The sequence below is a fragment of the Oreochromis niloticus genome, linkage group LG3, assembly GCF_001858045.2.
Source record: "Oreochromis niloticus isolate F11D_XX linkage group LG3, O_niloticus_UMD_NMBU, whole genome shotgun sequence".
In the NCBI taxonomy this organism is placed as follows: domain Eukaryota; kingdom Metazoa; phylum Chordata; class Actinopteri; order Cichliformes; family Cichlidae; genus Oreochromis; species Oreochromis niloticus.
This window is the reverse complement of record NC_031967.2, coordinates 87118383-87190102: the sequence shown is the minus strand read 5'-3', so window position 1 is coordinate 87190102 and position 71720 is coordinate 87118383. Positions and strand designations below refer to the sequence as shown.

The 71720-nt window shown below is 41.9% G+C and overlaps 3 protein-coding genes, 3 long non-coding RNA genes, 1 other non-coding gene and 1 pseudogene across 9 annotated transcripts in view; 5 read left to right on the top strand and 3 right to left on the bottom strand.

Moving 5' to 3' along the window:
- LOC109201642 (uncharacterized) overlaps positions 1–6856 on the top strand; it is an 8864-nt gene extending 2008 nt beyond the window's left edge. The window contains exons 4-10 of the long non-coding RNA XR_003219074.1: positions 751–901; positions 1555–1680; positions 1860–2057; positions 2794–3132; positions 3357–3426; positions 5390–5573; positions 5654–6856. This is a non-coding gene — a long non-coding RNA (uncharacterized LOC109201642). The remainder of the gene's footprint in view (positions 1–750; positions 902–1554; positions 1681–1859; positions 2058–2793; positions 3133–3356; positions 3427–5389; positions 5574–5653) is intronic.
- Positions 6857–16384: 9528 nt separating this feature from the next.
- LOC100693045 (E3 ubiquitin-protein ligase TRIM21-like) lies at positions 16385–34488 on the bottom strand. Of its 3 annotated transcripts, XM_025905870.1 has the most exons (3): positions 34485–34488; positions 30658–30660; positions 16385–19194 (listed from the first exon to the last, which is right to left on the bottom strand). In XM_025905870.1, coding segments are annotated over exons 2-3 (1539 nt in total). In that variant the 5' UTR covers position 30660; positions 34485–34488; the 3' UTR covers positions 16385–17657. The 3 variants fall into 3 exon arrangements, with proteins under 3 accessions (XP_025761655.1, XP_003459640.1, XP_025761654.1); XM_003459592.5 differs by lacking the exons at positions 30658–30660; positions 34485–34488 and adding an exon at positions 21857–22008 and having other exon boundaries at positions 16385–19346; XM_025905869.1 differs by lacking the exons at positions 30658–30660; positions 34485–34488 and adding an exon at positions 21623–21738 and having other exon boundaries at positions 16385–19346.
- On the top strand, positions 26099–26200 carry LOC112846596 (small nucleolar RNA SNORD89). The gene has a single exon (XR_003219605.1). It is a non-coding gene; the product is annotated as a small nucleolar RNA SNORD89 (small nucleolar RNA).
- On the bottom strand, positions 27496–28996 carry LOC109201608 (uncharacterized). Its single transcript, XM_019357377.2, has 2 exons — positions 28944–28996; positions 27496–28600 (listed from the first exon to the last, which is right to left on the bottom strand). The coding sequence occupies exon 2, from the start codon at positions 28589–28591 to the stop codon at positions 27713–27715; it is 879 nt and encodes a 292-aa protein (XP_019212922.2). The 5' UTR covers positions 28592–28600; positions 28944–28996; the 3' UTR covers positions 27496–27712.
- LOC112846409 (uncharacterized) lies at positions 30684–37726 on the top strand. Its single transcript, XR_003219341.1, has 3 exons — positions 30684–30949; positions 36010–36275; positions 37592–37726. It is a non-coding gene; the product is annotated as an uncharacterized LOC112846409 (long non-coding RNA).
- LOC109201656 (uncharacterized) lies at positions 36221–37638 on the bottom strand. The gene is made up of 2 exons (XR_002061722.1): positions 37567–37638; positions 36221–37062 (listed from the first exon to the last, which is right to left on the bottom strand). It is a non-coding gene; the product is annotated as an uncharacterized LOC109201656 (long non-coding RNA).
- A 3109-nt stretch (positions 37727–40835) lies between the features above and the next one.
- Positions 40836–42460, top strand: LOC109201619 (alpha-2-macroglobulin-like protein 1; annotated as a pseudogene).
- Positions 42461–46054: 3594 nt separating this feature from the next.
- On the top strand, positions 46055–58612 carry LOC102078820 (NLR family CARD domain-containing protein 3-like). The gene is made up of 11 exons (XM_025905285.1): positions 46055–46061; positions 46559–46610; positions 46695–46796; positions 49432–49533; positions 50519–50597; positions 50754–50940; positions 51083–52877; positions 53814–53987; positions 54230–54403; positions 57870–57916; positions 58065–58612. The coding sequence occupies exons 1-11, from the start codon at positions 46055–46057 to the stop codon at positions 58610–58612; spliced, it is 3267 nt and encodes a 1088-aa protein (XP_025761070.1).
- The last annotated feature ends 13108 nt before the right edge of the window (positions 58613–71720 follow it).

Sequence of the window (71720 nt, the reverse complement as noted above, 5' to 3'; positions counted from 1 at the left end):
CCCGCGGGCTCCTTCTCTCCAACCTCCTGCTCCGTGTTTCCTCCTCCTGAAAACGAGCGACACAACACCGGTGAGAAGGCTAGCCGGCTAAAGCTAAGTTGAAGTTTACAACACTTTTAACTACCGAGCTTCAAGTACAATCCAGCGTCAACTGCCGTCTGGACACACAGTTAAATACCCCAGCTCATGACGAAGGATGATCAGTGACAGCTGGGTGGTTGATTAGGTGCAGGTGTGTCAGCCGCTGGGTGGAGACAGCAAGGGTAGGGAGGAGGAGAGAGAGACACACACGCACACACACACAGGCAGGTCGCCCCAGGAAGGACCGTCTGGTCATGACACTGATATCATTTTAAAATGATATCATAGTAATGTAATGACTGCATTAACCTCATAGATCTGAGGTCAAGTTTAGGATATAATGTTCATTCTCCAAGATATTTCAGATTAGTCGGACCTGATAAGTAGAAAAGAAGAATTATCTTTAAATGGTGTTTTTGGTATTTATTTATTTCTAAATGCTTGGACTGGCCAAAATGGAAAATGAGTACATGGCAGGCACAGCTCAGGTTTGAAGGTTTGAGAGGCTGAGACAGTTTGTACATGTGCACAGAGGGTTAGTGGATATATTAGAAAGAGGAGGATGAAGATGGAGCTACCATCACCACCATGTCTCCATATGCAGTGGGTCTCAGGAGGTTCATAAAAACAAATGTTGAAGGACTTCTTATCTTTGCCTCTTGTTGGTAGGTCAGCTCTGCAACTGCAGAGTTACTGTTTGTGTCTGTGAACCCTCTTAAAATCTGGGGTTTGGCTACAGCGGACGAGCCTCAGACGGCCTTTCAGCAGCTCTCCTTGAGCTGTTTCACCATCTCTCCTTAGAGTGCAGGTCTCTGCTGAGGTAATTTTGCAACACTTTACGGTGGAAACACTGTGACTGGGACTTTTCTGGACTTTTCTGGAGGTCATTTAATACTTTAAGTTCAACATTTTCCAGCCTGATGTCTTAATATATCAGAAATGAGTCATTCTGTTATGCTGCTGTATCAGGGATTGATATAAACTCATGTTTCTGTTAGCTAATCCAAAAACAAAAAAAATTGTTGTCTTCATTCATATACAATAATGTTTTAGTCTTAAAGCTTCAAAACAGCAGGTTCATATCTCAGTATTTCATCAACAACTGAGGACACTAGAGTGTCATTCCTCAGTGTAACACAATGCAGATCATACAGCTTAACGGCATTTGACACATTTCTGTCTATAAAAATGTTTCAGGCGGAACAGTCCTTACATGTTGACACTAGATCATATTTTCTCCTCTTATGTCCACTGGAGTGGGTTGGTAATCAGTCTGTGAGGTGTTATCTAATGACTTCCATCATTAATACACATTAAACGCAAGTATCTATTAAGCTGATAAGATGGTTCAAGATGCTGAGCTTTAGAAAATGATCTTAAACAGTCTCCTGCTGAGTTTCTTGAATTTCACTTGTAAATGAACCTCAGTGTTTGATAAATCAAACCCTTTTACTTCTACTGTTTCTACCACAGGTTAACAGGCTCTACAGAGCTCTGGGAGGAGAATCAGTTTCCCAGTTTCACCAGTTGAGACGCAGAACCTCAGCTGGTCTTTGTAATCTATTTGATGATGTGACAGCAGGCCCAGCATGTCCAAAGGTTACAACTGTTTATAGAAGTTCATATAATCATTTCAAAAGCATTATTGTTAAAGCGTCATGAAGTAAATGTTGATGTTGAGTCGTCTCACTGACACCAACCAAGTTAACAATCCTGTCATAAGATTTGGTTCCATCAATGACAGAAATGGATGAAGCAGTGTTGATGTTTGATTTCAGACTGATGGCACAACGATTGTGAGCATGGACGCCGACTTTGGCCTTGGAAGAAAAAGTATTACTGAGCGCTTGGATGGAAACATCATGTTTGTAAGAGACAAAGATGTAGAAGAATATCTGCTGTCACATCCTGATAGCTGGAAACCAGCTGAGCTGAGTAAATGTTGAAGGAAACTTCGTGTCACTGCTCCATCACTAGTGAGTCCTAAATAAGTCATAGTTTTAAATGGATTGGTTATATAAGAGATAGCATTTGAAGTATATTTGTGATGGAAACAGATGTTTTTGAATGTGCAGATGTTGAGTGTTGTGTTTCTATTTATAAAACACTGCTTGGTGTTTATCAGAAAAACAGAGGAGGAATACTTCGAGGTATTTCCCTGGCTGTCCATGTTTGTGGACATAAACTGCAGTGCCAGCTATGATTTATTGGTCAATGTACACAAACAGACACACATGTCATCCAAGTACATGCGCACACTATTAAGTCCATACTTTGATACTGTACAGTATACAGCAAATATGTGTTAACCACAGATCATGTAGAGCACATGAAGGCTTCCTGGGTTTGGGCTGACAGATGGAGAAGGCATGGAGAGGTTCTGGTCCTTTCTCAGAAGATCTGCATGAGTCACAAAGAAATGACTTGACTGGACCTTCTGTTTTTTTATTTCTGCCGTCCTGAAAGAGTCCCCCGGGTAACCCGACTTTAATGGAACGTCTGTTTGTAGTTGCAAGTGAATTTTGTATTTTTCTCTTCCATGTTTGTCCTAGTGACTATTTCAGAACAAGACATACAAGAGTGGATGGAAAGATAGACAGAAGCTGCCAAACATGCACTTTTGAAAACGAGACCCAAAGGCTTGTTGATTTGTCCTGATTTGATTCTTATTGAGTATTCACGAAGCTGACAGTAGCTACTTCCTGTATTTAGATTCCGTTCCCAGATGGAAGAGGAATTATGTCATGAAACTGGTTAAATTCAACCAGCTCAGGTAGGACACATTTCTATTTAAGGCCCTGCAACAGCCTCATGCATTAAACTATATTTAGTGTTTTGTTGATAGAATTTCCAATGGTACGATTTCAAATGTTAGCAAACAGAGAGTGCTCTTCAAACAGCTGACAGACACGACCACATTACAAGAAGATGGTGTCAGTCCAATTTGATTTTCCAGTTAACGCTGAGAGACCTTGATCAGGAAGTCAGAGGTCAACTGATGCTACGAGCAGGAAAGGATCGCTCTACTCAATGTCAAAAGAAAACATCCTGGTACTTGTTTTGTTTACTGTTATTTATATTCATTATGTCCAATATAATGATGAGCCTTTGATATTAACAAGCACATTTTCATTGACACAGAGAGGGAAACGTTGTATTTTCTGCGTCTCTTCCTCACAGTAAAGATATTTGTACCACACTCCTGCAAAGACGATTCTGTAGTTAAACTGCTGATTGTACAATAAACAAATTTCACTTTGTAAAATGTTCTGCAGGGAAGCTGTGGTTGCTTCTTAGACTATCATGACCTGGATGACTGAGAACCTACGCAGACACGTTCTGAAGGTAGGGCTCCACACTTATTGGACTGATTTAACTGAGCTTATTGTCATCGAGCAAAGTTTGGTTTAATGTGTCTCTATTGACAACACAAAGCATTTTTTTCACTGTTTATAAAATGTAGAAGTCTTAAAATATATCTGCAGTGCTTGGTGTAAATTCAGTGATTCAAGCACAGTTGGTTGTCATCTTCATTGAAAATAAATATGAACAAATGATAATAATATATAAATAAAATAAATAATAAAATACCATGTGATGTTGGCATGTGTTGTTGGTGTTTGTATTTTCAATAAATGTCTTTTTGAATTGTTACGAGTTCGAAATTGAGGATGAGAGTAAAACAATGATAGTCCAGAAGAGGTCGGTCAAACAATTGATTTTAATGCACGCAGCGTGGAGAGGTGTAAACTGCAAAACAGTTGTACATCTCTACCCAAAATACACTCTAGATTGCTTTTATAACATCAGGGTATTGTAACGCCCCTTCTTGCGTTTACAAGTGTAGCCGCTAAACTGGTGACCTAAATCTTCGCCACCACATCTATATACATACAAGCATAAGGGGAGAGAGTGAATCAGCGCTCGGAGTACGTACACTGGGCCGGCTTTAAACACACCATTTATTTTTTTAAAAAAAAGAACAGCCAGAATCACAAGTAGGAGTTAAAATCCCCACTATACAATAAAAAATAAATGTTCACAACCCGCTAAAAGTCCTGCCGGCAGAGATTAAAATACAATTAAAAAATCAAAGCTAAATGAATGTCCTTTTTATACGATAAGAACTTCCCCCCCCAGAGTCCTCTATTCCCAATGTCCAACCACACACACTCGGGCAAATGTTCCTTAGCTGAAAGAGACAGAAGGGGGCCCCTCTTCCGGGATGGGGAAATCTCGCCAGCAGAAGGCCAGGGAGGAGGCTCCCATCCCCACCTGGCAGCGCATGGCCGTGCAGTCCAGCCGCTCTCCGCGTCCGCACACGGCTTCCCTCATAGCCCGGCCCTGATACAGGCAGAGGCGTCCCCTCTGCCTTCTATGGATTTCACACATCGTCTCCCGCTGTTACTATTCTGTCCGTCGGAACTGGATCGCCGGAAGTCTCGCGACGCCTCACAGGCAGGCCAGTCCTTCTATACATGTGCTCGTCTGCACCCCACGTTCGGTTTCCTGTTCTTCGCTGTTCATGTGTCTCTCTCCCGTCTTTGCGCTCACCATCTCCCTTAAGTCCGTTTGGCGGCCAATAGGTCACCTCGGGGGCACGCCCCCACCTCACAGGTGCACGCAATTATCTGTCCAATCCACAGTGGAATAAAAAAAGAATACTATACAGCGACACAAAACACAGTATAAATATGGGGATAAAATCATGCAATAAGAACATCAATAAACAATCATGCAATAGCACTATAACAATAAAACATGCAAATAAAATCACTATGTAGCAATACACAGTCTGATTCAAAACAAAATATAAAAACACAATTTTCCACTGTGTGACACAAGCACATAATTTGCATGTACTGAACATTCATGTATTTTAAGAATTAAATGCAAACACAGAAGTTCCTCCTTGTGGCATACTCTTCCGAATATGGTGATGACCTAAGGCCTTTGAGGTCACCATGGACTGGACATCCTTCTGTCACCTGTAACTCGGCAAACTCAAATACCACAAGAAGCTGAATACATTCAGGCCTTTGCTCAGCTACTATTTTACTGTAACAATATACTCAGCATATGAGTTATGATACATATATATTTAACTCAATCATTTTAAAGTAGTTATAACTGCACCTGTAATAAACATATTAATATTTGATTATGATAACCCCTATAATATAAATTATAACATAATGCCAGCAGCTTCAATAAACACTTTGATGAAATGATAATTAATGCAATGATAAGATGATGGTTATGTAAAATAATCCCTGTAATTCCACAGAATGTAAATGCTTTGTTCCAGACAGACAGGGAGTCGCTATACGGCTGTCCAAGCAAACCCACGTCTGTAACAGAGACTGAAGAAGATTGTAACAGAGTCCAACACTCTGCAGTTGCCTCCACAGTCCACCGTTTTCACATCACAAGGACAATTTCAACATGTCTGTGAAGTCTCCTTGTCCTTGTACTCATGCCTTGATGAACAAGTAGGTAGAGTTCAAATGTGAGTTTTCAGTGAGTTCATAAGTACGATTTACTGTTACTGCTGCTGTTTTTGTTTTGTCAGGTTTGTTTCATGAAGAAGATGATATTCCAACAGAGCTGAAAAGGAGAGCCTTCGCTGGCTTACATTTGAAGAGCAGAGCAGCTGAAGAAGAGCTGTGACTCCACCGTGAGATGGACGCTGTGATTCATCACCTCCACCAGCAACACACTGACCTGCATTCATCCATAGATGACACTCAGGACTCTGGTTCCACAGCTGTTCTTGTTCACAGCAGCATCCAGTTAGAGAGGAAACTGTATAATACAATGATGATGTTCCAGCGTCATGTTGTTGCTCCTCCTCCTCATGCTCACCTGCCAGAGTTTAACTCCGCCTCTCAGACAGTCAGGTCACCTGATCTGCATGTTTTGCTGTACGATGACGTGATCTTGACGTTGACGAGGAGAAAAACTAGTTTTGTCCTGCAGATGGCGATCTTGTACCGTGTTCAGAGAGCCGACACTTTGATGATGCTGCTCTACTCAACTTATTTTAGCCTGGGTTGGACTCTATATGAGCAGCTTCCACTCTGGTTTCACTGTTAAATACACTTCTTTGATTTCACTTGTAAAAGCTGAAAAATAAATATTTTAATTACAAAATTATTTGTTGGTACATTTTTTTGAGGGTCAAATATCTTGTTTGATTTGAGGAATGAACTGTTAAGGTGGAAACAATGAACCAGGTTAAAATACTTTAAATCAGTGCAGATGTATAATGTAATTTAACATGTTGATAATGGTTGTAGTGGGCTTGTAATGTAAATGTGATTAAATGTGACATTAATGGTGACGCTGCATAAACCTGATCAAACAGTTCTATTAGTGGGTCTGTGTGATCAGCATCAGTGGGTTAAGGTGAGGCCTTGACTAGTAGAACGTCATGTTGGTGTCTGACAACACATGAGCCAACATCAGACTCCGAGCGCTACGATGCTAAAGATCAGAAGATCCAGTGTGACATCATCGTTACCTGGCAACAGCAGCCCTCATCTGACTTTATTGGAGGATATTTACACCAGCAACACTGTTTAGTTTGATATGACGGATTAACAACATGCTGTGATATCCAGTTCATCTGTAATAGATACTGGATCTAATCAGTCAGCAGATATTTGATCAGCTTATTTATAACTATACTAGAAACAAACACAACTGTGTTGGTGATTCATGCAAACTTGCATATCAGCCTTTGAAGGTTTTGTAGTATTGAGAACAAAGAGGTTGTGTTAGGGCTGAAAAGCCCGACTTGTTCTCCTCTGCAGGTCATCAAATGCACCACAGAAGTTTGTATTTGCACAGCCTGTATATGTTTGATGGCTTTATTATTCTCTGTTCAAAGACAATAAATGTGGAAAATGTCTCATGTAGTATCAGCTTCATTTAAAATGACTGCAAACATTTAGAGAACATGTGCTGCTGTTTGTCCTACATTTCAACACTGAATGAACCCTGAAAACGTGATGGCAGGTGGCAGATTGGAGTCCACATGAAATATCGGCTGTATGAAGACTGGAAAATATAGATGATACAAATATGCAGCCAAACATTTGTGGACATGGATAAACTCTCTGATCCAAAAAGCAGGAAGTGACACAGCTAGAAAATGAAAGTGTGTAACAGCTGAAGTCAAATGTAATGCAGAGTTGAATCTGCACTTGGATCCATGTGTGAAAGGTCCACATGTAGGGATCACATGAGTCCTGATGTTTGTCAGTGCAGCTTGATAACTCCATCTACTGTGGGCTACATATACTGGGCTGGTAGCTCCATAGTGTTGCAAAGAAACTATTCAATGTGCAAATTTAAACTCAGAGGCTCTTCTAACACAGGAGCCATGTTGAGTTTAGATCACAGCGACCACCGGCAGTCTGAAATGGAATGAAGCCCATTGACAGCCAGCAGGTCTAAACAGGAACGCAGCCATTTGTATGCGTGGCAATGATGTGGCTGCAGCTGACACAGGATTGGTTCAAACTAAACATCATTTCACAGAGTTCACAAATAAACTCACGTTTTTATCTTTGAAGATCATCATAAAGTAGAATTGATGGTCCAGCAGACAACAGCAGGAGGTTTGAGCCCTTCTGATGCAGCAGAAACAGGATTTGGAGGAAGATGTTAATAGATTAGAAAGAATTGTACACTGTGAATCAATGCAAGTCTTTCTAGATAGACAGATCTTTAATAATCCCTCAGGTAGGTTCCTCTGGGACAGTCACAGATAGAGACACCAATTCTGACGTCCTTTGAAAGTTTTCATCACTCGTCATGTACACAGATGTTAATTCTACATATTCCTAGTACTGAACTCTAAATCAATATGAAGAAAATGCTCCTACTAATCTGCATATATGTTGATATCAAATCCTTTTATAGCACAGTCGACTTTTCACTTGCAGAAATGGTCCTGTGTGATTTCTAGGCTGTGATATAAAAACTAGTTCCTAATGGCAGCGATTCACTCAGTAAACATGTGTTTCCTTCACCAACCTCACACACAGATCCAATAAGATCAGGAAGTGGGCAGTATAGTACAATATGTGTTATTTTGTACTGTACTGCCCAAACTAAAGATCTGCTGAAGTGTTGGAAATGATTCAGATGTTTATTTTGGACGATACAGCAGAAGATCAGACATGAAAGTGGAGATAACACAGAAGACCTGCAGCAAAGGGTCAGAGGTCAGACTGGGCCACGTGATTCAACAATGAGCCAATGATCATCAAGTAGTGACTAAAGCAGAGCCCTGACGTTCTGACATTTATCACACAGTTAGAACAAATGTCTGCTGATGACTTCATCTCATGAAATGACTGATAGATGTCAATTCATTGATCAGCTGAGCTGCTGATCTTCATCGTGCACAGAAACATTCAGCTTGTTTCAATCAGTAAATAACTCCCACTACTCTCAGTTTGAACTGTTCCCACTCAAAATGCTGTCAGAACAATGATCACTGTAGAACTTCACAAACATCACTTGTTGTTTTCCACATGTAAGATCAGCAAACATACAGAAACTTCCTGTTGCCACACACGGCCTCTAAAATCTCTTCCACGCTTTCTGTCTGAAGTCCGCTCTCTGTGTCGGATCCACAGGAAACAACAAGATCTTATTAACATGGTTTTCAATGTGTCTCCTTCCAAAAAGTCCAACCAATGAACAAATGTGTATATTTGTGGAGGCCGAACAAAAGCGTGACACATGTTTCTATAAACTGGTGTCAAACACAAATATGAAGAGTTTCATTGACAGACTCCAAAATGCCCCCGCAGTGAATCAGAGGGAAATCCTACAGTGTGCAGAGAATCTTAATGGCTCCAACATCAACACATCCACAATGTTGGATCCAGTTCTACCTCACAGAGTTACTAAGACACACCCTCTGCCAGCATTACAACAGCTCCACCTGCTTCACCTGCCTCCTCAGCCTCTGTACACCTGAAGAGAAAAGAAAGGCTCCAAAAGCTCAAATCTACAAAGGATTCATGAAGTTTCATCCAACAAGAACATGTTTGCCTTCCACAGTGTGCTGTTAGACACCACTGTACCTCTGCCATTTCAAAAAGAGCAGCTTGGGAACATTTTGGCTCCAAACACTTTGTGTTTAAGTTCCTAATCTTTGTTTTCTTTGTGAACAACATCTGGAGCTTTTTGACTCATAGAAACATCATTTTGTTCTTTAGATGACAGCAGATTGGGACTGAATAATCAATCACTATCAAACCAATAAAGATGCTGATTTTACAGGAACTTTGTTGGAGAAGCTGTAAAGACATGAAACTGGTGGAGATCCCAAACCAGTTGATAGTGCTGATTATTCCAAATAAAGCTGTTTTCCATTTGAGATGAGATGACTTTCTGTCCTGATATATAATAAAGATGTTGTTGTTTTTGAGCCCCTGTATTAAAAGTCGATCCAGTTTAAAGTCAGCTTGAGTTTGATGTCTTTATGTCAAAGCTGCTCATGATGTTGAGCTGCTGATGGAATAAAAACTGACTTAAAATAGTGCCGGAAATGAAATAAAAGACCTCCAGAGATGACGAGAACAAGAACCAGGAGAACCAGGAGAACCAGGAGAGCCAGGAGAGCCAGCAGAACGAGGAGAACAAGGATTACCAGGAGAACCAGGAGAACCAGGAGAGCCAGGAGAACCAGGAGAACCAAGAGAGCCAGGAGAACCAAGAGAACAAGGAGAACCAGGAGAACCAGGAGAGCCAGGAGAACCAAGAGAACCAAGAGAACCAGGAGAACCAGGAGAACCAGGAGAGCCAGGAGAACCAAGAGAACCAGGAGAACCAGGAGAACAAGGAGAACCAGGAGAACCAGGAGAGCCAGGAGAACCAGGAGAACCAAGAGAACCAGGAGAACCAGGAGAACCAGGAGAGCCACGAGAACCAGGAGAACCAGGAGAGCCAGAAGAACCAAGAGAACCAGGAGAACCAGGAGAACCAGGAGAACCAAGAGAACCAGGAGAACCAGGAGAACAAGGAGAACCAGGAGAACCAGGAGAGCCAGGAGAACCAGGAGAACCAAGAGAACCAGGAGAACCAGGAGAACCAGGAGAGCCACGAGAACCAGGAGAACCAGGAGAGCCAGAAGAACCAAGAGAACCAGGAGAACCAGGAGAACAAGGAGAACCAGGAGAACCAGGAGAGCCAGGAGAACCAGGAGAACCAAGAGAACCAGGAGAACCAGGAGAACCAGGAGAGCCACGAGAACCAGGAGAACCAGGAGAGCCAGAAGAACCAAGAGAACCAGGAGAACCAGGAGAACAAGGAGAACCAGGAGAAGCAGGAGAACCAGGACAGCCAGGAGAACCAGGAGCACAAGGAGAACCAAGAGAACCAGGAGAACCAGGAGAACCAGGAGAACCAAGAGAACCAGGAGAACCAGGAGAAACAGGAGAACAAGGAGAACCAGGAGAACCAGGAGAACCAGGAGAACCAAGAGAAGCAGGAGAAGCAGGAGAACCAAGAGAACCAAGAGAACCAAGAGAACCAGGAGAGCCAGGAGAATCAGGAGAGCCAGAAGAACCAAGAGAACCAGGAGAACCAGGAGAGCCAGGAGAACCAGGATAACAAGGAAACATACATGAAACTATCAAAGCTGACAATCATTCCAATAACATCTAATGGTACATATATATAGACACAGGACTACAAGGAAATGGCTCTCAGCATCTGGCTGTGGGAACAAATGAGTCCCTGTTTGTCTTCAAATTGTGTGCATGTTTTAGACGTGTGTCACATGTAGAAACACAAAAATGACACAAAGATGTGTTTGACACAACTGTGCAGCTGTAAGTTGTTTCTAATGATTCATTGAAGCTCTTCTAACATTCTGGAGACAATCAGTCCATGAATCTGTTCAACACCACAACAATTTGACTTCAATGTGAACGTTTGCCATTAAATAACCTTCTTCATCCAGCTGACAGCATCCTTCATTCTATGATATGAACAGTTCCTCCTGTTGATGACAAACCTCTGACATGATCTGCTTGAGGAGCTTTTTCATGTGAAGCTCTCTGAGCTCAGGGCTAAGTTGCTGTGTTTCATCTTTAAGAGCTGCTGCCTCCTCGCCGTTCTTCTTCTCCTAATGACACCATTTCTGCTTCAGATCTTTCACTGGGCCTAAAACAGATGAAGAGTAGATCTACTGCTGTTCACTGTTTGTGTCAATATGGAGAAATATGAAAGACAAACACAGCACATACAGAGAAATGTAGACAGAATGTGCAGCCAGTGCAGTAAATGGTCTAAATATCAGCTCTTTAGAAAATGATCCTGATCAACATGAAACTAACATCCAATGAGAAACACAGCTTCCTTGTTTCATGTCCAATAACAATAAATGAAGAGCTAATAAAGAGCTATTCTATTGTAAAATGCTGAGATGATTATTAGACACAACCCAGCGGCTCACCAAAAGCCTGCATTGAAAATCTATATGAAAGTAATCTATGCTCATATATGGCAAAATCCTTTAAGTGTCACTGTGTTTTTCATCTGTGCTCTTGTTGGTTGGACAAGTTTGTAAATGACAAAGAGCTCAGTGGACTTTGCATCCATCAAATCCTGTTAGATGTTTGTTTTTCCTTCACAGCTTTGTGATGAAGGCTAAAGAACAGAGATATGAACTATTGCCAATATGAATCCTGATGCATGACGTGGGCACAGACCCACCAAAGCAACACTCAGCTCACCTCATTCCAGGCGCTTGTCTGCTGGAGACCATGAGCCTTGTTAGTCACACATTAGCACCGTGGTAGGAAACAGCCTCCATCATTTCATTAGATCTGAATTTGGACTGTTTCCCTCTGGATGAGAACCAAGTCTGTCAAATCTATTGATCCAACACAAACTATCAAACACATTGGCTCACAGTCAGATTGGCTTTGTATGGATGGTGTAACAGGGGCTGGGAAAGGATGGTTGTTGTAATTGTTGCAGTTTCTGCTCCTCTTGGACAGACGACTCTTGAAAACACATTTTTGAATTTCAATGTGACTTTAACTGGATAAATATGGGATATATAAACGTCCCTCTGCAACAAACTGATTCCAGCTTCTACCTCATGATAGGAATGTTTTTGTGGCTCAAGATGACCTGATATCTTTCATGATGGAGACATTTGACACATGTTTCACATATTATAGACCAACAAGTTATTCATAGCAGTTTAAATATGGGGAGTCACTTTTGGGCCCAGCAGATAAAACAGAGCCAATATTTCCTTCTTTATTTAAGTGACGTGTGTCACAGATGTGACCTAGTAAAGTGTAGCTGAACATTAGTAACGTTATTAACACTCTCAGCTCGTCCTTGTTCCAGACCTGAAGATCCTCTTCTTTCATTCAGCAGCAGCTTCAGGTCTCTGATGGTCCAGGCTTGTTGTTGGGAAACAGCCCTGCTGGGATGATGGTGTCCTCACAGAAACAGTCAGTGATGCTGTTGATCTCCATGTGGATCACAGCAGAAGGGTCTGGCTGCAGTCACTGAGGAGCGCCATATTGGGACCTCCACAGTAACCGAAAGCATGTGACCCCCACAGTTGGCGGAAATATGTTCCTGCATGGATCATCGACTGTGGAAACCTTGCAAATGGATCGTATAGGTTGGCACCAATGTTCCCTCTAAGTTGCGCGCGTGCGCAATTGCGCACTGCTGGCACGGCCTTTGCACAGAAAAAATCTGCGTTGCCCATAAAAACAAAAAATAACCTGAATTGAAATTAAAGTAAATATGTTCACAATTCTGTTTTGCAGTGTTAGTCAGTAAGTCACTGGCTGCTCCTGTATGGGATTAGAACAATGCCACCTTATCCCATAGTCCAGTCAATGATGCGATTCACATTTGTATATACGCAGCTAACGTGGTTGACAGGCTATGACAGCGTCCTTATGTGCCGACACCGGTGTTTTAGCTGGCTGATGTGGAGTGAAGCCACGTTAACCATTGGAGATGTGAGCAGGACAGACGGAACAATTGACGGAAAAAGTGTGGACTTTATACCAGTGTTTAAATTGTGTTGATAGGCCACGTAAAACCAGAGTTATGATAAAAATATCTGCAATGTTTGGTTTTCTTCCTGAATACTGTCGTTGTTTATATTTACTGCGGGGAGAAACAGTAAAAACGGCGTTTTATAAGGAAAACACTCTCCGCCTGTGAGCAAAAACAAAACCAAAAAAACCCCACCCTTTCCCATTGGTCGAAAAATGTGCCATGTCGACCAATCAAAACATAGCATTTGTTGTTTAGGGAGGGGGGATGTTTTAGGAGTAACAGCGGTGCTTTGAGATGTGAGAGATTTGTGACGTTTAGCGCAAATCTTGTGTAGTTAGTGTGTAGTGTAGTCAATAGTTTTGTTGTGTGTGTGTCAGAACAGTGAGGCGACTGCTGAATGTTACAGGTGTTACAGCAGTGATACATCTCCTGCTGTCAGGCCTGCAGGTATCAGGCTGTTGTTCTCCTTTATCTCATAGTGGACAGAAATGATTTTTTGGAGTGGCACAAATAATTTGTGTGGCATCAGATTTGATGCAGAACAGCTGATTGTTCTGTAAATAGTTTGAAATGTTTATTTAAAAAACGCCTTGGCTGCATCTTTAGGTAAAAAGCTGCAAACAACTTTGTTGTTTGCAAAACTCAGTTACTTTTTTGAATAAGTAACTATATAATTCATTGCACAACATTGGTCATTATATACTGTATTCTGCATAGTTACAGGACTCTCTCCCAGACCACAGACTCATAATACTAGTCAGAGTTTTATAAAAAAAAAAAAAAAAAAAAAGTTGTCTTTTCAAAATTGGAGTTCAAGTTATTTTTGCTTCCAATAGTGTTAACATAACAACAAGATTTTTGTAATTTTCATTGTAAGTGGGCTAAGGCAGTTAATTAAATGTAGTCTAACATAAATGCTGTAATTTGATTATTTTTTATAAACCATGTAACTTGGATGCTGGCGTGACGACAGTGCACACGTCTGCTGTTGCTCACAGTGATCCAAGGGATCGCTCAGGGAGTTTGTGTGTTCGCTCAGACACATGAAAAATTAGAGGGAACATTGGTTGGCACATAGTCTTTCATGTATAAATTTGCCGTTAATAATTATATAATTCTAAAAATCATCTAGTTTGCTTACACTGATTACGTTGGCACTTTGTTAGCGTTACAACAATGGTCATACCCCATTGGTCATTAGTAAGGAATGTGTGTATTTTTGACACCTCTGGTTAGCATTTAGTGGTCAGTTTCAAACATATTTGATTTTTGCTTGTTATGAACAAATTCACTTCACTACTTTTCACTATCTGACATCAATGCACATTATTCCATTTACTGCATATTGCACTTTATTCATGTCTGTGAAGGTTCTCAGTCATCCAGGTCTTCATAGTCTAAGGAGCTTGGAAAGAAAAGCGTCTGGACTTCTTTGAGTTGCTTGAAGACGTTTCACCTCTTATCCGAGAAGCTTCCTTAGTTCTAAGGGTCAGTGGTGGAGAGTCCCAGATTTAAAACCAGTGGCTTCCTTTACATGTGTGTAAAGGACGCACTTAAAACATATGGCTATCCTAATTGGGCGTTTATAAAGTCAGCAAAGATGCACAGAAAAGAACATCAGACACCAGCGAGGGAGGATAAGAAAGACAGACGCAACAACATTGTCATCCCCTATGTAGCCGGGGTCAGAGAAACTGAGGAGAGTTTTCTCCAAGCACGACATCCCAGTGTACTTCAGACCCAGCAACAAACTCAGACAGAAACTGGTTCACCCGAAAGACAAAACTCCTAAACACAAACTTAACAATGTGGTGTATGCTGTACAGTGCAGTGAGGAATGCCCAGACCTCTACACCGGAGAGACCAAACAGCCACTTCATAAGCGCATGGCACAACATAGAAGAGCCACCTCCACGGGACAAGACTCAGCAGTTCATCTGCATCTTAAGGACAAAGGTCACTCTTTCGAAGATGCCAACGTTCACATTTTGGACAGAGAGGACAGATGGTTTGAAAGAGGAGTGAAATAAGCCATCTATGTCCACTGTGAGCAACCATCTTTGAACAGAGGCGGTGGTTTACGACACCAACTGTCTGCCATCTATAATCCAGTTTTGAGATCCTTCCCAGACACCTTAACGCCCACTCACATCCTGGGCCATCTGACCTCAGGAAATCACATGATAGGGTGGGGCCAGATTTCACAATGAGCTCGCCTGAAACCCTGGCTGATTGTGACCCACACCCGTTTTCACACCTTGGCTCATGTGATTAGGTAGATGATCATTTGGGGGTCCTTTGTCCCTCTTTGGGGGGTACTCCCACTGGGTTTAAATCTGGGACTCTCCACCATTTGACCCTTAGGACTGAAGAAGCTTCTCGGATGAGAGGTGAATGCTAATATCATTTTCCCTTCCCTTTTAACAATGTGAGCAGCTAGTGCTAAGTAGGCTGACGCTAGCAGCTAATGCTAATTTGATGTAAATTAGCTTTATATTAGTGAGGAGTTAATGCTAGGTAGACTGCCATTAGTGGCTAATGCTAATTTTAGGTGAATAGGAATTGGCAGCTGATGCTAATACAATATTTTCTTGCTTTATAACAATGTGACCAGCTAAGTAGGTTGCCGTTATTAGCTAATACTAATTTGAGGTGAATTACCATAATCCGCTTATGCTAACAATGTTTTTTTCTTACTTTTTAACAGTATGAGTAGCTAATGCTAACACTATTTTTCATTCAATTTTAACTTTTCCCCTGCAATGTGAAGCGTTAATGCTAAATAGGATGCCATTAGTGGCTAATTCTAATTTTAGGTGAATAAGCATTAGCAGCTAATGGTCATACTGTTTTTCTTTGCTTTGTAAGAATGACAGCAGCTAATGATACTAAGTTTACCATTATTAACTAATGCTAATTTGATGTGAATTAGCATTATATTAGTGAAGCGTTAATGCTAAGTAGCACTGACATTAGCAGCTAAAACTAATTTGAGGTGAATAAGCGTTAGTAGCTAATTCTAACACCCTTTTCTCTTATGTTATAATGATGTGAGACGTTAATGCTAAATAGGCTGCTATGAGTGACTCTTTTCCCTTGCGTTATAACGATATGAAGAGTTTATGATAAGTAAGCTGCCATTAGATGCTAATACTGTTTTCCCTTGCTTTCTATAACTTGAGCAGCTAATGCTGTCACGACTGGGGGCAGCAGTCGTATAAAGGTGAGAAAAGAGGATCCAGGGGCAGACAATGGCGGAGGTGCAAGTGGGATTTATTAACAGTGAACAATAACCAAGATATGGGCAGAACTAAACATAAACATAAACCTAAACTGGGAAACCTAATACAAACGGGAGGACCTAGAGCGGAGAGCAGAGAGACCCGGAGAAATACGAAATAACATAAAGTACACGGAAACTTCACAGAGAAACACAGACGACGCAACGAGGAGCACAAGCAGAGACGCAGTATAAATACACACAACAGGTAATCAGGAAATAGCAGACAGGAGGGGACACAGCTGGAACTAATGGACATAACGAGACACAAACCTACAAAGTAAAACAGGAAACACACAGACTGTTTTACACAACCAACTGGGGACACGACAGAACACAGAAGAGAGGCACAGGTAGGGATGAAAGAAACAACTCAAGCCCTAAGAACAATTACAAAACAGCAGAAACTGGAAAATAATAACAATAAACTCAAAACGCTGGGTCATAGACCCAGGATCATGACAAATGCAAAGTAGGCCACTTTGCTCTGCTAAGGATTTGTGTGACCATGATGGAAACTATGATGTTACGTGTGTGTGCGTGAGTGTGATTGTGTGTGTGCGTGCAGCTGTTGTGTTGTTGCTGAATCGTTGCCTCAGGGGTGAAAGTTGTCTGGGTGGAACATGAAGACTAACAGAGACTGTAGCTGTCAGCAGCCACACACACTTTATATTCTTCAAATCAACATCACAGTGAAACATGTTCACTGACAGCTCAGCCTTCAGCATCTTATTCATGCTATGATTGCAGCCGTTCCCCAACTCTGTGTTTATCTTTAACCCAAATCATCAGAACATGGAAATATATAATCATCACCTCAAAATGATGTGACTGAAAGGATGCAGCAGTCTGTGCTCCACCTTTCTCCACACCTCCAGGTGGAGAACATGGATATATGAATCTCTACAGAGTTCTTTGAATATTATTCGTCTTATCAGTTTTCAGTGAACAAAAATCCTCACAGAGCCAAAATAACCACTTTGTATCCAACATAACTCAGCTGGACTCTGATGCTCCGTATAACAGCCACACATTTATTCTGACATTTATTCTCTGATATTTGCTCTTCAGCTTGAGTCTCCATCAGTGGGAACATTTCCTGATTCAACTTTTCTTCTGTTCAAATCAAACTCCATGAGAATCAAAGTGTGAATCAGAGTCCTGATGATCAGATTCTATAGAAACATGGAGACTGTAGAGGATTTACACTCAGTGTGTTCATTTGTTCCCTTCAATAAAAATCAATCAGTTCATCAAATAAAATCGACTCAGTTTGATTGACAGGACAGATGATCAGAGGTGCTGAGTTTTTACCACCATCATTGTTACAGGGACAGAAGTATGGGTGGAGTTTGTGAGTGAAGGAGAAGCCAGTAAAGGAGTAGATCAGAGCTGCAGCACCTACATCATAAAAGGAGACCAGACCCTCCTCATAATCCACAAACACCCCCACCTTCTCAGGACCAGGATGAAGACAGAGGGGGACTGGATGACCAGCATTAGCTTTGTACTTATTTCCATTTCTCAGCATCACAGTCCAGAAACCATCCTGAGGACTCAGTGTGATTTTTCCCTTCCTGTTGATCGACTCTGTAGCCACTCCTAAAGTCCAGTCAGTCTTTCCTTTAACCTGAACCTCAAAGTAAAATCTGCTTGAAGAGAAACTCTGCTCTCCTAAAACACAAGCACAGTGAGAAAATCTCTCTGGGTTGTCTGGAAGATTCTTCCTCACATCACTGTCACGTACTTGTTTTCCATCATCAGTCAGGATGAGATAAGGGTGTGCTGTATCAGGATCCAGAGTCACATCCACCTCATGCTTCTGCACCCTCTTCAGCTCAGCCTCAAACAGCTTCTTCTTCATGTCTTTCCCGAGTGTCTCTTCCAGCTGAGCCACAGCTCTCACCACAGTCCCCTCATATGATGGTGGACGGACTCTGACCTCTGTCCAGTCCTTGGTGGGTGGAGCAGCTTTCAGGGAGGAGAAGCTTTGAAGGAGGTGGAGGTGGTCTTCAGAGCATGAGATTTGCTCCACCTTAGAACTTCTCTCCATCAGCTCAGAGATTTCCAGTTCCAGATCTTTGATGAGACCTTCAGCCTGTTTCTCTGTAGCTTCCTGTTTGTCTTCGATCTCCTTCATGAGCTCCTTCAGGCATCTCTCAACAGACTCCATCAGAGCAGTGAAGGCCTGAACACCTTCTGCCTTCTGTCTGTCTGCAGCATCTTTACTCATCTTCACCGACTCTGTGATCTCCTGGATCTTCAGTCGTCTCTTCTGGATCATCTGCTGAATCTCAGCCTCTGTCTTCTCCAGCTCTGCCTTCTTTCCTTCATATTCTTCTCTCAGAGGAACAAACTCGTGGTTCTTGTGGTCTAAAACAGAGCAGAGCATGCAGACACATGTCTGGTCGGTCTTACAGAACAGCTCCAGAGGTTTACCGTGCTTCGTGCATATCCTGCCTTCCAGGTTCTCCATAGCATCAATCAGCTGATGTCTTTTCAGAGCTTCCTTTGTCAAATGATGCTCCAGGTGAGTCTGACAGTAGGAGGTCTGACACACCAGGCAGGACTTCAGGGCCTTCAGTCTGGTTCCAGTGCAGACGTCACAGGGAACTTCTCCTGGTTTGGCAGCTTGTTGCTCGGAGCTGCTGCTGCTGGCTTTCTGCTGAGCTTCACGTCTGAACTGAGCAACCATCTCAGAGATGAAGGTGTTGACCCTCAGCTGAGGTCTAGTGTAGAAAGTCTCTTTACACATGGGACACTGACACCTCTGATTCATGTCCCAGTGCTGTTTGATGCAGATTTTGCAGAAGTTGTGTCCACATGGTGTAGAGACTGGATCAGTGAACACATCCATACAGATGGAGCACAGAAACTGATCTTCAGATCGCAGATTGCTGGCAGCAGACATGTCTGCACTCTGAGGGAGAAAGAAAAGAAACATTTGATTCAAAATTCACTTTAAATTTCATTTTTAAAAAGAGAGAAACAAGCGTCAGTAGTCTGAGGAGCTTGGAAAGAAAAGCGTCTGGACTTCTTTAAGTTTCTTGAAGACGTTTCATCAGAGAAGCTTCTTCAATTCTCAGAGTAACTGGTGGAGACCCAGCAACACACTCAGACACAAACTGGTTCATCCCAAAAACAAACTTAACAACGTAGTGTCTGCCGTACACTGCAGCGTCCAGATGAACAGAATCAACTTTTGGGGATGAACATAAATACAGTCGTTAAAAAGATGTGAAATTGTTTCTCTGACTGAGGAGGACAATGAATCATATACGTCAGAAATGTGTTATTAAATGTTTTATCCAGTATATTAATGGCATTTATGAGAACATCTTATTCAGTGGTGTCTGTATATTTGGTCCATTTGTGCCATCATTAAAAACTGTCCTGCATTCTCTCACAGATACTGGAACATCACAGGTCCTCACAAACTCAGGATATGGAAGAAGACGACCTTTTCCAGTCACTCGCTGGGATACATCATTCATATTATTATGGATCCTCAGAAAACTTTGATTTATTTTTGTGTTTCATGCATTTGTTTGTCCAAATCAAAGATTTATGTTTGTAGAGAAGAAGCCAACATGATAAAGTAAATGGTAAATGGCCTGTATTTATATAGCGCTTTACTAGTCCCTAAGGACCCCAAAGCGCTTTACATATCCAGTCATCCACCCATTCACACACACATTCACACACTGGTGATGGCAAGCTACGTTGTAGCCACAGCCACCCTGGGGCGCACTGACAGAGGCGAGGCTGCCGGACACTGGCGCCACCGGGCCCTCTGACCACCACCAGTAGGCAACGGGTGAAGTGTCTTGCCCAAGGACACAACGACCGAGACTGTCCAAGCCGGGGATCGAACCGGCAACCTTCTGATTACAAGGCGAACTCCCAACTCTTGAGCCACGATCGCCCCTAAAGCCTATGTGTAAAAATGAGATAAGTGAATTTTGTTAAGATCAAAATCACATTTAAGGAGGATATCCTCTATCCTCCAGTTTGCTTCAAATAAGCTTTGGGATTAAACAGCATAATCTATGTTTGTGTCAAATGACATGTTTGATCCAGTTCAGCTTGAATATCACAGCTGATGTATGGAACTCTAACATATTTAAAGCCTTGATTATCAGGATGATTTAAACACATCTGTTTATATAATGAGATTTATGTTTCCACACAAAGTTAGAACGTGAAGCATTGACGGTTTTCTGAATGATTTAGGAACATCTGTTACACTAAGGCTACGTTCACACTGCAGATCTTAATGATCAATTCCAATTTTTTGATCAAATCCGATTTTTATGTCTACATGTTCACACTACAAATAAACTGTGACAGCAAACGTGTGACTGCTCAAACCGGCCCGCATGCGCAAAAAGATGTCACACTCAACGCGCTCTGTTTAGACCCTGAGCAAAAAATATTGTTTGACTGATGGCCTTAATATAAAGACTTGTTTTGGACTTTACGTTTCCCAATTTGCTTTAAGTTATAAAGTTATGTTGTTATTTACATATGGCCTAATAATTATCCTTATTGTTGTTTTAGAGAGGAGCGGTGCTTCAAAGGATAGTTGCGGATTTCTGTCAGAATCTGCAGATTATACGTTTCAAATAAAATGTTCATGTTTCTCAAACGTTGTCTTCCCAACTGTTTCACTAACATCTATACTGGATGGACAGGAAGTGTTCACAATGTCTTCTCCGGCACTGATAATTGGCGTCTGTCTTGTGTCAGTGGCGTAAAAGACGGATTTAATGCGACATGACCATTCAAACAGCAGACGCTTTCTAAAACATCAGATGTGTATCGGATTCAGTACCACATACGAAAGTGACCCAGGTCAGATTTGAAAATATCGGATTTGTGCTGTTCACTCTGTCATACCATGACTGAATATGGGTCGCATAGGGTCAAAAAAATTGGATTTGATGCGCTTTCGCCTGCAATGTGAACTTAGCCTAAGTGAGATAATCCCTCATTGTAAAACGTTTGAATGACTTTTTTAAATACTGACCAAAATCTACTGGTTTACTGCATCAAAGGCATTATATATATATCAATGAAGTATATATAGCTGTTTTCACATCTGTAATCCTTATAATCAATCAGATCCAGAATCAATGTAAAAGGAACAGGAAGCAATGAATGAACAATCATCAGAACAGGAAGTGATGAATAAACCTTAATCAAAACAGGAAGTGTGGAGTCAGTCTGAAGTCCAGAGCATAGATTGAGTCCACAGTCCTGAGCAGAGCCACAGTGAGACTGTTTGAAACAGCAGCTCGATGTTCCTACAGTGGATCTGTGGATACATGAGCAGATTTCTATGGATCCAGTGTGACTGTGATGAGTCAGCATGAAGTGAACAGAGTGAAAATTTGTGTAGAAACAGGAAGTGTGATCAGCTGCACTCACCACTGTTGCTGAGAGAAACCTGATGGACTCTGGTGAATCTTCTTTTAGAGACAAACAGGACTCGACTGCAGCTCTGCTGCTGCTCTCTCACACTTTCACTTCTGGAAAATGACATTGAACTTCTCGTCTTTGCTCCACCTCTTCCTGCCTCTCCCTTTACAGGAAACAGGCAGTCTGTACTCAGGGGCTGTGTCCGAATTAAGAGACCACACGCTTGAAGTACGCGCACTACACGTATTACGTATGGTACATACTATGAGTCAGAGAAGTGCGGAAGTGAGAGGCTTGTGAAATTGGACGGTCTAGCCTGTTCAGGTTGCCTAGCAACCATGATACTAACCGCGAGAAATGTTACATACAGCACTGTTTGACAGAAATGAAGGAAAAAAAATGTTTTGTTGGTCAATCATTTTTGTCATGACATCACTTTGATTAGTTGAGTATCTGAGGTTGAGACCACAGGACTGTAAAACATGATAGTTGTGCTTCATTTCTGTACTGAAGTCATTTCAAGATTAGTTAGTAAATAACAATTAGCTAATGTTGTTCATGAGACTAAAGTCATCTCACTTTGGTAATGTAAATATAATATGGCCAATATTATATGTATTGTCAGATTATTATGACATATATATATATATATAGATAGATATATATAGAGAGAGAGAGCTGGAAAGGATTGCAACTGAATGGGCCATTATGGAAAAGATAGTTGCATGTGTAAGTGATAGTGCAGCCAATGTCAAGAAGGCAATGGGTGACATTCTGCACTGGAACCATCTAAATTGTTTTGCACACATTTTGAATTTAATTGTCAGAAATGGAATCCAGCAGTCTCAAATTCATGAAATTATCAGAAAGGTAAAAGCAATAATTGAATATACACGCTGCAGCACAGTGGCTTCTGCTAAACTGAGAGAGACACAGCAGCAGATGGGACAGCCCTAACTACGACTGAAGCAAGATGTGCCAACCAGGTTGAATTCCAGTTATTACATGCTGAAGCGGATTGCAGAAGTGAAGGATCCCCTCATTTCCACCCTGGCCTTGGTAAATCCACAGCTGACAACCCTGTCACTTGAAGAGTGGGAGATGGTCAAGGAAACCTGTGAAGTCCTGCAGCCTTTTGAGGAAGTGACTGTGGAACTGAGTGCCGAAAGGTATGTTAAAATAGTGTTATAATACATGTATATATTTCATGTTGTGTCATTACATTTAAGATGTTACTTACAACAGCTTACACTTAAATGTAAACTGTAAAATGGTTTTATATGACAATGTATGCTTAATGCACTGCACTGCAGGGGCTGTAACTGCATTAAAAAGCATGGAACTATAGTCTTTCCTTTATTTCTCCTCAACAGGTTTGTTACTGGATCAAAAGCCATTTTAATGGCAAGAGGGCTGCAGAGGGTTACTGCACACAGACAGAGAAGTCCTTCCATCTATCACCCAATCCGCAACATGGTAGACATCCTCATGGCAGAAATTGTCAAACGGCTGGGGGGGATCAAACAAGTGAGCCTGCTTGCAGATGCTACACTTTTGGATCCCAGGTTCAAGAAGCATGTATTTTTGCATGATAGACATGCAGAAGATGCTGTAACAAGAGTTGTGGGAGCTGCATCGAGGTCCTTAAGACCACTGCCACTGGCAACATCCAGCACAGAGGAAGGAGAAGGTGTCCCACAGGCCAATCCTTCCACTGAGACAGTGCCTGTGATTTGGGCCGATTTTGAGGAGCGGGTTGCATCACTGAGGCCAGGAGTCCAAAACCCCTTCACAGAGGCAATGCTGGAGATTAAAGGATTCCTGTCAGAGCCACTCCTACCCCGAACATCTGACCCCCTGGAGTGGTGGAAGTCCCGTGCCACTGTCTTCAAAAAAACCTTTGATGTTATGAAGACGAGACTCTGCATAGTGGCAACTTCCGTTCCATCAGAGCGGATCTTTTCAAAGGCAAGACAAATAATTACAGACAGGAGGAACCGTCTCAGCCCTGGAAAAGTTCGGGAGCTTATTTTCCTCAATGCCAATCTGTAAGGGACAATTAATTTTGAAGTGGACTAGTACTTTTGAATGCATTAATCTGTGAATTTTATTTTTTTTATTTATATTTTTTATTTTGATTTTATTGATTCACATTTCATTTTCTATCTGTCAGAAATTTCATTGATATTCTATTGAAATAAAAATAAATGTTCCCTTTATTTCCCCTTATTTATTCTTTATTTTTTTGCTCTTTTTTGCTCTATAAAAGAGTTGTTTTTCTTTTTCAATCACTCATCTTAGCAATAGGGTTTACATGAAAAGAGAAACAAATTAAGTTTGCATGAAAATGTACATTTTTTGCACTCTCCTAGCAACTGACTCAGTGACTCAAATGACTCAAAACACCCGATTCATTTTGGTGAGTGACTCATTCAAACTCGATTCACTAAAAGGAATCGAATTTACCATCACTAATAGTAATAAATCACAGCAATAGTACATTCACGTAGTTGTAAAAAGCATGATATTATATTAAGTAATCCAAAGTATTCAGAATACGTTAATCTCATTGAGTAACGTAACGGAATATGTTACAAAATACATTTTGGGTCATGTATTCTGTAATCTGTAGTGGAATACATTTTAAAATTAACCTTCCCAACACTGGCTGTCGGCCGCGGTACTATGCAAATTGCAGAATATTTTTAAGGTTATCTGCTATAAAAAGCCAGGCCAGGAAAATCTCCTTGTTTTTCTGTTTTATTCTCAGTTACTTTGACACAAAAGCATCTGCTGTGATGCTCACACCTCTGATGAAGTTGCACATGTATCAATACTGATAAATGATCAGAATTATAATATTTCTGACTGTTTTAGGCGAAATCGAATCAAATCAGGACCTCGTGGCAAGGCAATTTTATTTGTATAGCATACTTTCAACACAAGGCAATTCAAGATGCTTTACATGATTAAAATTTGAACACAGAAAAAAAAAACATAAATCGCTTAGAAGATTAAAATATAAGAAAGCATTTACAATAAAACAATAATAAAGAAAATAATTTGTATGAAAATTAAAAACAAGCAAGTAAAAAATAATAATAGGATCATAAGCAAGTATAAATAGATACGTTTTAATTTTAGTCTTAAGAGTTCAGTGACTCTGCAGCTTTGCATTCTCCTGATAGTGTGTTCCAGATGTGAGGAGCATAGAAACTAAAAGCTGCTTCTCCATGTTTGGTTCTGGTTCTGGTTATAATCTGGCTTAATGAGAGCATGTAAATGCTAAATAGGAGGGGCCCTAGGATGGAGCCCTGGGGGACCCCGCATGTGATTTCTGTCTTTTGTGATAAGAATTGGCTAATTGACACAGAAGTTCCTGTTCTTAAGGTAGGATTTGAACCAGTCGAGTGCCGTACCAGAGAGTCCGACCCAGCTCATGAATCGGAATCGAATGGATTATAGAAATCAGTGATGATACCCAGCCCTAGTGAGCAGCCTAGGCCCGACAGAAGTGGATGTAGCTGTGGGTAATAAGAAAAGATGAAAGAACTATTGATAACTTTTTTGTTCATTCATCAATCTCTGAACACTGAAAAAGTGTCCCCTCTCCCCACTGCCTTTCAGCGGCAGGCAGCAGCAAACAGGTCGTCAGAGGAGGCCAAGATAATAATTAAGTTTAACACTGTCTACAATATTACTAAAGAGGGCCAACGCACTTTAAGCACAAGCACAAGATTGTTAGTTAATCATTTACAAATCAATATTGTCTGTATGGACAGCAATTTTCCCCTAAAAAAGTGCACATGTAAAACTGCGGTGTTAAGCGATGCGGTTAAAAAATTTGGGTGCGCCTAACTTTTGTGCTGGTGCGCCTAACTTGTGGCAAAACCGTGGCAAAAAGTTAGTCTAGAGCCTTGTATTTACATCGGACTTCTTCAAAGGGTCAGTTCACCCAAAAACACTAAAAACCTCCACCGTCACCTGTCGCTCTGCCTGGAAGTGGACTGCTGGAACAGCAGTCTGTTCACAGAGGGGAGGGGCCGTGACAAAACCAGACAGAAGTGTACTCTGATCCAGGCGGCACGTGGCGTCCATGACTTCCACGGCCAGAATCTAACCATCAGTTTGTGTTTCTGCAGGTGGCTCTGCTCTCTGATTGCATCCTGAGCTATGATGTCATCGGTGACGCTTCATCTGCAAAGGTGAGGTTTGATGTGTGTGTGGTGATGTCACAAGGTGGGAAGGTCTTCTGGGAGATGATGTGAACAAAAGGCCGAATTGTAGCGCCTCCGCCAGGCAGTGTGTTCTGAGAGCGGGGCGCCGTGACCGAAGCGTTTGTCTGATTCCAGAACGTCACGTGACCTGACAGCTGACTGAGCAGATCGGGTCACGTGACCTAAACAGTTTTATTCCCATGTTCAGCAAACTTCCTGTTTTTCTTCTTCTGCAGTTTCCTGATTGCGTCCTGTGTGACCGCGGTGTCAGGATGGTCTGTGGCTGTGCCGCAGTAAAGACGAAGAGTTCTGACCATGCCTTCATTCTGGAATAAGGTGCTGTGGACTGATTAAACTAATATTGAGTTATTTGGGCATAACAAGGGGCGTTATGCATGGTGGAAAAAGAACACAGCAGTCCAAGAAAAACACCTGCTACCTACAGTAAAATATGGTGGTGGTTGCATCATGCTGTGGGGCTGTGTGCCCAGTGCAGGGACTGGGAATCTTGTCAAAGTTGAGGGACACATGGATTCCACTCAGTATCAGCAGATTCTGGAGACCAATGTCCAGGAATTAGTGACATAGCTGAAGCTGCGCCGGGGCTGGATCTTTCAACAAGACAACGACCCGAAACACTGCTCAAAATCCACTAAGGCATTCATGCAGAGGAACAAGTACAATGTTCTGGAATGGCCATCTCAGTCCCCAGACCTGAATATTATTGAAAATCTGTGGTGTGAGTTAAAGAGAGCTGTCCATGCTCGGAAGCCATCAAACCTGAATAATCTAGAGATGTTTTGTAAAGAGGAATGGTCCAAAATACCTTCAACCACAATCCAGACTCTCACTGGAACCTACAGGAAGCGTTTAGAGGCTGTAATTTCTGCAAAAGGCAGATCTACGAAATATTGATTTTGTTTCTTTTTTTTTGGTGCCCAAATGTATGCACCTGCCTGATTATGTTTAAACAATTATTGCACACTTTCTGTAAATCCAATAAACTTCATTTCACTTCTCAAATATCACTGTGTGTGTCTCCTATATGATATATGTAACTGACATTTTTTTATTGTAACAACCAACGATTTATACAAGGTTGCCCAAACTTTTGCATCCCACTGTATATAAATACATTTTGATTTCATTTGATGAAGCTTTGAATGATTTGTCAAGACATCTCTTCCCTCCAACCTGGACCCATTTCAGTTCACATACCGGTCAAACTCCTCAACCGATGATGCATTTGCAGCTGCCCCTCACTCAGCCTTCACACCTCTGGACACCAGAGACTCATACGTTAGAGTGCTGTTCATTGACTTTGGTTCAGCTTTCAACACCATCATTCCCCAGCAACACAAACTGGATCTACTGAGCTCACCTTATTCTGCTAACAAGTGTGAGATGAAGCTTTGACACACGACACAGAGATTTTTCAGATGCTAAACACACTTTATTGAAACAGAGACAATCATCAGAATAAAGTGATACAGAGCTAATTGAACAGATTGATTGTAGGATCAATGATCGCTGGTGGAGACAAACCTCTGAGATCACAGTGATTGAACATCATTAAAGAAAAAAAACATCATCAAATCTCTGGGTTTCTGCCCAGTGAGCGTGCTCACTTCTGTTACCATGACCGCTCTCACTTATGATAGCACAGGTACACAGGAGCAGCTCTGGGGTTGCCTGTGTTGAGGTTTTCTGGGTTCACTTTGAGCCCGTCATTCTCATACGCCTGCTTAGCTGCTGGGTCGGCGAGCACGGTGATGGCCTTGATGGGGGTGCTGCCACTGTCTTTCTTGTACCACAGGAACACCTCCTTTCCTTTGGTGCCCTCGTTCAGATCCTGGTTCACGATTTCATAGCCTTGGTCTTGAAGGCTCTTTTGCTCGATGTCACCGGAGGAGATTTCCAGCTCACTGATGGCGTCCTTGGGGTCCGTGGTCTGACGGTACCAGATAAAGATGTAGGGCCCTCCTGCTCCCCTGTTGGTGTCTTCATCCACCCGGATGTAGCCATCATTGAAGTTGTCCTCATCTTCCTCAAATTTAGCAGTGGCCTTGATGTCACAGATGTAGGTGGGGTTCTCTCTCTTCAACCACAGATAGATCCAGTTTCCTCCAGCACCACGGTTCAGGTCACAGGCCAGTCTCTCCCAGCCCAGTTTATACTTGTAGGGTTCATCTGCTGCTTGTACAGACACATCGAGTTTCCTGATGGGAATATCGTACTTTAAGGAACCTTTGTAGTACCACAGGTAGACAGGGCCTCCACATGCTCCCTCGTTGAGGTTTTTGTCGATCTTTTTGAACCCTGCACTGGACAGACCCGTGGACATCTCATCGTTGAATGAAATCTGAATCCTGGTAATTGCATGGTCACCTTTTTTGTACCATAGGTACACAAAGTTTCCCCCGGCTCCTTTGTTCAGATTAACAAAGATTTTCTTGAAGCCTTGTTCACGGAGTGCAAACTCCTCGGCTTTGTTCAAAGACACTTGGAGCTCAGCGATGAAGGACATTTTGAGTTCCTGCACCAAACAGATTTGATGAAGAGTCAATCCAGATATAAAATGGTTTTAACAAGTGAAATCAGGACAGTATGTAATAGTAATAATGGCAACAGCCCCGAGTAAGAAAGGAAAAAATGCCAACAGATCAATCTGCACACAATCACAGTATTCATGTTTTTATGATATTACAGTCTTTACTCTAAGCCTGAAACCATTAAACTGAACCCAGAGGAACATGTGGGAAAAATAGCTTATTACCACCTTTGATTAATAAGATAATATTAAAGTGTTAGGAGATCATTTTAACCAAAATAAAATAAAGAGCGAAATGAGGACGCTGAGTGAATGGAGACAGACTTACGTGTGTGCAGACGTGGTCGGCTAGATGAGGTTTGCTGGACGGCTGCTGATCTCCTACAGAAAAGTCCACATTTAAATACACAACAGACATGTGATTATAGTCACAATGCCAACACACGTGACTGATCATAAACTCAAGAAAATCATGGGGAGCTGTTTAGGATTGTAGTGGAATGACTGATGATGATTATTGTGAGTTATACTGAAAAGGAAAAATAATAAGCGTTAAATAAACAAAGAGGGGTTCAAACAATTACTGATTATGTCTTTAAAGTTTTATGTGTTCATCATTTCTGTCTAATGAAAGAAGTCAGAGTTTGGGAAATGAGGAAATGAAGACAGAGTGGAAAGAACTGGCACAATCAGCACTGTGGCAGCACAGCTGATCTATGGACTCTTTAATTTCATTTTCATTTCATTTCTCACATGAACCTCCTACAGTTGTATTATCACACACAAATCTACCAAATTCGTGTTTATCTGTAGTTTTGCTTTAGAATGGGACTTTTCTGATTTTGTTTCCTCCTTCATAAAGTCCACGTTGTCCATTTTGGGTAACCACCATAAAAAAGATAAAGATTAGTTTGCTCAGTGCTCTGGCATTGTAAAGTGAAGCTGGAGCAGACCTAACGTTTCAGCAGACTAGCATACACAGAATAAAATGTGTGATTATGAAAGTGTTACCGGACTAGGCCAGTACAGAGTGTTGGACTCTGTACTGGTTTAGTTCTTTGGATAGAATGGAAGCACTGGGAGTAGTGGTCACCAGAAGCAGGTTTCTAAAAAGAGAGGAGAGCAGTGTTAATCCAAGGTTTTCATGCAGGTGGGAGCTGAAGGTTACTGCTGGTGAGGTGGGGAAAATGCAAAAGGAGAACTTACTTGAGAGGCGTGAGTCAGGGTTCCGAGAGGAGGGTTACCAGGTGAGAGTCCAACAGGAAAGATGATCCTGGGTCCTTTGTTCCTGTTCCAATTTTCCTGAGGTCTGGGAAGAGTGAGACGCAGGGGGCAGGCAGGCAACGCCCCAGAGGTTAGAGCTGGAAGAGTAACATGGAGCCAACCAGTGTCGGGAAGCCAAGTGGGTAAACAGGTGAACTGGGAATTCTGAACAAGGCCAAAAACATCTGGAGACAGCGTTGTTAATACGTCGAACTACTAGATACTGCAACTGAAACACGGGGAGCCAATTTATCACTGTGGGTAAGTAGATCATTTGGAGAGTGGAGGCTCGAGTTACTCATGAAATACTGCTCCTCAACTGCCAGAGGATGAACCCATTCCTCTGTGAGCTGTCCTCCGGCAGGCTCTGAGAAGCCATGCAAACAGGATGGCTGGGTGACTGTGAGGTGAAAGCATAGTCTGCCATCAGGGACATTTGGTACAGGTGGGTGGAGCATCTACCAGTTATGTACTAACCAGGCCCTGAGGTGACAGTTGATGAGCGCCTCGTTCCTTTCAGAGGTCGCTGTCCCTTTAAGGTGTACATTCCAAGCAAACAAGGGAAATATAAAATAAAGATCTTAGTAGCATGTGATGCCAGGAGCAGCTATGCCTGGAATATGCAGGTCTACATGGGGAAATGCAGTACTGGAAGGGCTGAAAAAAAAACAAACAAATAAAAAAACAAAACAAAAAAAAACAGGGCATGTGTATTGTGCTGGACATGAAAACCGGTCTCCAAGGGTGCAATATCACACATGACAATTTCTTCACATCACATGCTCTTGGTCAGGAGCTGCTGAAAAGAAAGCTCACCATGGTAGGGACAGTGAGGAAGAACAAGTCTTAACTTCCCCCTGCACTGGTATCGATCAGAGGAAGAGAGGCAGTCTCATCAAAATTTGCACTGACACACACACTGTTGTGTCATATGTTCCCAAGAAGAATAGAAATGTCATCCTGACGAGCACACTACACAAAGATGCCGCTGTCAGCACCACAGAGGACAGGAAGCCCCTTGTGATCCAGGACTACAACAAGAACAAAGAAGGCGTTGACTGCCTCGACAAGGTAAAGTTTCATTCATCATGCATTTTATTTTATTTATGTGAATCATAGCGTTTTGTGTACAACAGATTGAATTTTGTTCCCAATCTCTTATTTATTGTTCCTGTTATTGTATCTTACTGGTACATACACCTGCAAGGGAATGAAAGCAGCTGGCCCGTGGCACTGTTCCATGAATACACACACACACACACTCACAGACACGCAAATGTACACACTCACAGACAAGCACACACACACAGACAAACAGATACACACACAGACACACACACACACACACACACAGAGACCCACTGAGAGTAACAGTAGAGACCCGAGGAAGAAAATCACATTCCGGGAATAAAACACTGAGACGTTTCAGAAGCATCTGACAGTAAACATTAGTGTTGTGTGTGCAGCTGCCAACAAGAACATTTCTCTGTGCATTCAGCAGCTGGAAGTATGATATCTACTATGATACTCCGAGTGCTTGTGGGCAACCAGTAAATATGATTTTGGGGAAATGAACGGGGGTAGTGACTCTTAGGTCTGAGTTCAGACCAAGTAAATATCAGTAACCAGTTAAAGCCAGAAACAGTGCAGCGCCGTCATGAAACCCGAAGTTCTGATATTGTTCCGCTAGGAAGCGAAACCTCAGCGTCATTTATCTGTCTGATGGTTTCTTGTGTTCTTAGGTTGATCCTGCCAGTTAGTTTAGGTTTTTTCTTCTCTTTCTAAGAGAAAGACAGCCTTTGTGCTTGGAAATGTCCCCAACTAGGACTAATATTTATTTATTTTTGGAACAGTGCACTTAAAGAAAACCTGTCAGGTGTCATCCCTGCAGGGATGATATGCTTTGATAATAATAATTTGATATATTATTAGTATTATTATTATTATTATTATTATTATTATTATTATTACATATTTTATTTCAAAGTGCCTTTCAGTACATTCAGTGACACTGTACACAGCTGAATAATAAAAGCAACATCAAAGCAAGAAGTTTACACAATCATAAAATGATAAAACAGATTTAAATTAGCAGAGTGGAGAGGTTATGTGACAAGCTATTTTGAACAGGTGAGTTTTGAGAAAAGTAAGTGATATTCCTTATATCAGGAGGAATTCCAGAGTCGAGGAGCAGAGCAGCTGAATGCCCTGCTCCCCATGGTGGTAAGATGGGGGACAGAGAGAGAAAGAGAGTAAGAAGATCTGAGACACAGAGATGGTGATCTGAACCAAATCAGAGAGAAATGGAGGAGAGAGGAGATGAATAGATTTACAGTTTTTTCTGAATGCTTAAACCCTAACTGTGATTCTTATAGCACAATTTCTAAAATTATTAATACTTATAGCAAAACCACTCACTGAGTTTGCAAAACTAAAAGCACAAACACTGCTTTGCACTCAGTTTGCCATTTTGTAACACACACTTTGCAAACCTGTAGCTACAATCCACTGCACAGCACTCTTTTTGCAGAACTGTAAACACAACTCACTGCTTTACACTCAATTACCAAATGATCAACACATTGTCTGTTACAGTTTTTTCTGATTGCTTAAGCACATTTTTTGTAACTATTGGCTATTTTTGCACAACTCTACACACAAATAAGAAAACCTGTCACCCAATTATCAAAACATTGTAGTTCTCTTGCAAAAGCGAACACAGCTAGATTAACTCTTCACAACTTCGTAAAAATGGTGTTTTCGTATCAAACAGTACACAAAAGCCATCATCTACTAAGCACACAATGAGCCAACTGCACACTGATGGTATGAATACAAAACACATCTGGCTTTTGCTTTCTCTGTGTACAGATGTCAATTTGAGGTCACACTTTTGTCATAGTGTCATGTAAACATACAAGGATCCAAACTTCAAGTATTGGTGTTTATTCACACTCATCAAAACCAAGACAAAGTCAGAACACAAAATAGGAATTTCACAAAAAAAGGAAAAAAAAGACAATCAGCCTACATCATGTCGTCTTTCTGGGTCCGGCCACAAAATTCCGTCCACATCGCATGCGATATCCTCCAGTCCAAGGCACCGGGGAAAATATCTCCTTGAATGCCGTATCCAGGCCTGACATGATGCCTGGTCAGTATCTCCACATGCAAGTACACGACTTAGTGTAGAAATGCTTGCACTGTGTATATTTTGAAAGATGGTGTCATTATCAATTATGCACTGCTGTATTTCGCGCAGTCTTATTGCATTATTGGCAATCACCATGTTCACTATATGGGTCTCTTGCTCTGGAGTGAACATTCTGCCTCTGCCCCCAACATCTGGACGTCTAGCAATTCTGTAAAGTAACAATTTCAGTATTTTTGCATGTATGGTACTGTTGTGTTTCTCATTAGAGTATGGCAGTGCTACAAAGTACTTACCGATTCTCATTTCGAAATGTCCTAATGATGCCTGCCACAGTGTAGCGGCTCAGTTTAGGCTGAACCCGTTGGCCAGCTTCCCTCAGGGTCATCCCATGGTTGATGACATGGTCCACTATTGTAGCTCTGATGTCATCAGTTATTCTGTTTCTTACTCTTCTTACCCTTCCTCTTTCCCCTCCTCATCCTCTTCTTGCTCCTCCACGTCCTTTTCCTCCAACTTCTTCACCTCCACGTCCTCTCACTCGGCCTCCTCTGATTCTCACTCTTCTCACTCTTGCTGCTCCTTCCATTGTACTCCACATAGACAGCTTACCTGTGGCCTGTTTATAGTGCTTAGGCTGATTGCAAAGTGGACTAATTTTCTAAAACAGTTTTCACATGTGAAAGTGTGCCAGACAGTTGGCAAAATAGTGTTAATGATAGCCATACATGTGTATAATTTTGCGAGGAGTGTGTTGGAAATTTGGTAATTGAGTGTAAGCAGTGAATTGTGCCTACAGTTTTGCAAAGTGTGTGTTACAAAATGGCAAACTGAGTGCAAAGCAGTGTTTGTGCTTTTAGTTTTGCAAACTCAGTGAGTGGTTTTGCTATAAGTATTAATAGTTTTAGAAATTGTGCTATGAAAATCACAGTTAGGGTTTAAGCATTCAGAAAAAACTGTAATCTTGGAGCTGTGTGCAGCTTCTTATTACCAGGTGAGAATATGTAACAGTCTGTAGATGTGATGACACTATGGAGCGGATCTCCTGTCTGGTTCTGCACAGAAAGCTGATGTCACTGCAGCTGCTAATATGTGCTGCAGCCAAGCCTACATGAGAGGCTGTGCTGTGGAACAGGGTGGTGCAGGTGGTGTTATCTACATTTGAACATTAGACAACAGTCATATGAAGACACTTGTTAGCTAAAGACCTACAATAAGAGAAAGAGAGCAGCAGCACTAGTGCAGCAACAGCAGCTCATGTTATAAAAACACTGATCAATGATTTGACTGTAACTGCTCCAACTGTCTGTGTCAGTGATGCTGTTGGAGATGAATGTTTCAGTAACACTGACTGAGACTGAAATGGTTTAACACTTGTTTCATGTTCAGAGAGATTTGACTGTTAAATGTCACATATTTCTGATATATGTATAATACATAATCATGCTGTTACACACATTCATATTTGACTGTTACTGTATCATATTCAGTCCTCGTCTTACACTCAGGTGTTCATCGCAGTCACAGACGTGTCTGTAGTTGTTGTTGTCAGTGTGTGTGTGTGTGTGTGTGTGTGTGTGTGTGTGTGTGTGCTGCTACCTTTCATTACATAATTACCAACAAGAATAAACTGTTAATTACCACCAAAGAACAGCTCACTTCCAGATGTTACCTGCCAAAAGATTTTGTCAAATGTTTATTATCAACTTATTTTTTATTTTCCAACCTAAATATCACCTGCTTTAAAGTAGCTTGGTTGTCTAGCAGTACTAGTTTCTTACACTAGATGGCAGTGTAGGCTTTGGTGTGTGTTTGATCACTTTGTGTTTGTCTGTTTCTGGTGTGATCACAGCTGAGACGTGTTTGGTTCTGTGGGCCTTTCAGTTTCATCTAAAACCTCCTGAAAGTCTGAATAATCGTCACCTTCGCTGAGATCAGACAAAAGCACTAACTAACAATAACGACTAGTAAGTGCCTCGGTTACCAGAAATTACAGTCAGAGATAAGTATTTATGAAACCTCAGAGAAATCAAACTTCATAACATTTATAGAAGCAGAATTATCCTGTATGTTCATCATCTGAAACATTATTATGATCTAAATACTTCATTAATCATTTTCTAAGTAATAAACCTGTAATTTACAACCATAACAGCTCCTAAATAACTGCTCTGTCTGTGATGTAATACTTTAGACATATAAACTGCTGTCACTGATGATGTTCTGAACTTATTGATCCAGATCTTTTAAATCTGTCTTAATGTAACCAACATGTTCCTACGTTGTGTCTCACAATGAAAGGTCAAAGAAACAAAGAGCTCCAAGTCATTAACTCGCTCGCTCCAGCTGCTACAACCAAATGCAAACAGTAGGGAAGAGGGTTAGCTCCACCCACCACAACTTCCAAGCTAGCAAGAATGATCTATTCATGCTAGCATAGACTGTGCCTGTAACACATCTGTGGCACACACGTACTACACATTTATAGCATCTAGCAAAGACACAATGATGACAATGATTGAACTAAAAACACAATCAGAAACATCAGGGTGGCTAAATATACATTATATGTGTGTTGTACAGTGTTGGGAAAGAAATGACACCGACCTCTCCCACAGGGGAATTGTAGAAAAGGGGAGGGGCCAAAGGGGTACCCCAAAATTTACAGGGTTGCACCAAAGAAGAAGAAGAAGAATGAGGAGGGGCTCCAACTGATAATAACCATAAGTGCAGACTTGGAGGTCCTGAAAGTATAAAAGGACCAGTTTGGGTCTGGTTCCATTAATAAACTACATACTAATGCTCACTATTGTGTCGTTATTATAAAGTGTGACTAAATCCTCCCTCTGGATGGGAAGAGTCCATGTGTCAGTATTCAGACACCTGGCTTGGGTTTCTGCAGCTAATGTGTCACCTGTGAGGACTCTGAGACAAACCCACAGCATGCAGGTCATTTCTACATCTGTTGGTGTGGCCTCAGTTTCCCAGCATGCCTTGGCTGTGCTCATGGAAGTGAATGAGGGGGAAAGATCTGTCCTGCTGCCCTGTCAGTACTCGGATTTCATACCTGGTGATCTCAGAGGACAAAAGCAGCGTTACAGCGGCGCACATCGATGAGAGCTGATGCTCTCAACACTTCAGACCTCCGCCTGTCTCTGAGAAAACCAACAATGGCTGTCAGCAGCAACTACACCTGCTCCACCAGTGCTGGGAGAGAAGAGCTGAGACTGACAGCTCTTTGTACAGGTCAGTACTGCAGAGGTCAGAGGTCAGTTTGCTGACAAACCATTTAAAAACATTTTTGAGCTAAAATCCATGGAAGTCACAGAGGAAAGAAGAGACACTGCAGAGAGGATCCAGAATATTTGATGTTTTCTGATGACAGTTAAAGTTTCCAGCTATCAAAAAGTGTAACAGCGCAGCCTTCATGTCCTTTCAGTTCTCCATCATTAATGATGACTGTCCGTTATAAATCATGTTGCTAGTTTTCTAACTCAGTCCATGTCTTCACAGCAAACTTCTGTCCCACACTTTCTGTGCTGAGTCTTCAGGGATTCTTTTCACTTGGTGCTGAACTAACTTTAATGAATTGGGGCTCCAAAGAAACCCCAGCCCTCCCTAAACAAGGCTAACAAGCAATGCAACAACTCTTTGGGCTCTCTGTAGTGTAGCTATTAATCACAATCAGCTTTACTGACCACAGATATGCACACATGACACCTTCATGACAGACACTTACTATATGCACAGCATATGCATGAGGACTGACTATAAATATCTACAGAGCCACTTCCTCTATCTGCTGGTGGTACATACCTGTCCTTCCACCATGGCTGCTCTCCTTGCTCCTCCTCTTTCTCTGCTTTCTGCTGTCTGAGGTTTTCACTAAGTACACGGTCAGTTGTGGCTGATGTCTGTGGTCTGGTCCTGAACAGTGGTTCTGCTGACACTCACTGGTCCTCTGACTCGTTCCTTCCTCGTGTCAGTGCTTTCAGTCTTCTCCTTTGGCGAGCTCATTATCCCAGCTGGGTATCTGATCAGGGCGGCAAGGTGCAGGTGTTGATTGGCCACAGTCAGATCCACCTACAAGCATCTTTGAGGGAAACATCCTGGTGGCAAAAGTAGCTGAAAGTCACTGTAGAGTGTAGCTAGCATACAGCTAAAGCTAAGTCATTTCAAATAGTTCTGTTCAATTCTAGTTATCAGTCACGTCTGAGCGACAACAGGAAGTGCTGTGGACTTTTGGAGGAAACAGAAAGTTCATGTTGATGTCACAGCTCATTGCTCGCCCAGATCTTTGCACATCTGTAGAACTTTGCTGCAGGATGCAAAGCACACGTGGCTACAGGAAGAGTTTTAGCTCCAACTTTGTTGGTTGGGAGCTGAACATGAGAAATCCTCAACACCAAGACTGATCACAAACACACAAAGCCCCGGGTCCACTCCACAAACTGTACGTGTCTCATTGAAACACAAAGTGACCAAACAACTATGTTAATAAGGTGAAAGCTGGTCTGAAGTCATTAGTGACCATCACCTCCTCTGTCTCCACCCGCCTGCAGGCCTTCACCTCCTCATTCATCCACAGTCTGCCTCCCTCTGCTCCATCAGCTGACGTCCTCTGTACAACTACCTGCTGTGTGCACATCTTTGATTTCTTCTTCTTTTTATCCTGCAAAGCTCAAACTTCACTATAATACAAAGACGTTTCAGAAACGCTGCACTGAGTGAAAGATAACAGCAGTGACCTAAATGAGTCTCCAGCGTATTCAAATAGATTTTCTGTGAAGCATTAAAATCAAACTTTTGTTTCTCATCCTTTCAGTTTTGTGCTCGTGCTGTTAGTCTGAGAAGCTCCTTGTTTGAAGTCAGCTCAGGATCATAAAAAGTAAAGTATAAAGTATAATTAGTATAAGTATAAGTAGTATAAAGTGGTTTTAATTTGTTTCTTTATTCAGTGGTACTCAGTCAGTACATATTCAGTAAATGCAAATTATTTACATGGCAGTGCACTTCAGGCATAAATCTAGACCCCCTCGATAAAACATTATGGTTCATTCCCACAACCCACAGCTTTACTGTGTTCCAGCAAAGTATCCAATAGCAGTGACAACTCCTCCACAGTAGCAGGTGGGATTTTTCTTTTTTGAGGACGGATCCTTTTACCTTTCAATACGGATGGTCTGTTTATGTTTTGATCAAGAGCCTTTTTTTGGGTAGCTGAAGAGGAGAAGTCTATCTTATGGCCAACCTCTGACTGTATCTTGGTCACATAACCCAGCAAAATCCAGTATGCAGGTTCATCTGTAACAGTCCTTGTGCCACAGATTCGCACTTTTGCTTCTACATTTAACAGAAGAGCAGTGACATGGCTGCAGGTCTCTGCGACTCCGGTGCACTACAGGTGCAGTGGGCGGCTTCAACCTTCCCTGTGATGCTCACAGTGACCTTTGGCTGCAATGCTGGTTCATTCAGTCTTTGAGAGTGCAGGACCTGACACATACACAAAGTTCATTTAAGAGCTGGAAGTACAAGTGTGGCAACATGTGGCCAGAGTGGTGACAGAGTTGAACACTAACCTCTGTTATGGTGGATAAATAATGCAGCTGCATTATTAAGGCTCCTCATGGCTGTACAATACATCAGCAAAGGACAATAATCCCAACTAGGAGTAGAGCCCAACCCGAATACGGGATTCAGAAAGGCACAAATATCATGTTTTTTATGAATACTTATTTACAACAAATAGTTTTAAAAATATTTGTATTCGGGAACAAGAAAAACTTTATATCAAAAAGCTGAGTTTCCTTATGAGACTGCAGTTCATGATGGGATGAGTGAGTGACACAGGCTGCTGCACACAGCAACAGAGAGGCTGAGCGATAAAAGACTGAACTGCATCACTATTATTGTTGAATAGATGTTTTTGTGCCATAACTGGGTTCCGGAGGCAGTTTATAACTTTAGTGAAGATCGGGAGATTATTCCATTATGCTGCATTATTGATGTCTGCAGATGGGTCTCTCATGTTCGTTCTGTTGCTCGGTCATTTAGACAACAGGCTGTTGACAGTTTGTGTAGTTTTGTTGAATTGTATGCACTTGTGGGAGTTATATGATACGTTTAAGTTATTCTTGCTTTGCAGACAGCAAGATGTAGACTATAGGCCAGTTAACCTTAGCATAGCTTCTCGTCACTCGTTAGCTTAGCTGAAACTCCTCACATGGATTTGGGCACCAAATAGAAAAGAGTGTTGGATCTTGGTCCTCCAGCAGCCAAAAACCTCAAGTTCTGTGTGGAAGCATTTTACGGTCAGTGCTGCAGATGAAACCAAACTGATATGTAATTTGTGCAAAAGTCAGATCAGCAGAGGCAGAGATATCAAACATGTGTCAACATCTGTTATGCATAATCACATGCATTTAAAGCATCCTCTCCTGGTACTGTCTGCCAACCCCCACCAGCACCAACTCATCATCACAGCCATGTTCTGCATCTGCAGGTCAGTTTCACTGTCTGTTCAGTGTCCTCCAACAAGGACGGGTGGTGGTGGGTTCATAATGTTCACAATGGTATTTTATTAGTTGTTGGTTTAACCATGGATGAGTCAATGGCTGTTATGTTATTTTCTTTTCAATGATGTTCCTTGTTACATGTTCATTGCTGGATTTATAGAAAACCATCAACTAATATTACATATCCATAATTATTATAATAGATATAATCAAAGAATACTTACACAATAATGTTAATTACAAGTGTAACGCAAAAAATGGGATTTTTACACCTATTTTGAATTTTACTTGAATACTTGAATACAAATACCGTCAACAAATACAAATACAGATACAAATACCGGCTGCTTTGCACGTTTCTAATCCCATCCTAGAGGCTGGTGGCAGTATTGGAATCAGTTTCTGTCTAATAATGAAAACCTTCCCTGTGGAGTCATTGTAAATATGCATTTACACTGTAAAGAGACCAGAAGGTTATCTAAAAGTGGCGCATCTTGGTGCACAAATAGTAACTAGTAAGCAGCACATTGTTAGCGTGTGTCTGTTAAGGTTCTCAGTCATCCAGATCATCATAGTCTAAGGAGCTTGGAAAGAAAAGCGTCTGGACTTCTTTAAGTTGCTTGAAGACGTTTCACCTCTCATCCGAGAAGCTTCTTCAGTTCTAGAGTCAAATGGTGGGGAGTCCCAGATTTAAACCCTGTGAGAGTTTCCCCCCAAAGAGGGACAAAGGACCCCCTGATGATCCTCTACCTAATCACATGAGCCAAGGTGTGAAAACAGGTGTGGGTCACAATCAGCCAGAGTTTCGGGTGAGCTCATTGTGAAACCTGGCCCCACCCTATCATGTGATTTCCTGAGGTCAGATGGCCCAGGGTGTGAGTGGGCGTTAAGGCGTCTGGGAAGGATCTCAAAACTGGATTATAGATGGCAGACAGTTGGTGTCGTAAACCACCGCCTCTGTTCAAAGATGGTCGCTCACAGTGGACGTAAATGGCTTCTTTCACTCCTCTTTCAAACCATCTGTCCTCTCTGTCCAAAATGTGAACGTTGGCATCCTCAAAGAGTGACCTTTGACCTTTAGATGCAGATGAACTGCTGAGTCTTGTCCTGTGGAGGTGGCTCTTCTATGTTGTGCCATGCGCTTGTGAAGTGGCTGTTTGGTTTCTCCAATGTAGAGGTCTGGGCATTCCTCACTGCACTGTACAGCATACACCACATTGTTAAGTTTGTGTTTAGGAGTTTTGTCTTTGTTGTTTGAGTCACTGAATCAGGAACTCTGCCTGCTTTTGTTCTCACACTGGGTTTAATGAAAGAAGATTTCTGTTTGTCCATTAAAGTTCTTTGTTGTGATCTTTTAAAGGATCCTGTGATGATCCAGAGCCTGGCTTGTCTCCAGGAGTCTCTCAGTGACCTGAGCAGCAGCTACAGCTCTGCTGGCCTCTGTGTTCACCTGCAGGAGACGTGGAGACCCGCGCTCACCTTCTGCAGCACTTAGACACAGTTGCAGTGAGGGAAGGTGAGTCATCCTTTAGCAGGACATCATTCAGGCTTTATTAGCATCACTGTGACTGTTATTGTGTTTGTAGGAGGTTTCCTCTGCTGGTCTCAGACAGCAGCAGAAACATCAGCCTCCCTGTCAGTGGAGATCAGTTCTTATGTGCTGTTGGCCAAACTCAGCGCCTCCCCGACTGCTGAGGATCTGGGATATGCCTCTGGTATTATCAGGTGGCTGACTGGGCAGCAGAACTATTACGGAGGCTTCTCCTCCACTCAGGTACGACACCACCCGAACAGCATGAAGCTCATCTTTGAGTTCATCTACAGTCTTGGACCAAATCAGAAGAAATAATCCTGAAGCTTTCATGTTGTTGCTTTTCTCTCAGATATGCAGACTTGTTTTAGCAGGCAGGGATGTTTTTATTCTTTTTTTTTTTACAATATGAAATTGACTTTGGTCTAAAAATGTGTTGTTTTAACAGAACAGCCTTCTGTGCACCAACTACACGTAACAGCCTGTAAATAACAGCTCAGCTGCAGTCTGTAAGTTTCTACCTGTGATTTCTTTGTTTCTCTGAGATCATCTCTGTTAAACACATTTAACCTGTTTAACCTTTATTTAACCAGGAAGTGAAGCTTAGAAACTCTTTGTGAGAGTGTGCTGAAGTGACACAGGCAGTTTGAACTTCATGTCAACATGAATCCATCCTGTAGGACACAGTGGAGGCTCTTCAGGCTCTCTGCTCCACCCTGGTGTTCAGTCCTGAAGGTTGGAGCACAGGGACAGTTCAGGCTCCAGCAGTCAGCTGACATTTGATCAGGGCAACAAACTGCTCCACCAGGAGGAGGCGCTGCAGGACGTGTCAGGAAAATCCAGGCTGGAGGTGAAGCTGCTTCAGTGCAGCTCAGTGACAGCATCATGTGACCAGGTCCTGGTTGGTGTCAAACAGGCTTTCTTTGTTTCTTTGTACTTATAAAACCCTAAAGAAGCATTTTCACATGTAATCAATGTGTTTTCATAGACAACATTAGAGCTGACAGTAAGAACTGCACACAGTACAATTCTGTTTGACACTAAATTAAAAATCAATAAAGTCACTTTGTGTCTACATGAGAATCAGAGAAACTTTCTTCATCCCAGAGGGAAACTGAGCTGTCGGAGCAGCAAACACACAACAAACATCAAGCACTGATAGAAAATGAGAAACACAGATATTGATGATAAATATTAAGATAAAGAGATAAATATAGAGATATAAATATAAAAATGTCACGGTGTAGAAAAGTGACAGCAGGCTGCTCTGAGCTGTGATTGTTTGTTTCCCAGATTTGTGCACCTACAACATCCCAACACCTGCTGATGTCCCCACTCTCAGTGTGAAAGTCCACACAGAGGTGGAGCCCACAGGTGGATCTGCCAGAGCCAGACTGACTGTGGAAATACATCCCTGTAAGTATGTGACAGGTTAGAGGAGAGTCTGTACCAGCGTGTAGTCACTGTGGGTGATGAAGAGCATGTGTGCACACACTGTTCAAACACAGCTACAGTGGGAAGGAGAAAACTACAAACATGGTGGTCCTGGATGTTCCCCAGAGTGTGAGTCATTAGACTCTACCCACACGTCATGTGATCCCTGTGATGATGTCATCTCCTCACAGCTCAAACGTGGCCTCCTGGTGAGTCGTGTTGAACCAAAGGAAGATCCTGTTCTGGTGTCCTTAGAGGAGGTCAGAGAAGTCCACAGTGGGACACCAGATGATGATCTTTGGGACAAACTGTGTCTGCGATTGTTTCTGTCTCGTCCAGTTATCAAAGGACACACCATCAACCACAGAGATCATCCAGGAGCTCCCAGTGGACGGCCTGAAGCCAGCCGTGGTCCAGATCTATGACGACTACCAACCAGGTCCAAGTCTGACTAAGCTTTACTCCAACAGCTCACTGACACACTTCAGAGGATCCATCAGACTGAACAGTTCATACAAGCTGATGTTTCCATCAGTGGGACTCAGAGAAATGACACTTTCATAAATCTGGTTTTAGTCACTTTGAGTGTAAACAGGAAACAAACTGCATCATTTGTGCTTCTTGCACCAGGATCCTCCTCGTCTCTCCCACAGCAGGAAGTTCAGCTCTGCTCTCATGAAGCAGCAGGAAGAGGCTCAGAGTGAGCACTGAGTACAGACTGATGGCACACACTCAGCCTTTTGCCACTGCATGCACAGCTGTGAGTCATGTGACACTCGTGCACTCGTGTTGATCACACCTCTCATGGCAGATAAGTGAACTCTCCCAGGGGCAACGATCACACACAGTGGTGTGAAAAAGTCTTTTCACTCAGTCATTTCTGACTGTTTTTATCACACAAATGTTCCTGTTAGACAAAGATAACACAAGTAAATAAATGATGATGTCACTGATTAAGGCACAAAGGTGATCCCAACCTACCTGAGCTGTGTGCAAAAGTAACTGCCCCTCTGCTTCAATCATGAATGAACTGTGATGAAGCACATTTGTTTCTAAAGCTGAGTCTGACAAACACACTCAGCCTGATTACTAGAAGACCTGTTGGATCAACAGACTCATCAACTTCTACAGAACCCGTGTGAGAAAGTGAACAGGCTGAAAGATGTCAGACAGCAACACATAATGCCACCATCTACACAATCAGCTGACAGAGTCACAGCTGTCAGTCTGCACAGGGTTCACAGCCATTTCTAAGGCTTTGGGACTCTGTTGAACCACGCTGAGAGCCATTAGACACAAATGCTGAAAGTGTGGAACAGTGGGAACCTTCCCAGGAGCCAGTGGCACCAACATGACTCCAAGAGCACATCGACATCCAGGAGCTCACAAAGAGCCCAGAACAACATGAAAGAGCTGCAGGCCTCAGTTAAGGTCATCATTGAACAATAAGAAAGAGAATCCATGGAGGAGTCCAAGGAGAAAACCACTGCAGACCAAGAAGAACACAAAGGATGGTCTCACACTGTCCAACAACATGTTGATGATCCCGTTTGGGAAAGACTCTGTGGACTGATGAGACAAAAGCTTTCTGACAGCTTTGAGTCCTGTTACATCTGAAACTAACACAGCATCAATGAAGAGGAGCCTCATAGCAACAGTCACATATGGTGGTGGTAGTGTGATGGCCCCATGTGATGCATCACGGCAGCAACAATACAACAACAAATACACACATGTGACAAATGTACAATAACAGATCATTAAGTGTCACGGCGCCGTGCGCATTAGTATATTTGACTGAAGCTTAATAATCAGAATAATGCTCTGATCTCTTCAAATAAATGAAATCATACCTTTCTACTAAAACTGTTTCTGTTGGTCTCCACCTTTTCCTGAACCAGACCCTGCAGGATCCACCTGAGAGTCCCAGTCCTGGACCCTGTTTGTAACCAGGAGGATCCCAGGCCTGATTATTGTTGATGTATTATAAATATTCTGGTTTTATTCTCATTAAATAAATATGTGTATAAATATGTGGATTCATGTTTCAGTCCTGGACGTTGATGCTTGTTTGTTTGAAAGGACACAGATGGACCTTGTTTCCTTCTTTCCTTCCTTTTTGTGTCCTCTGTGCTTCATCTGCTGCTCTTCACTCTGTTACTTTGGACTGATTTCACTCACACTTTGTTTCCATGGTTTCTTTGCGTCACGCTGACAGCACGTGAACAACACGACATGTTTGATCTCAAAGAAGGAGCAGCATCCTCTCTCCAACCTGTTTCTCCATCTTCTACAACACCTGATTCATTCCAGTTTCTCTGCTTTCACTTTGATTCATGTCAACATGAAGCCTGAACGTCTGTGATGAACACACTATCAGCATCACTGACATGTTTCATCATTTAAAAACACTTCCTGTCACTGTGGTGGTTACAGTGACATCATGCAGTTTGTGTTTTGACCTCCAGAGGGCGACAAATCAGCACAGACAGAGAGCTCCATTCAAACTTTGCTGCCATCAGTAATAATTCTTCAAATATAATCATCAGTGTTTGAGCAGTTATGATATCAGGGACAATCTAGACATGTGTGACAATACTGAACATGTCACATGACACACCTTAAACATCATGTGATCCACTCTCAGTCTGCACTTTCATTCATGACTCCAACAGGTTGAAATGAGCTTTGAAGAAACATCAGTGAAATAAATCTTTCATCACAGGATTCATGTGAGCAGCAGATGAACTTTGTACCAACAACATCTTCAATAACAGAGTCTGAATGAAGCTCAGGTGTTGATGCTGCTCACTGATTGGACGGTTGGTTTCAGCTCTGCTCTCAGTCTTTACTGCACAGGTGAAGGTAGAAAGTGTGACTGGATCTATAGACTGGAAACAGAGAAACATGCTGAACATTTGAAGCTTTGCAGCAGAAATGTTCATGTTACAAATACAGCAGAGCTGATCTGGGATCAGTGTGTTCACACTTGCAGCTACAACAAGGTTTCATGTCTCCACACGTCAGCATGTGAACTTTACTCTGACTCAGTCTGAGCAGTCAGACGGCATATTTTTAAAGTTAACACATCAACACACACAGAGCTGAGCCCCTCCCACCTGTGCTGAGCTTCAGGTGGAGTCCCTCCTCCTTCCAGGAAGCAGCTCACCTGTGTGTCCGTGTTTAGTGTTCAGGTGTGGAGTGGAGCTTGTTGTTGGTGTGAAGAAACTGTAAGTTTGCTTTGTTTCCTCCTTTAACAGTTTGTCTTTAGGAACTTTACTGTTTGTTCAGCTCATGTTTGATTTCTTCACACAACAAACTGTGTGTGTTTGTATTTCCGGTCTCTCCATTAAAGTCAGTGTGTAATGTTTTCCTGGCTAACATCAGCTGTGTGCAGCTTAGTTCAGCACAAATCTGCCGCTCCATAGTTCACGGTAACGGACTCACAGCTGGACCAACGAGGCCGAGTGTGTCCTCACTCTGAGCTACGTTCGTGTTTGTGTACTTATAGTTTGTACTTTGTGAGTTCACTCAGTCCACAGAGGATGCAGCGTACGTGATGACGTCACAGCCCTTTACCTCCTTTACGAATATTTACACAAGAGACACCTGCAGAGCTCTGACGCTAAGCTAACGCTAAGAGAGACAGGAGTTAAAAAGCTGCTTTTAGTGTTTAATCAGAATCCAGGACTGAGAGCAGCAGCAGAGCTGATGAATTACTGGATGGAAGAAGCTTCTCATTAGCAGTGAATCAGTGTGTGTCAGTGAATGCATCGTGTGTGCTTCACGGCTCCATCTAGTGCAGTGATAGTAGAGCAGCTGACGGCAGCTTCCTCTGCCTCACACTGCTGTCTGACTGCATTCAGCTGACACTGAGATGAAGCAGGAAAGAAGCAGCTGATATTTGGACAGCACACATGATGGAAAGGAGGATTTCAGTTGATGTGCACATGAATGATTTGTGTTTCCTCTGCAGGTGAAGGTAGAAAGTGTGTGAGCTGAATTGAGCAGCATGGATCAGTGTGAGGACAGAGAGGAGGGAGTCCCTCCCTCTAAAAGCACTCTGTGTGGGGAACATGAGAGCCAGACCAAAGCTCAGAGGTGAGATGACCATCTCTAACTGTCCATGACTCTTCTCCATGTCACAGCTCAGCACTCACATCACTGCTCCATCATTATTCACAGGAACCAGCCTGGACCTCCACCCAGCTCTGTGTCCTTACAGAGTGACGGGTCTAAAGATGCTAATATTTACTTTAAATCAGGCGTGTGTCGTCCTGCAGAGAGGTAATGTGTGTAAATGTTGTTGTGTGTTTGTGAATAAATCCTCCATCATGTTTAATGTCAGCTCTGTTTCACACACATGTTCATATGTGCAGCGGTGTGTGTTGGAGTATTTCCACAAACACAGCAGATACTCAAATTATTTTTAGGAAGGGGAGATGTTCTCAAACTCTCTGTCCTAAAACTCTTCCCTCAGTCTGATCCCCACTTCCTGCTCCTCAGCAGTGCTGCTGTTTTCATCAACCAGGACAGAAATGAACTGAACTGTTGTTTCCTCATCAGCTTCTTTCTGTCTGCTGAATCTGTAGAGAATCAAAGTGAAACGTGTGTGAAAATGTTAATGATCCAGTTTGTTAGATGAACGTGTGAATGTTGCAGTGTGCTGTTAAACAGTAACACAGTCACTGTGACGTGTCCTGATCTGACAGTAGATCATGTTTGTGTTCTTGGTCACATGACACAGGTCAGCTGTTCACACCGAGTTCAGCTTCATAGCCTGGAACAGTTTGGAATAATACTGGGAACAATGGTTTTTATATGGAGCTTTTCTCCTCTGAGCTCTTTGATACTCGCCTCATTCACACATTTATACGAGTGTGTTTCCTCTTTTCCTGTGAGTTCATATATAAATGATAACACACTGTTAGTCGCTCACACTGGGACTGCATCTTTCATTTTTAATCTCACCTTCAGTGTCACACAGACAGGAGCTGGTGAGCTTCTTGTTCTTATAATGAAGTGACTGATAAAGAAAGCTCCTTTAAACATGAAGCAGTGATCCAGCTGCTGTTGGCGGCGGCGATCCAGCTGCTGTTGGCAGCAGGCCGACCACAGTGATGAATCCACAGACAGCTGGATCAATGTGACAGATCAGGAGGAATGCAGGATTCATCCAGAGGAGTTTACTACACCTTACTGACTGTGCTGATCTCAGAGTGACAGCAAGTTTGTTCCACAGTGTTGATGCTGAAACAGTGAAACACAGTCCTGTGTTTGAACCCTGACCTTTGACCCTGTAACAGTCATTTATTCTCTGGTCTGAGGGTCTCAGCTCGAAGATGCTCTGAGATATAAAGTGCAGCTGTAACATGTAGAGATTTGATTAAACTGGATTCTGCAGTGAACGTGAAGCTGCTACAGTGGTGTGTTCACTGTCCTCAGTGTGTGTGGGAGCTTTGCTGCTGTGTGTTGTACTGACTGTAGACGAGACACTGCTGCATCATTTAGGCCTGAACACACTGAGCTGCAATCATATGATCAGGAGGAAATGAGGGTGTGGATCAGCTGATCAGGAGCATTGATGGGACTCTAGAAACCTTTGTGACCTGTACAAATGAGACTGAACTAGACTTCTGTTTGCTGCTTAACATTCACATGCTGATCAAAGATGAGCTCAGATTTCTATCAGAGTGTTTTCACTCAGTTATTATTGTTCAAGGAGGAGAGATGAGATTAAAAATGCCTTTGACTGTTTCTCAACACTCAAGTACTCCCGTTCTCACATTCTTGGCAGAGATGGCATCATACCATCATGGTTTATGTACTGATATCATAAATTTGGATATGAATCTGATATGGTCTATTTTATAATCACTAAAACTGCTTTTTTAAATCCATCTTTGCTTCATTTTTTACTCAAATTTAAAAACAAACAAACACTAAAGCTGTTCTGTTATACCTGTATGCAAAAACTACACTAAACCCAAAACATCTCACAGTTCAGCAAAACTGATCTTTTATATAAACTGTTGGCAAAATTTTAAGTCTGAGTATTTAAAGTAATATTCAAAAAGTACAGGGTGGGCCATTTATATGGATACACCGTAATAACATGGGAATGGTTAGTGATATTAAAGTCCTGTTTGTGGCACATTAGTATATGTGAGGGGGCAAACTCCTCAAGATGTGTGGTGACCATGGTGGCCATTTAGAAGTCGGTGTGGAATAAGGACTATTTTACTGCTACTTATACTTATTATTGGCATTATCATTGTATTAATTAACATTGCATTAAACCACATAACAAGCATTTGTAATAATACATATAATCAAGAAGCAGGCTTGAGTGAAGGCCTGAATGGATTCAGCTTCTTGTTGCATTTGAGTTTGCCTAGCAACAGGTGACGCAAAGAGGAGGACAAGTCCATGGGGACCTCAAAGGCCTGAGATCATCACCATATTTGGATGGATGCCAGAAAGGGGAACTTCTGTGTCTGCATTTATCTCTTAGAATTGCTCATTGTCTGTAAAATATGCAAATTATGTGCTTGTAAACGCAAGAGGGGGCATTATAATACCCTGATGTTATAAAAGCAATCTGAAGTGTATTTTTGGGTGGGGATTTACAACTGATGGTTTCCAGTGTACGTCTCCCCACGCTGCGTGTATTCATTAAAATCAATTGTTTGATCGACCTCTTCTGGACCGTCATTGTTTTACTCTCGTCCTCAATTTCGGACCCGTAACATCGGCCATCTTGGATACAACTTTTGTTTTTCAATAGGAAGAGGGCCATGTGACACATCAAACTTATTGGTAATGTCACAAGAAAAACAATGGTGTATCCATATAAATGGCCCACCCTGCAGTCTGTGTGATCACAGCTGCTTCAATGACTTTATCATGTTTGTGTCTGCAGAGGTCAGAGGTCACAGTCTGCAGGGTCCAGCTGTCCGTCTGTGAGGAGTGACCGGTCCAAAGGTCGACCTCCAGACTTCAGTGCTGAACCTGGACCAACGAGGTCAGAGAGCTGTGATGACTCCTTTACATGTTTGTGTTTCCTGGATAAATCTGACCTGAAACATCCTCAGATTGTTACAAAGATTCATTAAAAAGAAAACAATGAAAGAGAAAAGATCCAAATGTTAGACTTGGTCATTTGCTGTTTGAGGACAGTGATGCTCATATCTGTGGGGAAAGTGTGACCTGAGTGGGTTCATGTTTGTCTTTAAAGAGCTGCTCTGATTCTCTTTGTGTCTGATCTGTTAAACAGTCTGAGAGGTCACACAGAGACCCAGCAGCTAAAGCCTGGATCATACTGGCTGCTGTTACTCCATCAGGACAACACTGAACCACAGTGGTGTGGATGTAGTGGATAATCCCACCATACTGATGCTCAGAGTTAATCACAGGGAACAAAACCAGATGTTACCTTCAGATTGTGACCTTTGGAGTGGACGATGCAGATTTCAATAGAGAATAAATGTTGTTGTTTTTCAGCTGTGAAAAAAGAATCTAATTTTATGAACTTAAGAATTTATGATGCTGGAAAAAACATGGAGACAATAACACAACATTTCCACTGTATTCATAGAATGAATGTAAAACTGTCAGACATTCATTAAATATGCAAAATGTCTACAGAAACATCAGAGGGTCAGATGTGAAGCACTCAGTGATTTTGATCAAATGACTCATCAGTTATTGATCTGTACTACACTGATCTACCACGTTAGTAAAGCTGGTGTTCTGGTGGTGGAGAGAGCTCGGATCATGTTCTGGTTTTGGAGCAGTGATCTGCTGATGGTTCAGTTTAATGAGCTTCTTCAAAATCATCCCTGACATCACCACAGAAAGGACGTCCATGAAAACAGACTGAAAATTACTGATATGTTCACAATCTGAGAGTTTAAAACTTGACAAACTTGATTCAGATGAAGTTATTTGAGTAGAAACTCCTGGATCTTTATCCTGTGTTGATCTAATCCTTCATGGTTCCTCCACAGAGTGGACCAGCAGAGCTCAGAGGTTCCCAGTGGTCAGTCTGCCCAGCAGCATCAAACACAGCTGGACTCCATATTTATGGTCTGTACATGTACAACAACTACTGTTACATCTATTCTGTTCACAGTCATCTCCATGCTGCTCTTTGTAGACCAGTGTCAGTGTGTCCAACATGGATCTGATGTTTGGCTCCATGATTTCAGTCTGATTGGCTCATTCATAAATATTCTGTTCCAGCTGCTGGAGGACAACATCATCACTTTTGTGAAGAACGAGCTGAAGAAGATCCAGAAGGTTCTGAGTCCAGATTACCCAGAATGCTTAGAGAGTCAGAGGAGCAGCAGCAGAGAGGCATTTGTGAAGATCACAGTGAACTTCCTGAGGAGAATGAAGCAGAAGGAGCTGGCTGACCGTCTGCAGAGCAGTAAGAGGATTTATCTAAAGATTTAAGATGTTGGTAATAAGTGGAACACTTGCTAATCTGTGAAGAAATGTATCAACATGTATTCAGAAAAGTTTTTGTATGGTGTTTATAAAAAATAAAATGGTATTCTTCCTTTATTCAGAACTTCAAGCTGCAGTTTGTCATCGTAACCTTAAATCTGCTCTGAAGAAGAAGTTCCAGTGTGTGTTTGAGGGCATCGCTAAAGCAGGAAGCCCAACCCTTCTGAATCAGATCTACACAGAGCTCTACATCACAGAGGGAGGGACTGCAGAGGTCAATGATGAACATGAGGTCAGACAGATTGAAACAGCATCCAGGAAACCAGACAGACCAGAAACAACAATCAGACAAGAAGACATCTTTAAAGCCTCACCTGGAAGAGATGAACCAATCAGAACAGTGCTGACAAAGGGAGTGGCTGGCATTGGGAAAACAGTCTTAACACAGAAATACACCCTGGACTGGGCTGAAGACAAAGCCGACCAGGACATCCAGTTCATATTTCCATTCACTTTCAGAGAGCTGAATGTGCTGAAAGAGGAAAAGTTCAGCTTGGTGGAACTTGTTCATCACTTCTTTACTGAAACCAAAGAAGCAGGAATCTGCAGCTTTGAAGACTTCCAGGTTGTGTTCATCTTTGATGGTCTGGATGAGTGTCGACTTCCTCTGGACTTCCACAAAACTACAATCCTAACTGACCCTAGAAAGTCCACCTCAGTGGATGTGCTGCTGATAAACCTCATCAGGGGGAAACTGCTTCCCTCTGCTCACCTTTGGATAACCACACGACCTGCAGCAGCCAATCAGATCCCTCCTGACTGTGTTGGCATGGTGACAGAGGTCAGAGGGTTCACTGACCCACAGAAGGAGGAGTACTTCAGGAAGAGATTCAGAAATGAGGAGCAGGCCAGCAGGATCATCTCCCACATCAAGACATCACGAAGCCTCCACATCATGTGCCACATCCCAGTCTTCTGCTGGATCACTGCTACAGTTCTGGAGGATGTGCTGGAAACCAGAGAGGGAGGACAGCTGCCCAAGACCCTGACTGAGATGTACATCCACTTCCTGGTGGTTCAGGCCAAAGTGAAGAAGGTCAAGTATGATGGAGGAGCTGAGACAGATCCACACTGGAGTCCAGAGAGCAGGAAGATGATTGAGTCTCTGGGAAAACTGGCTTTTGATCAGCTGCAGAAAGGAAACCTGATCTTCTATGAATCAGACCTGACAGAGTGTGGCATCGATATCAGAGCAGCCTCAGTGTACTCAGGAGTGTTCACACAGATCTTTAAAGAGGAGAGAAGACTGTACCAGGACAAGGTGTTCTGCTTCATCCATCTGAGTGTTCAGGAGTTTCTGGCTGCTCTTCATGTCCATCTGACCTTCATCAACTCTGGAAAAAATCTGCTGGAACAGCAACAAACAACCTCCAAGCGTTTTAGCTTTTTAAGCAAAAAAGAGTCTCTCCACCAGAGTGCTGTGAACAAGGCCCTAAAGAGTCCAAATGGACACCTGGACTTGTTCCTCCGCTTCCTCCTGGGTCTTTCACTGCAGACCAATCAGACTTTCCTTAGAGGTCTGCTGACACAGACAGGAAGTAGCTCACAGACCAATCAGAAAACAGTCCAGTACATCAAGGAGAAGCTCAGTGAGAATCTGTCTGCAGAGAAAAGCATCAATCTGTTCCACTGTCTGAATGAACTGAATGATCGTTCTCTACTGGAGGAGATCCAACAGTCCCTGAGATCAGGAAGTCTCTCCACAGATAAACTGTCTCCTGCTCAGTGGTCAGCTCTGGTCTTCATCTTACTGTCATCAGAAAAAGATCTGGATGCGTTTGACCTGAAGAAATACTCTGCTTCAGAGGAGGCTCTTCTGAGGCTGCTCCCAGTGGTCAAAGCCTCCAACAAAGCTCTGTAAGTAAATATGTGATCATACCTTTAGTTTTAAAATGTTGATTAAAAGTGGTCATAGATTGCTTCCATGACAGATCCATGTCCTAAAACCATCAGCCTACATAGTTGCATAGTGTAAATGAAAAAAGGAGAACTTTTTTCTTTTACCATTCACAGAGAGTTGCCACAGTGGTCGTGGTTGGAGCTGTTGTTGTTGTCTGTGAATGGTACCCATGGCCATTGATCAGTGTTCTTTGATCAGTGGGTTTTGGTCAGTGATTGTTGATCAATGGTCAGGAGAATTTGCATAATTATGATTAAGGAACTGACCTCACAGCCCATTGTTCCTTCAGTGGGCTGGTTTCAGTCATTATGCAAATGTACTGTTTATAAGATTGAAACCTGCAGTCAGCTGAGACTGAAGAAGTCACTTGGATGAGTGACGAAACGTTTCTCCCACAAAATGCTACGTCCAGATGAACAGATTCAACTTTTGGAGGAATAGTTTTCATCAGTATCGCAGATACCAGCCTGAATTTTACTTTGTATTGGATCAGAAAGGAAATCAGTGGTATCACACATCACTAACAGCAACTTCAGTACCACTTCATTTTAATAAACTGTGGGGGAGGTGCACCAAGATTCAGTATAAGATGAAGAATTATTTTTAATTGTAAGGTTGGAGAAATCTGTTGTTGGAAATTGGAAGAACAGGTCATCTTAAAAATCACTGCATTGTAGTTTTATTCAATCTGTGATCGCTGTTGCTTTGCATTATAAATGCTACTATTACAAAAGTCACAAATATTAGTGTATGTGTGTGTTATTGGGTAATAAACCAAAAGAACAGAATCTACCAGCACCTCACTGATTTCTGCTTAAAAACAACAACAACAAAAAAGCAATAAAGCTGTGATTTGTTTTGTTGATCTTGTCTCCCTTCCCGCTTGATTTCAGACTGAGTGGCTGTAACCTGTCAGACAGAAGCTGTGAAGCTCTGTCCTCAGTCCTGAGCTCCCAATCCTCCCGTCTGACGGAGCTGGACCTGGGTAACAACAACCTGCAGGATTCAGGAGTGAAGCTTCTGTCTGCTGGGATGAAGAGTCAATACTGCAAACTGGAAACGTTGAGGTCAGATCAAGTGATATCGACATTTTTCATCAATTAACGTCATTTAATCAATTTCATTTGGAAAAAAATTAACATTGAGCCTGTGTGTATGTTTTTTGTTTTAAATAAATCCATCCAAGTCACAGTAAACTGCCACATTTGTCTTTTGTAACATAAGGCAATAAGGATTCCAGCATGTCCTGAAACAGTGTTGAAATACTTTAACACAAGTGTTTCATGTCTTCTTGTCATCATTTTCTCAGACTGAGTGGATGTAACCTGTCAGACAGAAGCTGTGAAGCTCTGTCCTCAGTGCTGAGCTCCCAGTCCTCTAGTCTGAGAGAGCTGGACCTGGGTAACAACAACCTGCAGGATTCAGGACTGAAGCTTCTATTTTCTGCAGTGGAGAGTCCAATGTGTACACTGGGAATTCTCAGGTCAGGATTCAGTCTTTTCTGATGATGATTTAAAACCTGAGTCAGGTCGAGAAATGGCTTACTCATTTACAACAGACATGATTTGTCAAATCACCTTATATCTAACCCAAAGGTCCTGTGTTTTACTACTCTGAAACCTCTTAATAGTTATGTAAGAGAATCTATATGTTCAAGTTTCAGCACAAAAATATTAATCAGATTTTTCCCTGGATCATGTGTGTACCCTCCTGGTTGGAGGTCTAGCAGCCTGTATCAGTGAATGTGACTTTAAATGAAATTGCTGCCCCTGTCAGGAAGAGGTGTGAGTGACAAACAAAACAGCAAATATGAGCACTGCATGTGTATGAGACCACACAGATACAGACCTGAATGAGACACTAACTTTGTCTCTGAGAGATAACTTTTTTATTGAATACACTTCATTTCTCATCTGTGTAGAGAATGTAGAGTTTGACATGCTAATATTCCAAAATGCAAAATCACACTGAGTCACAAAGAAATTGTTTTGGAGTATTTATGGTTGAGCTGATGAACTTGTTCAAACAAACCAGTAATTTACACAGAAACAGCACAAGTGAAACTTTTTCAAGGGACTTACCATTAAGCTTGTCCTGGTACACCTCACTGCAGCATTAAAAACTGTTGATCACAGTGAACACATTGTTAATATTCTCACACATTAACATTATTCATGTAGTACCACAAGGTCCTCTGCTGGGACCAATCCGTTTGATGTCATAATGTCTGCTTTGTATGATGTCTGCAGACTACATTTAGATAGTGACATTAAAATGTATTCAGTTGAATTACTGTCCACAGAGTCTGGGTCAGATGGAGACTATAGATTTATTCTGGATGGATAATCAGTGTAAGTACACTAGTAGATTTACACAGCCTACACCTGGTGTGGTAGACCCCAGCCTCTATGGACCGTGTGCTTAAGTTCTGTGCTGCTCTGATTTATTGCCCAGGCTCTCTATCAGTTCAGCTTTGTCAAGCCTCTGGTAGGATTTTTGAATGTCAGACACTTTTTTTTACATGACCTGTGTAAAACCAAAACAGTAAACACATTAAGCTGAAGTAAGATGCACCATTTGAAAAATGGGGCACAAAAAATGTTGCTGCTTTCTGGAAAGTGCGTCTAAAAACACCCAATGGAGAAAGTGAAGAGAAAAATCAAAGATTAAGAAGAAGAAATTGACAGAGGCAGTTTCTTTTGGACTGCCTGCAGATGGGGCAAGACTCTAAAAGCAGGGATGGAGAAAATGTAAAGGGGCCATATGATAAACCAGGAGATGAATACTCTGGTATTCTGGGGATAGTGGGAGTGAGAGGGAGAGATGCCAGAAAATGATTTCAAGGATGAATTTCAGAGAATCAGAGCTAAGAAACCAAAGCAAGCGGGGAACTAAAAACATGTGGACAGACCCATAATCAGGCCAAAGACACTTAAAAGGAATTATTACAGGTTTAGAAACAGGGATGGATATGAACGAGCTTAGCATGAATTTGCATTGAGGAAAAAGTAGCAGCGAGCATCAGAGGTGAGGAAGCAGTTAGGAAAACTAAAAGGATGTACTGGCAGGAATACTGCAGTACTTTAGGAAGAACTACACCAATTCAGAATGTGTGGAGTACAGTTAAGAACATGAATGCAGACAGGAAACAACAGCAGTTGTCGTAAAGTAAATTCAAACTCCTTCATTAAATGCAGCTAGTTGAGTTGGAAACAATGGAGAATGATTCTGTTAAGTTGTTTATTCTCTATAGAAATGGAGCAGAAGGAGCACATGCAGAGCTGGACGTGGGCTGTATATACATGCGTGTATCTGTGCTGTCTGTGAGCAGAGAAAACAAAGAGCTTTGATTCTCCCACAATGAGTGAAATATAAATGTAGTTTACATAATACCTGTTAAACAGGTGAAATAATAATGATACTTTTAGCTTCAACAACAACTCCTCTCGACACACATTAACAGGCCGTGCAATAAACTAATAACCACAAAGGTCCTGACAGGTAATAAACCTGTTATTACTTACAGTGGCTTCATAAACGCACTGACGGAAATGTCCAGTGTATCATAAGCCAGCCAGTCCTGTTACTGCTGTTAACTTCTTCACCATAAAGTGTCACCATCAGGCTTCAACAGCAGTTTCCAATATTAATAGTATTAATGAGCTCCAGGTAGTACAGATGGGAAAATGTAGAGATGCTGGGCAAGCAATTTGATCAAATCCACAGTGGGAATAATTGAAGTGATGACGGCAGATGTGAGAGAACAATAATGAATCATACTAAAATGTTAAATCAGGAAAATCCTGGAGAGGAGGATAGTTGTAATGTTCAGTTTGTAATGTTTGAATTCAAAGCAGCTCTTAAATGCATAAAAATGACTCCACCCGGGAAGGATCAGGTGTGTTACATCATGCTGAAGCAGTTAGAGGATGCTCTGCTGCTCTTCTATAATAGAATATATCAGGAAGCTGGAAAGAACTGTGAAATCAGGGAAAGACCCCACTAAGACCACAGGTTATAGGCCTGCAGCTCTAACGTCTCATGTAGGGAAAGTCATGGAAAGAATGACAGTGGACACACTGATGTTTGTGACTCAAAGAAGGCAGCTGTTTGCACAGCAGGGGGAGCAACACCATGGACCCAGCAGTCTGTTAGAGTCAGAGATAAGGAAAGCTCAGTGCATTAGGAGATGAGGTGTGGTTTTTATTAGCCAACTTAAATGATGGAAATGAATGAGCTGTTCCTGGTTAATATTCTGTGTTTGCTCACAGTATCACAGACCCAGGCCTAATCTGTCATCTGTTAACACGTCCAACATCTCCTCATTCATTGGTGGATAATCCACTAACATGTTTTAATGCACACGTTCATGTTCTGTGAGCTGATAACATCCAGTCTGTTCTGTGTGGAAATAAAATAACTCAATGAAACCAGACGAGGTCATTTCTGCAGAAGCTGTGGTGGGATTGTTGCTCCTGTCGGACTCGTCTGTGTCGCTGCTGCTGATACAAAGTTGGAGGTAAACAGGTCGGCTAAAAAAGCTGAAGGGAGATGGCTCATAAACAAGTGACCGCCACTTTATTAGGTCACAGGTGTACTGTACCTGAGACAGTGGCCACTGTGTACCTAATAAAGTGTCAGCCATGTTAAATGTGTTTCCAAGAGGAGAAAAAGAGGTGGCAGCAAAGGCAGGGAGGTGTCCTTTCCAGCTAAACAGGAGAGGAATATAAAGATAATGAAGGTCACAGTTTGAATCAGTCATATTTCATTCAATACAGTGATGAACTGATCTAGGATCAGTCCAATCATCAGCAGTTTGATCCACGGATGGATTGAAGTGTATCTGTGAAAATGTTGGACTGTTCCTTTATCAGTGTAACAGTGTGTGTATGAGAGCCATGTAATGTCCATGTGTGCATGCTGACTGCTCTGACCCCTCCTCCTTTCAGGGTGGAGCCTGCTGGAGTCCGATGGTTGACACCAGGTCTGAGGAAGTGTAAGTGTGTTTTTAATGGGATTCATGAAAACAAAGCAGCACACATTCAACCATCTTCATCATGTCAGGAGTCATCATCAAAGTGTCAATCAATGAACAGATGATGGATCAATAACTGCAGCTGGATTGTGTTTGTTCTCTCCATCAGATTCCTGTCAACTCACAATCGACACAAACACAGTGAACACAAAGCTCCAACTGTCTGACAACAACAGGAAGGTGACACATGTGGAGGAGGTTCAGTCATATCCTGATCATCCAGACAGATTTGATGTTTATCAGCTGCTGTGTAGAAATGGTCTGACTGGTCGCTGTTACTGGGAGGTCGAGTGGAGAGGAATCGTTCGTATATCAGTGAGTTACAGAAGCATCAGAAGGAAAGGAGGCAGAGACTGTGTGTTTGGAAACAATGATCAGTCCTGGAGTCTGCTCTGCCATGATGGTGCTCCTCAATCTGTCAGGCACAATAACAGAGAAACACTCATCCCTTTCTCTTCCTCCTCCTCCTCCTCCTCCTCCTCCTCTGTCTCTAACAGAGCAGCAGTGTATGTGGACTGTCCTGCTGGCACTCTGTCCTTCTACAGAGTCTCCTCTGACACTCTGATCCACCTCCACACCTTCAACACCACATTCACTCAAACTCTTTATCCTGGGTTTAGTTTCTTGTCTCGTGGTTCCTCAGTGTCCCTGTGCTGAGTGTAAAGAGTGTCTCCTGTTAGAGAAACACTCTGACTGTTGAACAGATAGTTCAGTCTGTACATGTCTGTCTCTTTCACTCACAAACACGTTTTCACATTCATGGATTCAATCAGTTGATGTTTGAAACTCTTCTAAATGATTCCTTGTAAACTTCTTCCTCTTCAGTCACAAACAAACAGGAAGTGATGTCACATGTGTTCCTGTCCACACAGCAGAATGAGTCTATTGCTGACAGTGATGTACAAACAGAGTGAGCATTTCTGAGGCCAAAATAAACTGAGTAGTTCACTGAATGAACACTGTGAGCTCAGTTCCTTCATCATTAGTATTGATTATATATGTATATGTATTATATTAGTATCATATATATCAGGTGCTGCTGGTTTCAGTCATTGTGCAAATGTGCTGTTTGTAAGGTTGTAAAGCTGCAGTCAGCTGAGACTGAAGAAGTCACCTGATCAGTGAGCAAACGTGAAAACGTCCAGATGAACAGAATCAAGCTTTTGGGATCAGCCAGCAATGCAGCATCATTGTTGTTCAGGTTCAGAGGTTTGCAGGAATGAACTGATGACCAGAAACAGCTGCAGAGTCCAATCAAATACCAGCTGGAGTTCAGCTGCATTTGAAGAAGTCAAAGAAAAGTAAGGATGGCAAAGGGCGATGTTTTCTTCCAAAGAACTGAAAACATGGTCGACGCCTCATTAGAAGAATCATCTGGATATTTGTGAGGAACTCTAACCAAGAAAGCAACACAAGAAAGCAACGTCACACAGATCCAACAGACAGTTTCCATGACTGGAAGTGTTCAGTGTAAAAATGCTACATTGCATTATTGCATCCTCTCACCACAGGAGGTGCTGTTGGCACCACTGATTGCTGATCATCTCTGATGATCTGATTGATCCTGTGAATAACGGGACTCACTGAACTCTGTGACACAGTGAAGATCACAGAGTTTAACATCTGACTGACGTCACACAGACAGAAGGATGAACCAGTGAGGCACAGAACACAGTTACTGGAGATACTGGATCAGCTCCATGTGAACCTCTGATGGAGAAGCTGCTGACCCAGAGAAACATCAGGACATGACAGGCAGCTGCACTGATCTAACAACATGTAGCAGAGCTGATCTATGTTAGAGGATCTATCACAGCAGCTGAAAGTCCAACACTGGATACCAGCTGAGCCTGTGCTGAGTGTTACAGGAAAAGAAACACTGACACTGGTAGACACAGTGATGCTGACTGGGGCACAGAGCTGAATGATGCAGCATCAGGACACTGTTTCAGTCTGACTGACAGAGAAACCTGTAGCTGCATCTACATGTGAGGCAGAGGCCACACAAGCAGGTTTCTATGTTTCACAGTGACTGAGATCTTCAGTGGGGGTGGACATGCTCCTGTACAGACCTCTGAGGAGAACCAAGGTGCAGTCAAAGAGTCCAGTCTGTCCTCACAGATGTGGACATGTGGTTTCATCAGGTCTGCTGTCAGCTAGCAGGCTCACATCAGAATCACTGTTCCTGAAAAACACAGTCTGTGTGACATCATCAGTCAGCTGATCGTCCCAGATCTGAATGGTTTCTGTCTCTACTGAGGAAGTCAGAGAATCTCACTGAGGTGTGGATCAGGTCTGAGTGACCTGTGGAGGGACAGCTTTAAACAGTCCACAGGTCTCACGTCCTGCTCAGTCTGGTAGCAGATACCTCGTATTGTTCCAGATGTGCTGACATCACCAGCAGCAGCACAGCTGTGTGATACGATGAATCTCAGTTATTGATCCAACACACAGTAAATACAAAGATCAGGATTTATGAGAGTAATCATTATGAGTCTGAACACATGATCACTGAATGTTAGTCTCCACAATAATAAGCTCACACAAGCAAACACAGCTTTCAGCTCTTATTTTGAAACTTCTTTAGAGAGCTGTGATGTGAGCGTGCCTGGCTCTGAGGCACTTGGGTCAGCCTCTGTTGTTTAGAAGTGTTACAGACTGTGAATGACACAGACCTGTCAGTTTCATGTTTGTCTGTAACACAGCTCAGGGGCTCCATGCTGAACGCATCCATCCAGTGTTATTGATCCAGGACTAATACCAGCATTGGGATCAATACTACACAATCACATGTGTCCACGTGATGGATTTGACCAGCTTTATTCATTAATGATCAATCAACTTATTTACTGCATCTGAGTCCAGCTTCATTTAAATGATCCAACCATGAAAATGACATCAGTCCTACAGAAGCACTTAATGCTAACAGGAAGTCATTTATTAAGGTGGAATAACACAGAGAGACACAACCACTCACAGTTAACCTGACCCCACTAACTGCATGTGTTTGGACTGTGGGAGGAAGCCGGAGTACCGGAGAGGACGCACACAAACACGGGAGAACATGAAGCTCAGCACTGAAACAAAGATGGTGGATTTGACCTCAGGACCAGGCGCGTCATTTCCAGGGGGGTTACGGGGGTCATGATCCCCCAATAATCAGATCCAGCCAATATAATTTCATCATTCCAGTTTATAAATTTATGAATTATCTTGCATAAATAGCTTGTCGATTTTCTTTAATCGTTTCAATTATTATCAGCAAAATAGTTTCATGTTTAATCATCTAGTAATGTAACCCCGCCTCCTCCGCTGCATACTTGGTATTACCCAACCAGCTTTCTCTACAAACCTTCACTGTTTGCTGTGTGTTTGTTAGCGCAGTCGCTGGTGCCAGAGACTGCCAGTGACTTCAGTCTGAGGGTTTGAAGTTTCCATGTCTGTGTGATGTGTGGTGTGAAGGCTGCTGGTTAAACTGGGACTCACTGTTTAAAGCACTGAGTGCTCATATAGAGATGCTCCATGAGTCCCAGTACAGACTACAAACATGGTGGAAACTTAGCTTTGATATCCACACACTCTGCACGTCTGTGAGCAACTGTGATGAAGATGTGCAGAGATCTGTGTACAAACAGGAGAAAGTGATAGGTTTGTAGCTTGAACCTATTCGCTGGAACGTTGAAGACAATGTGATTACACAGCAAGCAAGACACGAGTAGGCAACATTCTTTATGTTTCACGTGCACGGGAGAGAACTGGACAGGCGCCGTTCCTTCGCTTGACCCCAGTTGCTCTCGTCCGCTCTCCCGTAACACTGCTCTTTTATTGTGGTTACATGAATATGCATAGGTTCATTAACATATGACATCTTATATAGGTATGCATGTGAACAAAGAATACCCTGAGTGTGTGTGTGTGTGTGTGTGTGTGTGTGTGTCTGTGTGTGTATGGGGTCAAGATGTAACCCCAGGAAGACTCCCCAAAGCTGGTGCCAGGAGTCTAGCGGTACATCTGAACAAAAGGCTCTTAGCCTAAAACAGATATACGTATGTTTGCTATACCATATATCAGCAAGAGAAGATACGACCTCTCCTAGGAGGTGTGTGATCTATGCCAGAACACTCTGAAGAGGAGTGAACGCACTCCCCTCTTCATGCTACACAGAGTTGTTACAGACCTCCTAGGATGAGACATTCTTTCAATCTACAAATGATTATATACTTCTAAGCATATATGAGTAAATATTTCTAAGCATAAATGACAATCACAATACAAATCTAATATTTCCCCCCTTTTGGCAATTACGCTAGAAAAGTCCCCAGTTATGATCCCGTCATGTCTGACAGTGTCAATGCAGCCATTTTTATACTCAGCATATGTAAACGTATACAGTTTGACAAATGTATTAGCAGTTATCCAAGTTCTCATTGATCTCATTCAATAATAAACTGCATCCTATGAGCAAACAAATGAATTATTAATTGTCAAAAGAGAAATTAACATTTTCAAGATCACTCCAGCTTGATGGTGCTCCTCTGCAAGACATGTAAATCGCACGTCTCTCTGCAGAGTGGTTTAAGTTCTGCAGGGCGTCATAAATGTCTCTTCCAGTTGTTTCCATCACTGTTCATAGGACCAGAGTGTATGTAGAATAGACATTCAAACATACCAGTTGAGTTTGCCGTTTGTCAACATGGGTCTCAGCTATCTTGAAAGCTGCAGACCTCTTCAGCACTCCAGTTTTATGGCCTCTGCCAACCCCCATCACCTCACTTCAGGCCTCTTTGTCCTGTGGGGGATACATATGACTCCTCCATTGTCCATCCTGTGCAGGAAAAACCCTCTGTGGAAAGGGTGCTGGATCCAGTTATCTTACTGCTGTTATGATCCCAGCAGTCTTCAGATTGTCATCGTATGCACAGTACAGTGACACAGCATTAGGTGATGTTCATAGGAAACTGCTGTCATCACCACCATAGCTTCTGGCTCCTGTGCTTTTCACAGAATCATGATGCCATCCTTGAACTCTGCCTGCATTGTCACTTTTGGAGCTTGGCACGCTCCCCTCATCCTTCAGGTACCCATCTGTCGTCCACAATCTCCTCTGTTGGCCTCTGGAAAGCCCCCTTGGCACAGCTCTCACTCCAATGCAGCTTCATGGTCCTTGCTGTGGCTGTGGAATCTGATCTCCCAATGGGCCCCAAACAGCTCGACCTTTGACCTCAACCACTGCCTGGACTGTCAGCAATGCCTGGAATGGGTTGCTTCTCACTGGGCCTCAGAAGATTTCTCAGGAGATTCCTTTCAGCAATACTTTAACTGCTGCACCTATATTTCCTTGCTAGGAGGAAAAACTCCTATTTGGAGAGCATGTAAAGCATCATCAAACCACATTCTTTAGTTCAGTGAGCTTCATTTATGGACCATCAAAGCCTCATCTGAACACAGATGCACCACTTTGCATAGGTTTAATACCTGTTGACTAACTGTTAATCACACAAATCACTGCAACAATCTAAAAAAACATAGTTTAGAAAACATAGTTTCATGTAATTCTGGACCCCTCCTCTTGACGCATGGACACTCCCATGAGTCAACTCATCAAACCTAGATTCCTATCTGAAAGAAAAAGGTTAGCTAGCTCATGTCCCAGGCAACATCAGGGCGTCTCCTCCTCTGGAGTAGCTCCGTAACCCTGCAATAAAAGCTGTTAGTGTGTTTTGCATAACAAGTTTGCTTCACATCTGGCTCCGCCTGGAGCCATCATACACACCATCATGGCCTGGAAAACAAGATCTGGAAGTGAAATCAAACTTCACACTTATAATCAATTGTATCAGTAGAGTAATAAAGCATCAACAGGACAAGTATCATGTGCAGGTTTTCTCAAATCAGTAGACTACAATTATTACCCTAATTCACCCCAAACATGGATCATCCCATGTACTCAGTTAACATTAATGTAATCGGTGACTTCCCTTAAGTAAAGTCACTCCATGTATTTAACACTAGGAGCTCAGTAGTGGCCAGCCAATGAGCCCCATATCAAACTATTCCACAAACACTGCATCTCTTAGCTGCTTTCTCATGTTACTTGTCCGTCTCTGCTGAATCCTCTACATGCACTCTTAGAAAAACAAACATTAGCAACACACATGGACAATCCTGGAGGTCAGGCACAAATTGACAGGGTCCAGAGGTGCTATAAAAAGACCATAAAGACCATAGCTGTGGACAGAAGTGGCACTAGTTTCAACACAGGGAATGTCTCACATGTTATTCACATCATCAAAGTAACCTTTAACATTTCCCCAACAACACAGTGTAACAGCATCACCAACTCATAACCTGTAAACGCAGTTTTCTTCACACGTAAACCCAGAAATCCTGTAGTAGGAAAACATCAACCAGCTATCCTGGTATAAATCACATGATCAAATCACATGAAGACTGTGATGCTGTAGAAAAGTTAGCGCTGCGCAGGTGTATACACACTTTCTCACAGTTACCTCTGTGAGCAACACAAGGTAGTGAATAACACCCCTGGTAGATGCACAGACATAGAAAGTGGCATTTAAAAGGTTGAATCGGTACGGCCAAAGCTCACGCAACCTCAAATGTTGTCCTCTTTCTGCTCCAAAAAAGAGAAACACACATAGATTCGTCTGCACCTTTGTCAGGTGGGGGTTAACTTCGCACAGTGATGTCAGTCAGTCTGTCAGCTTCTGTCCGCTTTTACCAGTCAGTCAGTTTTATTTTCTCTCACTCATTCATTCATGCATTCATTCATTCTTTCTTTGCTGACAGTGGAAATTATTGTCGCATTTTCATTTCCACTTCTCAGCAAAATGACGTCATTTCAAAAAGAAAAGAATTTAGACTGGATTTTCTCGTTGAATCCTTTTGGACAGGAACTTATTTTCTAATTGTCCCAGATAAGTGACCTCCTCCTGAGCCCATTTTAATGTGGAGAAACTCACTTGCAACAATTTTCTTGACGACGCGTCGTATAGTGCTTCCGTTCTAATCGTGCAGATCTGCTCAAACAGAGATCATCAAACAAAACTTTAAGTGCACTGTGAAAGTATCAAAATAAAAAGGCCTCGTTCAGTCATGACACATGCTCCTCATCTCAGGAGGGTAAATCATACCATTAGCATGATTTATCATACCATCATACTAATTGGCAGGCTCAACTTCACAACAAAAGAAAAATCATCAGCTAGATTAATTCTAAACCAACCATCAGCCGCACAACCCACAACATAAGCCTCATGTCTCAGTAGCTATGAATTTTAATCCCCAGGACTGTACTTTTTACTCATTTAGACCACAGATTTTTATTTAGTTTTCCTCTTTCCCCGTCATCATAAAACATGTGACATGTCATCATGCATTTCACAAAAGACGTTTGTTCTGATGTATTCAGAGTTGTGTATCTGGGTGCAGGATTCACTCGCACATCACAACAGGAAACTCAGTGTTTTAGAGTCTCCACTCCAACACATCCCATTCACTCGTACTAGAATTCAATCACCTTTCATTAATCTAAGAACGATCAACTAATTTGCATATCAGCTATTAACCCACTAAGATGACAGGACAACAGAAATGCATGTTCAAAATATTATCACAAAAATGGAATTTCCCTCATACAGTAAATTACTTGTGCTGCATCAATCAAGCAGAAAGCATCTCCCAGTTTACTATATTAACAACTAAATTTATTGTCTGATCACTGGTTGGTCAAACCAGAATCTTTTCTTTTTTTTTTTCCCTCTCTCTTCAAAAATTAAACTGTTGTCCTGCAACCAAGAGAGTGTGGAGAAGGGAGTAGTATGTTTTGTCATTTTGATTTATTATTTTGTTATTATTGGTATTACTGTCATTACTGTTGCATCATAAACATATAGCAAGCATATGTATACAAGAAGTATTGATACAAGAGGTATTGATATTGCATTCAAATGTTCAAATATATTGGTATCATATTAGTCTTTATTACAGGTCCAGTAAGAACCACTTTAAACTGTTGAGTTGAATCTATAAACCGAAATGAGACAGGAAGTTATAGGCTTTTGAAGTTGCAGGTTTTGCAGAAGTGAAACCGAAAGCAGAGTGAGTGCAAGCCAAAGAGTAGGGTGTTTATTATGCATTTATCTTTGATTTAAGCTTTTAGTAGAGGCTTTTGAGTAAAACATTTATTCAGTAGATTACATATATAGTTCCAGTTAGGTTATTATATGTAAGGATGAGCCTCTGTTCTGGTGAAAGGTCAGAAGTGTAACGGGTGAGATGTGAGAGCATTTAAGGGCGAGACACACATACAGACACAAATAGTGAGAGGTCATGACACGTACGCAGTACACAGCATGCACGCGCCCTCGCACGTGTACGCACACACAGATAGACTCATTTAGTAGGTAAGAGTTTATGACTGCAAAGTTGTGCATGAGTGACATTTTGTACAGGAAGTGCACCTGATGTTCCAGGAAGATAAGCCTGGGCAGGATGGAGACAGGAAGCGCTTGGCGTCGACCCGAAGAAGATGTTCTGTTTTAGACTATGTTAAGAGTCATTGTGGTTTTGGAGTGACGTGTGCTTTGTTTAAATCTGCCTAGCAACAGAAAAGGGGGCTGTACTATTTTAACCCCATAAAACCCTTGTCTGAATATGGTAAAGACAGTTCAATACTGATTGGGTTGTTGGACTCACACATGTGTTCATTAAAATGCCGTCTAATTGCACACTGGACCGGATCTGTGGTTATTTATGGATTCCTCTCTCAACATTGAACCCTAACATTTGGGGGCTCGTTCCGGTGAGAGAGAGGGAATGTTGGGGTAGACGGAGAGATCCAGGGTCCGTGGTAACTGGACGGGCAGACGGTAATCAGTGGTGAAAGTGAGCAGGCATTCCCCGGGGCATTTAAAGGTAAGACACTGCCTGTTGAAATATATTTCCAAAAGGTGTCACATTGGGCATGTCAAATTAAAAGCCTGGTCACTGTAATTACTGGTGAATGTCTGTTTTTTAATTTTGGTGAAGTTTTCATGAAGTTTACCGGTTGAAGTAATGATAATGAAGTATAAGTGACAGTACTGAGTAATGAGAATAAAGGAATGAAGAGAGTTAAGGCAGTTGGACTGCCAAGCAGTTGGACTGCTAAGTGAACTTAGAATGATAGGGAATTTGGTCATTGTGTGGGTTAAAGTCCCGTTGGTCATCTGGTCTACGTGTGATGGTCATTTTTGTGGGTTAGAGTCCCCTATGTCCACAACGGGAGATCTGCCTCAATCTTAATCCTGTTTTGGGTGTAGATTGTTGTTTCAAATTACTCTAAATTACTTTAGGACGAGGAGTCTGGGACCCTTAAGAAGCGCATTTTCTCGGAGGTAACGCTCCCTCCTGGATAAAGACGTTTATCCTTGACCTACCCTGAAGAGTAGGGTTAGTACGGCACGACGAGCCGGGAAGGACTGGGGAATCTTCAAAATTGCTAGGAGTTAGAGTCTCCTATTTTTGCGCTTATTGGGCATGCTGGCAAATTAAGTTAGGTTTAGAAATCTGGACAGGATAGTCTGGGACTGCCCTGGTGAATTGAGCACAAAAAGTCTGGGACTGATCGGTTGGACCGTTATGTTATATTTATCGAAATTGGTAGGAGCTAAGAGGCCTAAAAAATCTGCGCAGTTGTAATTAAAGACGTCTGTAATATAAAATATGAGATCTATGAGTAAGATCAGTCTCTGTGTCACCAATGCACAGCCGGATGTGCACTGATGGTGTGTGTAAATCCAAATGAGCAGCGGTGATGCGCAGAGAGGGTGGTTTCAGTTTCGAGAGTATTGAGCTTTATAACGATTGTTTGCCGATTTTGCTAAATGCCTGTAAGTAAGAGGCTGGTTTTGCTTATTACGAGAGTATAAATACAGTTTGAATATATTAGTGTGGATGTATAGTAATTGACTGAATTTTGATAGATGTATATATCGTGAGCCATAAAGGCTGGTGTGTTTTATTTTTTCAGTTATGTGTGTGTGGAGAAGCTGTGAGACGATGAGAGGTTTCAGTTTTCTTTTTCTTTTTTCTTTTGACTTGCTCTTTCTGATCATGGAAGGCATGTCCAAAATACTCGTATGAAAGCGTATTTTGTGTGATTTTAACTGTGTGAATGCTGTCAGTATTTGATTGGAGTGACTCTGCGTGAGTTCTCTGAGTGAGAGAAAAGGCAGGGTGTGTGAGACGACTCATGGCGTCTGAAAGAGGTTAGAACCTTTAAAAGTGTGTATGAAATAAAGGAGTGGGAAATATATTTCTTTTGTGATGTAAAATAGGATGTTTAAAGTTTGCAAGTGCTTTAATTCAAGAAACGCGTGAGTGAGGTTATGAGAAATTGAGTTTATTTTTTCTGATGGAAAACATATAAGTGTATACGCTACAAACTGATCTAAAGAAGGGTGAAGGGTGATGTGTGTGGAGAAGTGTTAGTTGTTCTGATGTGTGAAAGAGCTCTATTTAAATGTGTGTGAGTGAAATGAAGGTGTATTGTTTTTTAGATCAAGATTTAGTAGAATTAAAGAGGGTTTTTAGACTATAAATACAAAGAGAGACAGACTCTGCAGAGAACAGGAAATAGTGAACAGGAACTCTGCATGCCCATAAAAGGAACTGAGGGTGTAAAGAAAGAACACAGAGAGACAGATGAGTTACCTCTAGGCACATAAAGCAAATGAAGCCTTTAAGAAAAGAAATGAATATAATACTAATTGTATGCTTTAGTGTGCCAATACAGGTGGGCGTCTCTCAACTTTGGAACCTTGAGTGCAGCATCAGAACAATAGATTAACAGAATTGGGAGAATAAGCCAGTCTTTGGCTCGAAATTGTGCAGCTTGATCTCTCACTTTGTCCTTGACCCTGAGAAGAAGCTTAAAGGACAGTTAATCGCCTGATGAAGACCGACAGAACATCGTGGACTTGAATACAGCAGGCAAACGACAGTGCCACTGATCCAGTAACACTGATGACGACTGATGACCAGCAGCAGCATGTAAGACTAATGCAACATGTACTGTGAAAATACAGGCTGGGCAGTTGAACAGTGGGATAAAGAATTGTGGAAGAGCACTGGACATTGAGTGATATTTTGCCATGCTGGGACTTAACTTAAAAGAAAAGACTGTAAAGAAACAGAGAAGAAGACAACAGCTGAGTTGAGACTGTGTTTGCTGGAACTTTGAAGCCCGAACAGGACACTGTGAATGAAAAAGAGACCGGTGAGAGATGAAGTTGGACGAGTTTAATTGCGAGAATACAGGATATGTTTGGATTGAAAATTGAAGCCTGAACTCATGAATTGTTTAGGGATGTCCACCATAGCATATCAAAGAGGTAAACATTAGAAAAGGTAAAAATAATGAAAGAAAATAATTGTCATTACCTTAATGAATTGAAAACACACATACACAAGTTGTTACATGTGAGATTATTTTTGAAATGAATCAGAAGTGAGATAGTTTGAATCTAAACCTCAGTGAAAAATGCATGAAGTAAAACTGATTATAATTTAAGATGCAATGAAGAAACAGCTTACACGTAGAGTACATTAACATGAATACATAGAAATGCAACGAAGAACTCAATGAATTAATTTAATGAAGAAGCAGTTTACACTTAATTAACATAAAATGCAAGGAAGAACACGCTTACATGCATGGCATAATTGGTGTTTCTGATCAGAGATAGAGAAATGGGTTATTTAAGCACTTGTGATAATAATGAAAATGTCTTAGTTTTGTTATTTTCAGGAGTAAAGCAGACTTGGACCAGTTCTCCAGACGCACCAGTCGGAAGAAAATTATAGGTTAACATCACTGGATAAGTTAAGGCAAATTTCTGGTTGAATTGTTCACAGAATCATGTGTCCATGAACCTGAAAGCAAGCCCTAACACCTGGCTGAAGACCAGGAGTGCTTTTATTCAAGGTGGGAAATTAAAGTTTGGGTTAGTAATTCGGGAAAAAAAAGAAAACTGACTGTTTAACTGGAGAATTGGGAAGTGTCTGGGAGACTGTGAAGCCATATATGCAAAATAACACATACACATATACATACAAACAGAGAATGCATTAACCTTACAGAGATAAGCTCATGAAGAGTAATGCATAGATAGTGATTAAAACTTGGCTAAGAACACAAGCATATGCAATGAAGATCAGTTTGCGGCTGGTATGAGTGAGAGAATGGTGTGAATATTTAATAAAATAGATGGAAAAAACAAAAGAAAAGTGTTTATAAGAGTGACTTAGGAGTGCTCTCGTACTGAGTGATCAAAACCGGTGAGTAGTATAGAAAGAAAATGAGAATAATTCAATAATGTGTTAAGGTTTAAACATGTATTTCTCTTGTCAAGTTGGCTGTTGAGCTGTGAGTCTATGAGCAGAGACACTTCCTGTGTGCGTGTGTGTCGGAGGCTTTCAGTTCAAGAGAGAGCGGTGGCTGTTGAAGATTATTTGGCGAAATATATAATGGTAAAGTATCAGGATATTTGATTACGGTGGTCAGGTCTGTTCAGAGGTGCAGATTTGAACAGGAAATTTATAATTTAGTGATGACACGTTGTCAAAATCGGTTTATATCATATGCTGAATGAAAACATGCCAAAGTGAGGAAGGGAGACGTTGTGCAAACGGTTTTTGATCTTTTGACAAGGTTTTCAATGTGTTGAATGGGTGAAATTTAAGATTGTTTAAGATTTTTTGGGGCTGTTGTTTTTCATTTTAATAGAGGGAGTTTTGATAAACATGGACATGTCTAAAAGGGCCCATAGTTTTTATAACAGTGCACTTAGAAAAAACCTGTCAGGTGATTTTGTTTTGTACTTTGATGAGCTAACAATCAGCTCTCTTTTTTCTCATTTTTGCTCTAAGCAGGCCTGGAAGAGAGTGAACTGACGGCGCGGACAAATTACCAAGTAAGGATTGCAGCGAGTCAATCCAGTCAAAAGTATAGAGAACTATTTTCCTAAAAAGGAAAACGAAATAAAACAAATGATTGAGCTCATTTTGCTGATGTGGAGCATCTGATGACGTGCGCAGAAGGCTGCAGATCAGCAAAAAATATCATGTGTGAATGCATGTGAGTGAATGTGAGTGACTAGACTAAGGTGGGGATGAATAAATGTGGACAAATTTATCATGTGAGGAAAAGAAAGGGGATGCTTTGTTTTGCTTTTGCCATAAGCAGGACAAGTGGGAGACTTAAATCTGGGGATGCTGATTTTGGGTTGCTGATGTATGTTTGGAGAAAATTATTTACTGGGGTTAGATTATGGGATTACATTATATTGTTGGGAGAATGCAAAATGCTAAAAGGGAAACATTGTTTGATGAGATTCAAGTTACCATTAACTGAGGTAACTCATGATTAATAACTGTTTTGTTTAAGTTTATTTTTGTCATGACACAGACTGGATCATAGAGGGGGAGAGTTGAGTAAAGGTTTTGTTTCCAGGAAGTTCCAAGGATCCAGAGTTCGATGGAGCAACGAGTTTGAGAAGATTTGACATGATGATTAAATTGATTTTGTTCCTGAAACACAGGTTTTCAGGGCTGGAGCAAAATACCGGAGAGGAGGATTGCTGAAGTGTTCTGAGAAATGATATGATATGACTAACCTTTTTTCCCTTTTAATTTGTTAAGCTTGGGTGAAGCATGTTGAGTTTTTTGCCACATGAGATGTGTCAAAAAAAAGAGAGGGATTTAA

Bases quoted from the DNA above. Each gene is read 5' to 3' on its own strand.
- LOC100693045 (XM_003459592.5), bottom strand. From the start codon at position 19,337: ATGTCTGCTGCCAGCAATCTGCGATCTGAAGATCAGTTTCTGTGCTCC.
- LOC109201608 (XM_019357377.2), bottom strand. From the start codon at position 28,591: ATGTCCTTCATCGCTGAGCTCCAAGTGTCTTTGAACAAAGCCGAGGAG.
- LOC102078820 (XM_025905285.1), top strand. The intron at 50,941-51,082 runs GTAAGAGGATTT...TCCTTTATTCAG, and splicing joins GGCTGACCGTCTGCAGAGCA to AACTTCAAGCTGCAGTTTGT. The intron at 52,878-53,813 runs GTAAGTAAATAT...GCTTGATTTCAG, and splicing joins AAAGCCTCCAACAAAGCTCT to ACTGAGTGGCTGTAACCTGT.